The 72,089-nt window shown below is 41.0% G+C and overlaps 2 protein-coding genes across 2 annotated transcripts; both read left to right on the top strand.

The window, feature by feature from the left end:
- Positions 1-24,686: 24,686 nt before the first annotated feature.
- On the top strand, positions 24,687-26,404 carry LOC147893550 (GDSL esterase/lipase At5g03810-like). The gene is made up of 5 exons (XM_087386310.1): positions 24,687-24,945; positions 25,242-25,369; positions 25,463-25,696; positions 25,848-26,106; positions 26,199-26,404. Exons 1-5 carry the CDS (start codon positions 24,687-24,689, stop codon positions 26,402-26,404), a joined length of 1,086 nt encoding a protein of 361 aa, XP_087242436.1.
- Positions 26,405-58,117: 31,713 nt separating this feature from the next.
- LOC147893549 (coatomer subunit delta-1-like) lies at positions 58,118-62,089 on the top strand. Its single transcript, XM_087386209.1, has 11 exons — positions 58,118-58,478; positions 58,564-58,603; positions 58,772-58,995; positions 59,092-59,334; positions 59,424-59,562; positions 59,650-59,951; positions 60,338-60,524; positions 60,691-60,844; positions 61,005-61,067; positions 61,197-61,293; positions 61,385-62,089. Exons 1-11 carry the CDS (start codon positions 58,476-58,478, stop codon positions 61,472-61,474), a joined length of 1,542 nt encoding a protein of 513 aa, XP_087242335.1. The 5' UTR covers positions 58,118-58,475; the 3' UTR covers positions 61,475-62,089.
- The last annotated feature ends 10,000 nt before the right edge of the window (positions 62,090-72,089 follow it).

The following is a 72,089-nucleotide window of genomic DNA, read 5'->3' as shown; positions in this document are numbered from 1 at the left end:
TCTCTCTCTCCCTCCCTCCCTCTCTCTACCCCCCTCCCTCCCTCCTCCTCCTTCCTCTCCCTCTCCCTCTCCCTCCCTCCCCCTCCCTCCTCCTCTCCCCTCCTCTGTCTTGCTCCTCCTCCTCCCTCCTCCCTCTCCCCTCCTCCTCTCCTCCTCCTTCTGGCTCCTCCTCCCTCCCTCCTCCCTCCTCCCTCTCCCCTCCTTCTCCAGCCACCCAGGATCCCTCTCCTCTGCTCCTCCCTCCTGCAGAATCTCTCCCCTCCTCCTCCCTCCTATAGCATCTCTCCCCTCCTCTCCCTTCTACAGCAAATCCTACCCTCCCTTCTACACCTATCGCCCTACTCTTCTCCTCATCTTCCTCTTGCCCTCATCTGCTTCTCCTCCTCCTCCCTCTTCCTTAATGCTAGTCTCTCCCTCTCACTACTCCATCTTTGCCATCTCTCCCCTACATTTTAGCCTACATCATTGATACCTCTCTTTAAGTACTCATGGCACCATTCGAGGACATATCCAACAAGTACCATGTGAACCTACAACTGGAGGCAGAATATCAAGCACACGTTCTTTGGGATATAGTGGAACTCCTCAAAGTGTGCTCCACAGTCTTTGATTGCAAGGGAAGAAGCATCTTGACCTTTGGGTGGATGGAAACTTGTATCCTTTAGACCCTGCCACCCAAAAGAGTCCTCCTTTTCATACAATGCATGATGTTGTTCGGTTTGTTGGCAAGGGACATGCTGGATTGCTCAGTTATTGCAATCGATTGAACCATTCTCAGACATTGGCTATGCAAGCAAGCGAGGTGCAGAGAGCCCAAGCAGAAGAACTTGCATATTTGGGAAATATTAGTATGCAGGATCTCCAATTGCAAAACAAAGAACTCAGTGACAAAGCACATGCACTGGACTTGGAGCGACATGAATTGGAAGAATCAATTCAAAAGCTTGCTGAAAGCAAACAAGATTTGGAAAGGTCTATCTATGGCCAAGTTCAACATGTTGTGGAGAAGGAACAAGAGAAGTCGATAGAACGAGTACAAAAGTTGAAGGGAACACTTTTGGGATTGAAGGAGAGGAAAAGACAATTGCAATCTATGGATGCATTGTCAACCAATAGTGGTGCCCAAAAGAGGAGAATATGGGCTGCAAGGTTAGTTTCCCAAATTTTCAATGAATTTTCTTACCCCAAAATATTTCTAGTGTTGCATTCTTTCCACTAAGACTCATTTGTACTCTACTTTAGGAATTTCATGGAGGATGTGATGGGAACAATGGAAATGGATAATAGTGATCCTTCATATGTTCTAAGAAGTTTAATAAAGCCAAGTGATGTCATGGAAGTGTTGAAGGACGGTAGACAAAAAGGGCTATGTAAACAAGTTGCTAGAGAGGTAATGAAGGATTTCAAGGGCCTCGTCCAAGCAAAGGAGGCACTTGGAGCTTGTGATGCTGCTCGTGTAAGTCATGAAGCTTACAACTCCGTTTTTAAAATTTTCAAGTCTACTATGGAGGAAAAGTATAAGATATCTACAATGCCATTGCCAACACCATGGTCTGTAAGGCTTGCACATCAAGAAACAAACCAATGTGCTAGAGAAAAGATTGGAGGATACCATTGTGTAAGTGGCACAATGACCTGGAAGAGTAAAAAGAAATCTAGCATCCAAATGTTTATGAATGCTTTCAATAATGTTTATGTGGATGTAGAGAATTTGCAGAGAGCCCTGGTCAAATTCTTTGGGATGGGAGAAGAAGATAAGAGAAATTCCCTCTTCACATTCAACTTTATTTCTTTTTATTTCTATATCCTTACTAAATTTCTCTTTCATTGTACAGATGGCAAGCTAGTATTTGTTATAAAAATGGATGAAGCTTACTTGGTAAAAGAGCACAAGCTAGAGAGGGTGAGCATTTGTATTATGAATGATGCCTTGCATTTTGCTTAAGGGGATGAGGAAGTTGAGCAAGGTTTCTTAGTCCAATCTGAGAAGGACATATGGTGGCTTGCAGTGTTTGAGACCCCAAAGGAGTGCCACGAGACATTGAAGTGGGTTTTGGAGAGAACCGGCATCCAGTCGATTATTCGAAGACAAGAGGCAAGGCAAACATTAATTGTGAATGGGCATGGAATGTTTCAAGTTGAATGGCATCTAGCTGGTGATTTGAAGACCCTCAAGTGTTTGTATGGTTGTGATATAGGTGCAGATGCAAAATGGACATGCTTTTATTGCATCCACTCTCAAAAGATGCAAAAGGGAAGCCTACAATGGAAAAATGGCATCCTTTCTTACAACCAAAGTGCAGCCCCTGATCGTCACAAAAAGGATCCTAAGTGGGACCCCATTCTACCAATTCCATTGGAGTGGGTACACGTGTGTACTATGCATCCTGAACTGCGTATACTTGATAAGTTACTCTATCTCCATCTAGTTTATGCTTGGAATTTGAGGCCACAGCAAGTATCTGCACAATGCATTGCAAAAGCTGAAGAACTACTCTCACTAATGGGACTTCATGGAGGCAATGTGAAGCTTAAGCAGGACAAGAAACAATCAAGAAAGACACAAAATCTTCTTGCTAAAGTGTCCATGGGTGGAGGAAAGGCAAGGAGGTTCTTGTCCAAGCACAATGCTGATAAAGAAAAACATACATTGGCTCAAAGCACCCTAGGTTGGGAGTACTGGAAAGATTTGTGTGAGTGCACCACAAATCAAGCTTCACATTCGCGAATTGCTACTTTGAGGGCAAAACTGTGGACAAAGCTTGATGCATTTATAAAAGTTGCTTAGACAAGGTTAAACAGATGAGCTTTATTATGAGAGATTCAAGACAGCATTGGGAGAATTCATATCATTGATGGTAGAAGCATGGGGGGAGTCACATATTACACATTACATGGTAATCCTCATTAGGTTGAAATTTTGTGCTTTAAACTTGAGTCAGTTTATGTTTCTAATACAATGTTTTTCTTCACAGCATATTCTTTATGCACATACACCATATTTGTGGAGCAATGGGGCCCTCTGTCCATTTGGAATACTCAAGGAATGGAGAAATCACACTACAAAGCAAAGGTAGCATACTTCAAGAATACAAGGCATGGGGGTGGTATCGCACGAAGCAATGCACTACACGAAATGTTTGATTGGTTTTATAGATGTCGAGGCCAGGACTCTCAAGCGCGATAAGGTAGAGGTCTCAAGACTCACAAAAGCGGTTCAACATGTCAAGAAGACAAGGAGATGTGCTACTTGGAAGTCCTCAATAAGGAGCCAAGGGGTTGCACTTTGGTTGCAATGTAGAGTCAGACAAGGGAGGCATTGGGTCCTAAGAGAGCCCCAAATGTAAAATGTTTGATGAATAAAGTTAACACTATTTTGAGTCAATTATAGATTCCAAAAATCACAAATTTGTTTGGAAATCACAAAATTACATGTGCGACATGGCAAGGAGGAGGGGTGAGTGGGTTGGGAGGGAGGGTGGTGAAGATTAAGTATTACCAAACTGGCAACAAAAGACTGTGGGGGGTAGGAGGTGCACTCAAAAAACCCTAATTTAAAAGAAAAACCCTAAAGTGCTTTAAAAAAGACTATATAAAGCACTTCAAAACCCTAAAATCCCTCATTTCTATGGCACAAGTTAAACAAACTGCTAGACCCACTAGATGCCATTTAGACGCTACCCGTTGTCCTCCTCACAATGCCATGGCCTCCGAACACACTGCAAGCCCCAGTGGCCAAGAGAGCAATGATCACCAGGGATCTGAAGGCAATTCTCATCATCAGGAGTCCAAGCAATGCGAGTCCCCACCATCCGACTCTCATGGGGGATCCCAGGGATCTCAGCACCATGAGGAATCCCAGCAGGATGAAGGATCCAAGCACGATGAGGGGTCCTCTCAGTCCTTCCACACAACTAACTGTGGAAGTAGAGAGGTCTCCCGAGAGGGGCAAAATAGTCCAATCAATCCTATTCAATTGCCCCTCCCTCCTCCGTGGGGTCCTAGCATGGAGCATCTAGACCAACAAGGGGAGAAACTAAGGCAAAGAATGGAGATGGAGAGATTATAGGGGCCACAATAAGAGGAAGTATTTGGTGGGCTCGTAGATATAATGAACCTTGGCCCCGAACCTTGGCCCTAATCCTCCAACCAAGCAAACTGCATGGAAGAGCACCATCAACCCTCTGTGCCTTGAGATTATCAAATATGAGGAGCCTCTCGTACAAGTTGAGCAAGAGCCTTAACCTACTGTCTCACATCCTCGTGAAAAGGAAAAGAGACCAAGGACAAAGTAGACCCCTAGGCGTGAGAGGCCACCTCGAATGACCCAGTAGACATAGGAAGAGGAGTTTGAAGAGGTGGTTGCAAGGGAGGAGAGGCGAAAGAAGTTCAAAGCGGACAAGTGGCCATGGAGCCATGTCCAAAGGCCAGTGCAGGGTCCCCCAAAGATTAAGAGGCGCAAAAAATCAGGAGTGAATGCACTTCAAGAGATCTGCAAGTTCCAAACCACTATGGACAATCTCATTCCCCGTGCACCCTTCCAGAGTGTTGTACGTGAAATAGCACAGCATTACAAGAGTGATGTGTGTTTCATTTCAGGCGCTATGGGAGCAATTTAGGATGCAACAAAGCAGATGGTAGTAGGTCTTTTTGAAGACGTGAACTTACGTGCTATCCATGCCAAAAGAGTAACAGTGATGGACAAGGACCTTGCACTCGCCAAGTGCATCTGCTCTGATCCCTCCCTTAGGCCCTAGATGTTGTTTAGGTTCATTTGGTGTAACTTGAATCATTTTGTAAATCTTTGCCCTTTGAGGCCAATGAATAAAAGATATTTTTATGTTCTATTACTGTTCCCATGTTATTATACATGTTACGTGATGCTTTCCATCAGTTTATGCAAGTTCAGTGTGAATTTAAGTGGTCAAATGATGTTTTTTCATCATGATGCAGAGGGCAAATGTGTTCGGCATCGCGTGGGGAGCCCAAAAATGGCAAAACCCGCTATGGCGTGTATGGAGCTTGTTTGACCAAGTGGCGCGTATGGGGCAAACAGGCCCCATACATGCCATAATGGTCATTTTTTAGCAATCCAGTAAGAATCTCACCGCATGGCAGAAGGCAAAATGCCCAAGTCAAACAGACCCCATACATGCCATAGCCGGTTTTGCCATTTTTGGGCTCCCGTGCAATGCGAAACACATTTGCCTCCTACCATGTGGTGAGATTCTTACTGGATTGCTCAGAAATGACCATTATAGCGCAAATATTTATCTGATCGCATGCTTTTGAACAAAATAGTGAATGAAAAATTAATGCCAACAACAAATAAAGTTACAAAATACAATGATAGTATAAAATAAATTTGGTAAAAGAACACAAAATGGGGCACTGTATAAAAAGTATAGCTGCATTCATATAAAATAAAATTTCTATACAATAAGGCTTCAAAGCCTTTCTCTCTTCTCTAAAACACTGAGAACATCGGGCTTTGAATTCCCAAATACACTCCTAGCTCTAAACCTAGTCGATAGAGAGTCAATGCTATTGTCGTTGCTGGCTAAGGACATGGTTGCTGCCGTCAATGCCATACCTTAAAAATTGGTACCAAAGGCATTGAGGGCAGCCATGCAGCTCACCAAAATGACGTTCTCAGCATTGCGATTGATGTCAGCATGACCAATCACTCTTGACAAGGCCTTGCACTTTAGGAGGTCATCAGTTCCATGTGGAGAAAACTTTTTGTGGATAACCACAAAGCGCCCTTTTGCTTGGCCAAGGTAATGTGCCAGTGAGTGATCTCGACCGAAGCTACTACGAACAAGGCATTGCCGAGATGAGAATAGGTTGACCTAAAATGCCTTCTACAACAGTCCAACATTACATTAGAATTCCATTAAAGCAAAAGTATACCAAGAGAGAATTTTCTTACCACTATGAAGTCATCATGCTCAATCCCTTCCTCTTTGTCAATGAGGATGGATCCAGAGGCCTCTTGCTGTCTGGAGTGAGATGTGGAAGCTTCTTCTGGAACATCAAGTAGGTCAAAGTAGATTGATGTCTCTGCATCTTTGATTTGGGCCAGTGTTAAAGCAAGAACCTCTTCTATTGAATCATCTGCTCCCAAAAACCTAGGTTCTTGCATAGTTGTGTCCACCTCGTATCCACACAGGATACCAAGAGCTTCATCCTCCCAAAGACCAAACATAACCTCTATGTCATAGAGAAAGAGGTATTGTTCTCCATCGACAAGAAGGGGAGCAAGAAACCATATTATTGTTGTGGGGTCAACAGAGGTGGTGCCTAAGGTGGATGGAATTTGAGAAGTAGAATGGGCTTCAAGAGGTCGCTGGAGCACTTCCAGGGCCAATGCAGCTTCCTGCTCCTCAACTTCTTCATCTATGGGCTCTTCATTGTAGATATTGGGCTCATCTACAGAAATAAGAGGATCGGAAAGGGTAGGGGCAGGGTTAGGGCTTGAAGTCGAGGCCTCCTCTTCCATTTGTCCCTCCTAGAGAAGGAAAATAAAGGTCATTTCCTAGGATAGGAACCTGTTTCCTATGTTTCTGATGACTCCACATGCTAGGAGGTCATCAGTGTCCACCTCCCTAAACCCTAGGGGTGTGAGCTAGGCTCGAAAGCGATCTAAATGCTTCACGAACCTAGGTTCTTGATTGAATAAGTACTTCAAATAATCAATTGGGACCCATCTTTTTGTAGACTCATCAAGTTGATATGCAAAACTCGTGATATAGTCTTGCATGTACTTGATGAGGTCTTCAAAATCATCTCAGGCTCCCAAGTAGGTGCCTAAGACATCTATGCTCTTATCAAAGACTAGAAATAACTCCTCCTCTCTATCAATTAATGGAGTATGGGAGATGAAATCATGGAAGGCAGACCTAGCAGAATCCATGGTAGTTTGGTAGCTAGGAGAACTATGGCTATGATAGTGAAACTTTAAAACTAAAGTAACTTTATAACTACCCAAATTTTCTAAATATAAAAAATAAAAAGAATTATAAAATTTTTGGGAAAAACTTGACATTGACATGAAACAAAACCATTCAAAACATCAAAATTAATTGCACCACTATTAATTGGAAAATGTCAAAATCAAAATTGTTCCACCCCACATTTTCTAGACAATCTTCAATATTGCAGGAGGGATAAAAGTGGCACTATGCACGAGCTTCTCTACACGCTTTCCTACCTTTTCACCATTTAAAATAAACTAAAAGGACTCAGACATGCCATCCTCCATGACCAATAGGTGTTCCCACACGTCCTTGAGAGTCCACTGTGACGTGACAGTCACATTCTTGACATCTCCTAAATGAGAACCAATACATAAACTTACCCATATATTATCATCATCATTAGAGTCAAGGGGGAGCCAATTGCCACCTATTTTCTTCCAGCTCCTATATTGGAAAGCAAAATATAACATTTGGTGGGAGATGTGGTACTTGACAACCACATTGTTCTTACATACATGGCATTGAAATAGATCACCCTTTTGTTCACTTGACCTGCTTCCCCAATTCACCCCAAGCAATTCCTCAAGGGCATTCTCATGTAGGCACTTGCATGACCACATGGGTTTTGTTTTGTGCATCTGGATATTATGAAAACAAGAAGCAAAAGTGTGCAGAGGCATAAACCAAGAGAACCTTACCCATTTAGAGCCAAATGTAGACTTCATGGCCATGCCCACATCCTTTGCAATCTTTTCCTTGTATGATTGCATTGTTCTTGTGTCCAACATGCTGCAATCCATGTCTTCAAGTTGTGGTGTTGCAATGCATTGAAGATGGCTATAGCCTAATGCCATCCTTGGAGTAATGTACTTTGCATTATACCAATAGATATTTCTCTATTTCAAAGCAGAGGACTTCTCTCCATCATGCATTTGCCTTCCTAAATCCTCATGAATGGTAGTAAACTTACCTAAGAAGCACTCGATTGGTTTCCACTCCTCAAAGTCTAAAGGAAATACATCTGCTATACACAAGTGCTATTTCAAAATACAATTTCAAACTGACTCATTACACTGGTTCTATTTCAAATACAATTTCAAGCTGACTCATTACACTTCAAAATCTTACACAAAATGCAGACTTACAATGCGATCGTATTGTCGATTGATTGCTCGACGGAGGAAGGCGCATGTCCTTCCCCATGTAGATGTGTTGCACCTTTGCAAGCAATCCTTTCTTCCCAAGCTTGAACTTCATGATGCGGCCCTTCCATTCATGCAAAAGATAACCTCTTTTGCTCTTGGGAAGCTTATGTGGACCCTTGGCACATCCTCTCATGACTATCCAATCATTCAAACTATAGGTGCAAGGCACCCATTCACCCAGTGCATTTTTGCTCCTATGGGACACAAAGTACATGTATGGTCTCCTCACCATGCTTGTACAGAGGTCACAATAGTAATAGTGGACTAGAAAGTGCAGCTTGGAGGGAGAGAGCAGCTCCAATAGAGGGAGAGAGAGGGAGAAGGTATAGAGGGTACAACTGAAGCTTGAGAGAACCTCCAAGAGGTGCTGTTGATAGGAATGGAGGGAGAAAGAGTAGAGGGGCATGAGCAGCTACTCCAGGAGGTGTTGTAGCTAGGAATAGAGGGAGAAAGTGCAGAGGGGGATGAGAGCCACTACAGGAGGTATTGTAACTAGGAATGGAGGAAGAAAGAGTAGAGGGGGATGAGCAGCTGCTGCTGTAGGAGGTGCTATAACTAGGAGTGGAGAGAGAATGAGCAGCTGCTACAGGGGTGCTGGAGAGGGAGAAACATAGTGGACCAGAGTAGGAGGGGGCAGAGAAGATGCCAAATGAGTTCCCACGTTTGAAAAATGGAGGGAGAATGGAGCTGGACCAGAGAAAAGGAGGGGGCAGGCCTGTAACAAGCTGAGAGGGGGGAAAATTTCGCCCAAAAGGGCCCACCACCTCTGGAATGACTTGTAGGGGGGAGGTGCATATGGGAGAAGGGTGAAGCATGGGTTGAGGGGGGGGGATGGTTTGAGTGGTCCTCGGTGTAAGAGGAGTAGCCAATAGGGGCTGTTTGCAAGTCTGCCCACCCTCCACCTCAACATGCATTGCCCCACAGAAAGGAGCACTCCCATTGGTACCTCAAATACCTCACTAATCCCTTGAAATTAGGAAACACTAATTGGGGGCCCTTTGGAGACCCCAATTCTCCCCTAATAAGAGGAGAAAAGAGAAGGAAAGAGAGGAGAAAGGAGAGGAAAAGAGAGGAGAAAAAGAGAGAAAAAGAGAGGAGAAAAAGAGAGAAGGAAAGAGAGGAGAAAAGAGAGGGAAAGAGAGGAAAAGAGAGGAGAAAAAATGAGAGAAAAAGAGACGAGATAAGAGAGGAAAATTACCACGAAAAGAGAAGGAAAGAAAGGATAAAAGAGAGAAGGAAAAAGAGAGAAAAGGTGAGGATAAAAGAGAGAAAAAGAGAGAAGGAAAGAGAGGAGAAAAGAGAGGAGGGAAAGAGAGAGAAAGAGAGAAGGAAAGAGATGAGAAAAGACACGAAAAGAGAAGGAAAGAGAGGAGATAAGAGAGAAAAAGAGCGACGAAACGAGAAGGAAAGAGAGGATAAAAGAGAGACAAGGTGAAGGAAAGAGAGGAGAAAAGAGAGGAAAATAGAGAGTGCAATCCCTTTCTTCAATCATGCTTTCCCTTTCCATCATTCATGCAATCCCTTTCTTCAATCATGCAATCCCTTTCCATCATTCATGCAATCCCTTTCTTCATTCATGCAATCACTTATTTCCATCATTCAATATGCAATCCTTTTCTTGGAAGTGGAAGTGGAAGGGGAAGGGGAAGGGGAAGGGAAAGAGAAGGAAAAGGAAGGGGAAAGGGAAGAACACATAAGACTATCAGAGCATGTCTATAGATGCATCTAACAACACATCTATAGACGCGTCTAACAGCCCGTCTATAGGCACGGCTGTCTATTTTCCAAAAGATAGACATGTTTATAAATGCGATGTTAGATGCATCTATAGACGTGCTCTGACAAATACCTTTTTCTAAGAAATTGAAAAGGACATGTGCCCGATCCCAAAAAGTACAACACTCATACCAAAAACATCCGTTCCCTACATATGACAAAGGACAAATCCAAAGAGAGCAACTTCCAAAGAAGATCAATCGTCAAGAGACTATAGAGGTATGGAAGCTTCTTGTCCTTCTTCAAAGGTGCTTCTCTTTCTTCTCTTCCTTGTTCACCCTCTTCTCTTGTGTGCTTGGGGATGATTGTGTAAGCCTGGAGATGAGTGTGGGTGCTTGGAGATAAGTGTGAATGCCCAGAGCTGTGTCTGTTAATAGGAAAGCAAGTCGCTCGACACTAAAAGTATGTGAAGAAAAGCAAGCGCGCTAAAAGTAGGTTCGAAAATCAGCTCGCAGTCTGCACATCTATCTATGCGTCTAACTGCGCATCTATAGACACGTCTAACAACCTGTCTATAGGCACGGCTGTCTGTTTTTCCAAAAGATAGACATGTTTATAAATGCGATGTTAGATGCATCTATAAACGCGCTCTGATAGATGCCTTTTTGTAAGAAATTGAAAAGGACATGCGCCCGACTCCAAAAAGTACAACACTCATGCCAAAAACATATGTTCCCTGCATATGACAAAGGACAAATCCAAACAGAGCAACTTCCAAAGAAGACCAATCGTCAAGAGACTATAGAGGTATGGAAGCTTCTTGTCCTTCTTCAAAGGTGCTTCTCTTTCTTCTCTTCCTTGTTCACCCTCTGCTTCTCTTTCTTCTCTTCCTTGTTCTCCCTCTTCTCTTGTGTGCTTGGGGATGATTGTGTAAGCCTAGAGATGAGTGTGGGTTCTTGGAGATAAGTGTGAATGCCCAGAGCTGTGTCTGTTAATAGGAAAGCAAGTCGTGCGACACTAAAAGTATGTGAAGAAAAGAAAGCGTGCTAAAAGTAGGTTCGAAAATCAGCTCGCAGTCTACATGTCTATCTATGCGTCTAATTGCGCATCTAAATGCGCATCTATCATCGCATCTAAACTATGTTTTAGATGCACCTATAGATACACTCCACAGTACATACGCGGTGTTAGACGCGCTTTTAGATGCTCCACAAAGTTTTGACATTAACAACTCATGCAAGGACAAATTTTCTGGATTGTTTATCTATAGGATGTCTTCATCTTCAACAAGTAGCTCCAATGAGGATGAATCCCTCCGTATCCACCATCACGAAATGTGGTTGGAGCAAAAAATCAAATGTATGTGTGATCGATGTCGAGGAAACATGTATCATGCATGCAAAATTACACTCAATCATGTCTCAAAGTATGGAGAATGGGATGCGACCATAAACATGGTAAGTGTTAAAGAGTTAAGGTTGATTGAGATACCTATGGGTGTTCATGTGTTTGAGTTATGATCCCATTTTAATTTGATACAAGATGCAGTGCCACACCCGCATATGTTGCCCTATGCTCATCGTGAGGAGGCAAAGTGTCGGCGATATGAGGTGAGATCTTCAGGAGGGACTGTTACGGATGCATGGAGTGATGGTGATAGTAGCCCTCCACCATTACCTCATGAGGCCATGGAGGAGGAGGTGTTTGATGATATGGTGCAGGATTTATATGTCCATCAATCCTCAGGTAGGGATGATAGCATGGAGCAAGACGATCTTTTTACCGCAGCATCGACTCCACTGTTTGAGGGGTGCACATTCTTTGTTCTATGTGCCTCCCTTGAGTTACTAAACCTGCAGGCCATCTATGGATGGAGCAATGCAAGTTTGAATGCATTACTCAAGTAAGCTTTAAAGTCTATTTAATTGCAAACATGGTGAATTATGCTAGTGGTTCAATTACTCGAATGCTTTTTCTCATTTATGGTCTTCACATGCAAGTTATTGTGTAAAATTCTTCTAAGGGAGAATAAATTACCGACCTTAAGAGATATGGCAAGGCAACATGTGACCTCTCTTGGAGGATTAGATTACAAGCGCATACATGCATGCGTCCGATTGTGTTCTGTTTCGTGGACCTCATAAGGATGCAAGAGATTGTCCTACTTGGGGAGAGGCAAGATATAGAGCAGATCTCAAAACTTTGGATGTGCCTCGTAAGGTTCTGTGACATTTTCCCATAATCCCTCGCATCCAACATATGTTCAAGTGCAAATCCATTGCAGAGCTCATGTCATGGCATTCCTCCCATCAACTGATGGCAAGTGGATTTCAAGGGATTAGAGAGGGATTTGAGGTGTACCAACAATGAGAGTGCTCCTTTGTGTGGGGCAATGGTACATTGAGGTGTACAAAAGGACATGTTGAGCATTTATGGGTGGGGAAAATTCTCACCCATGGTTTAGACCTGTGATCTTCATTCCCAGCCATTGATCTCATCTACAATCCAAGGGATGCATTCAAATTTGTTGTAGAATGCTCCAAGCCATTAGATCAAGGTGTAGATCCCATGGATACCATCAAAGGATAGAAGGATCAAATCTAAACCCGTGAAAATGGCAAGGACCTAATGGATGAGATCAAAAGAGAAGGGGGATTGTTTTAAGCCATTCATCTAGAAATATATCTAAGGGTGGAGATGCAAGGAAACCCTCAGACACTCCTACGTGGAAGCATATTGAAGACACATGGCCAAGCTTCAAGGAAGAACCTAGGAGCTTGAGACTTGGATTGGGTATGGATGGTGTGAACCCATTTGGTCTCAAAAGCACCTCTTACAGTGTATGGCCGGTGATATTGGTGAATTAAAATCTTCCACCTTCTATGGCGATTAAGAAAGGACATGTTATGTTATCCCTTCTAATTCCATGGAAACATAAAGTCAAAAAACCTGATGTTTATTTGGAGCCTTTGATTGACAAGCTAGAGATACTTTGGAGAGGTATTGAGGTGCATGATGTGAGCAGGCCTCCCTCATCACGAGAGTTCAATTGCAAAGTCGTCTTGATGTGGACAATGCATGACTTCCCAGGCTATGGCGAATGTTCAGGTAAGCATTGCACTTTTAATTATGAATAGGCAAATGATGTGCCACCCCAAAACCCACCTTCAACTCTTAATTGCATCTATTGCTCAGGTCTCACTACATAGGGCTACCATGCATGTCTTGTTTGTGGTCCTTCGCTAGTTGCCTCACGGGTAGATGCATTGAATAAGGTCATCTATGAGAATCACCATCGATTTCTCCCACCTGATCATCCTAGATATGTCGCCCCTTGGAATGAAGTCCCCCCACAATCACTCATTGTAGGAGATTTGATGAGAATTTGGGACGGTTCCATGACTCCTCCACCACTTGGCATGAGCCGATAAGGGTTTGTAACTATTCTGTGCTATATTGGCTGGAAATAAAGATTGCCCGCTAACACCAACTTTTGTTTAGATACTCCATCTTTTATCGTTTACCATATTTGTCCCACAATCACCTGCTTGATCCCATGCATATCTTCAAGAATGTGGCATCTACCATTTGGGAACATTTGAATGGGACACGAGATTCCGCAGGCATAAGAAAGGATCTACGCACCATAGGGAGGATGCGTGAAGCTTGGCCACAAGAGAGGCCAAATGGGCATGTTTTTTCACCTCATGCACCATGGAGGTTATCAAAGCTAGAGATGGTGGCGGTGAAGCGCACTATCACTACAATTCATACTCCCACTAGATGCATGAGGTGTTTGAAGGGGGCCTTCACAAAGAGTAAGAAAAGAGGTGTAGAGCAATTATATGGCTTGAAATCTCATGATTAGCACAAGATGCTCCAAGTAAGTATTCTATGTGCATAATATCTTTTTCCTTCCAAATTTGTGAGTGAATTAGAAGCAACTAATCAACCACCTCCTCGTTTGTTCAGTTCATACTACCTAATAGCATTTCGTGCAGTGCATCGAAGAATGTGAACGATTGTATTTACAAGATGGACGAGCTTGTGAGGTACTTTACACGATACAAAATGTGAATATTGTATTTACAAGATGGGCAAGCATGTGAGGTACTTTACAGGATGCAATGTGTTCATATTGCTAATATTGCATACTTTTTCCTTTCTAGGTATGTAAGCTCAAAGGAAATAGATTCCACCATGCTTGAGAATGCTCAAGTTATGTCAGTAAAGGTGGTTTGTTTAGTGGAGGAGACATTTCTATGTTCTATTCTCACAAGCCAACTACATCTCATAGTGCATTTGGTAGATGAGATTGCTATATGTGGTACTGTACATGCACGATGGTTGTTCTTCCTCGAGCGCTTCATGAAGACCTTGAAGGGTTTTGTGAGACAAAATGCAAGACCCAAAGGTAGCATGGCCGAGGGTTGGTTGGTACAAGAGTCACTTGTATATATTTCTAAGTTTCTTATTGATGTGGATAGCTCTCTCCCACGACTATGAAGAGATGATGAAGACCTAAGGATGACCTCTATTGTGTCTCAAGGGAAAGGACGCAGCAAAGTAATAGACACAGAATTGCTTAATCATATCAACCTCTATTTCATGCTTAATAGTGATGTGATGAAAAGATGGGTGACAAGATACGAGGATGCAAAGGTAAGAAGACAAGAAGAAAGGGCCCTCTTTCGTACACACCACGGATCTTGTGTGCCATGCCCTCAGCATCTAAGAGCACTTCCAAAGGATATTTATGTGGATTGGCTACTTGATGAAATGGAGAGAGCAGAGAGAGACGAGGGGATGCATATGACAATGGAAGAATGGGAGTATGCTAGGGGATGCATGAGCAAGGTCGGTATATAGAATGTTATGCATAAGTTAGGAGCTTTCAACAATTTAGATTGCTTATTTAATTGATTCTGTCTTGGTGTAGTGTACTATGTTCAATGCTATATGATGTGAGGGCAAGCATTTTTGAACACAACGGATTGATGATAAGAGAAACACCTAAGATTGCGGCGTCATTGCTAGCTTTGAGGGAGCCATGGATGATTATTGTGGCATAATCGAAGATATTATTAAACTTGACTTTCGACGCTCCTTTGTGTATGTTTTGAATGTAAAGTGGTTTAAGGACGTGGTGGAAAGAGGCCCTAATGCAACAATCAAACGCCATGCAAGTGGCTTTGTAACTATTGACTCCACAAAGTTTTGGCAAAGTAAGAAGGACACACTAGTACTATTGCAACAATGTGAACAAGTATTGTACACACATATAAAAATACTCACTTTTAAATATTTGATACCTTTGATGCAAGGAAAATAACATGATTGTATTTGTGTTTGAATTAGGTTTTCTATCAACCAATGGTGGATAATAATAGGTGGTGGCATGTCATACCTATTACGTCATGTTCCAAAGTGATGTATAGTACATTTACTAATATGGAGCATATGGAGGATGATCATGGCCATGGAGGTGATGATCACCGTGATACAAGAGAGGAGGATGATCATGAGATAGGAGATATAGATATTGAGGCCATTACCCATGAGGACGAGCCTACCATTGGTGATGCTGATTTCGATGAGCACATGAGTAGCACAAGTAGTAGTGGGTTGAATGTATTTGTAGATCTCAACATTGGTTCGGATTTTGAAGTAGATAGTTTGGCAAGGGTTGATCTCATTGAGGATGAGATTTACCATCATTGATATTGGCAAAACTATTTTACATATTGTCTGATTCTCCTCACCTCACTTAATTTTTGTATATGTGGGTTTGCCAAAAAGCATTGATATTTTTGTTAAAATTACATGCTTTGGTAATCATGGACAATGTTTGGAAAGCAGTGATGTACATTTATCAGCCTACACGAAAATCTCACTTTTGGTATTCTCTATTTTGCATCGGAATTCGCATCTAATTCACAGTGCACACACGCTAATAGATGCACAAATAGATGCGCTATTAGATGCACCCATATTTTTGCTATTCTAGTAGCACCTATAGACACGCCCGCTATTTTGTGCGTCTATCGAGCACATCTATAGTTTCTTTGTCTTATTGTGTTCATTTATCCATTTTGCATCCTACTGTGGGTAGATATCAGCTAGCCTAACCGAGCCCACCATCAACATTGGACACTTTTTAAAAGGATACAAAAAGATACAAAAACTTTGAAAGGATACAAAAACTTACAAATTTGGGGGGTGCACCATTAATAAATCCTAAGTATCACGTGCATTAAAGGGGTATTAAAAAAACCCCTCAACTATTTCCCCCCCAATAAAACCACCCTCTTTACTTATGAGCTAATGGATTCTTTTATAAAGTTAAATTAAAACCTCCTCCTATAATTGTAAACCTGCTCAAATTTTCCCAAAAGTGGAATTAAAATACTCCTCCTATTCGAAAGCTTTCTTTATCCTTTTTTGCTTGTCCTTGTTTTTTTTTTTCTAGACTCCAAGCAGAGCTAGATTCTCAAAAATTCAAATAGTACGAGGTGGGTGCATAGGATATATAAGATACTACACCATGCAGTATATTAACAATATCACATAGTAATTATATTAACCCCGCGATGTTATACTTTATCGTGCAATAGATGTAGCACCACTCAGTATGGAGAAATACCGAGTGGTATTGTCAGTTTCTTACCACATTGTGTGTCCTTACCATGTGATTAGTTGTTGTAGCTAGTATCGGTAAAAAAACGTGACTACACTGGTTTAAATTGCTCCAGGGGCACCAAAAAGCATTTAAATGTTTTAATTGGCCAATTTAAAACACATGTTTTAAATCCCTCCCAAATCCTTGTTGATGCACAATGCTACATTATTTTTGTCAATAGCGTTAATATCTTACATGAGTGCCTTTGGTTTGGTGATTAAAAGCACAACCTAGATTTGAGTATGTCTAGATATGAGATTTGGCAAACATTAATCACCTCTTATTTGGTCCTTGGCTATCCCATTCTCCTTGTTTTGGCATATGCTCCCCGTACATGATTGTGCAAGGTAAGTACATGCACCCAATCATAGTTACTAGTACATGATGCCCAAGAAGCTAGGGTCACTACACCTTGTTAGCCATTATCACTTGCTATGAGCACCATGGTCTACTCCTCTTGACCTTAGGGACTTGGGAGCTTAGTTTTTGCAACATAGGGACTTGGGAGCTTAGTTTTTGAATGTTTAGAATGATGATGACACGTTTATTGGAACGTACTTCCACGACATCGATGCAAGTTTTGACTACAATGTAAGTAGGATGATGGGATCTAGATGTGTCACTACTACACACGGATCCTATTGCGATGCTTAAGTACCAATGTTTAGCATGCATGGGGCGCTAATCGCCGGTATTGGAAGTGGGGTTCATTAAGGGTCGCTATATAGCGACTTTAGCAAATTGCTATATAGCGACGTTTGCTAAAGTCGCTATATAGCAGCTTTTATCAGATTGGTAATGGTCTTTATATAGTGACACTGAGATTTTTCTATAGCGACGTTTTATAGAGAGTGTTTTTTCCCATACCGACCTTAAAAGATAGTTTTTTCCAATGACAATTTTTTTTTTTCATACATGTTTGACCTTTTGAGAGAATAAAAGTATGAGAGCATGTACATCAAGCCTTTAAAGCTCATATATTTATGTCCAAGTTTGAGATGAAAAAAAATCAATGAAGAGCATTTACATCAACAGTTTCATCCTGAGCCAAGTCTAACGTGCCAAACAAGTCTATCTCTAACTCTATACTGAGTTGATCTCCTATATCATCATCATACTCTAGCATCGTACATTCACCTAAGAGTACTTGATCATCTTCTTCAATAAAGTGTGGTGATTCTTGATGATCGTCCTCTTCTTTCTCAATATCGTGATCTCCATCTTCCTCCCGTACGATGTCATTATGCGCATCTTCCTCTTGGCTCATATTGTGATCTTCATCTTCTTCGCTAGATTCATCTGGATCAATTGGATCCGGCATTGGTAGTGGCATCTCCATATTCACATCTCTATCTTCAAAAATTTGCTTACTTTGTGATGCAACTTGGATCACGTACCACCATCTTGGATCAGAACGATCCGGATGAAAAACCACCTATATTGAAGATGGGTGCCAAATGCCATCAATTACATATATGAAATTATGCTTAAGTACATGTATCAATGGATCTTTGAAAACGAAAGCTTCGATTAATTAAATCATTAGTATGCACTGCTTACAGCGCTCGAGAAGAACAAAAGTATCACTTTCATCAGTCCAAAGTTTGGTGGAGTCTATTGCAAAGAAACCGCTACTATCTTTTCTCATTGTTGCATGAGGACCGTTGTAAATAGTTCTAAACCATTTTACATCAAGAATGAAAATACTAAATCGTCTGAAATCAACTTCATAGATTTCGCGTATGGTTCCACAATACTCCAAGTGTGAGGAGAGAAGATTGGTATCCGAAGCACTTGCTCGGCTATCTTGTGTGAAGTTAGCCATGACTCCACAATCATACGTCACTCTCTTTGAATCGATGCATTCCATGCGAAAATGTCATCCATATGACCATAATGCACTGTACTTTTTGTACTGTAAAAGAGCATCATTAAAACAATGATGCATCTATTTTATAGTGTATATTGCCACAAATAATTACTTAATTACATCAAGAGTTAAGGAACTTACATGCATCATATATCTAGATGATAACTCTCGCTCGCCCTCGTTTATTGTCTCTCCATTGCGTTCGGCTTCACGTAGAGCTAGTTGTAGCCAATCAAGTGGTATGTGAGTGGGGAGAAGAGCCAGATCCTATGGATATGGCCGTTGCGATCGCCTGTACATTACTCTGAATCTTGTCCTTGCATTCATTCTTTCTGCTTTGGCCACTTCATATCTCTCAATCCACTTCTGCATCTCCTTGCTATTGAGGATACAAAACTTATTGAATTTCTCCATTTGCTCTTTGCTCATCTTTCTTTCAATCCCTTTTCCTTGGGGAACCTCACCAATGATGCGATCATCATCCTTGTTATGCCAAGCTTCCGGCATATCGAGATCCGTGGATGCAAGAAACTCCGTGATATATATTACTGACTCTTGCACAAGCCATCCCTCTGCCATGCTTGCTTCTGGTCTTGCTCTTTGTCTTACAAATCCCTTCAAAGTTTTTATAAACCGAGCCTCGAGAAAAAACATCCACCAACTATGAACGGTACCTGCAATGGCCACCTCATCAACTATGTGCACAAGCAAGTGCACTTGAGTTGTCATAATGCTCGAGGGAAAGTGCTTCTCAAGCAAGCATACGGCTTCAATGGATTTCACCCTAGCCTTCTCGATGCTCGATATGGAGATCTCTTTTTGAGATATCCACCTATTTCACAAGCCCATGTAAGATATATTCATAATCAGTCTACAAATTATTCAGCTTAAATTGAAGAAAGTGCAATCAATGCAATTTAATAGTAAGCATACCTCACAATACCACTGATCTTGAATATAGCATTTCTAACATCTTCTTGTAAGCACCCTTTTATTGTAATTGGGAGAATGAACTATCAAAGCAACAAAGAAGTCATGTCAACAATATAACATAAACATAATTATGTTAACGCATCACGATTATCGGTACACTACTCCTACAGCTTAGAATACCTGTAAGACCTTGTGCCAATCATGGGACTTGAGCCCACTAAGCTTATCAAAGACCCGCACTCCTCTCCATAAGAACTATGTTTCTCCTTGTATTGCTAAGGCTATGTGCTAGTTTTCATGCTTGATTTTCAAGGGTTAAAGACAAAAAACGAGATTTTGTGAAAGAAAGAAGACTCATCTCTTCTCTTTTTGGTATTTCTCTTCCTCCTCTTTCTCCTTGTTTGTAGGCTTATGCTTTGTCCTTGTTTGTAGGCTTATGCTTGTCTCCTCAATCCAATCCCTTTGAGAAGTTGCTTCTCTAAACTCCTCCTTCCTCTCACTAGTTATATAAAAAATGGTATGTTTCCTCTCTTTTGTAGGGCCAGTCCACAAAACACCGAGCGAGACTATTCCAAGTAAGAAAGTCCTTCCTCTTTTTTCCTTTTGTTATTTTTGTTATTTGCATTGGCGTGTAGCTAGCGCCTTAAGTGCTAGCTGTAGTGATGGGCGTAGGAACCCTCTCTTCCCTATTCCCTCTTCTTTCCCTCTCTTTCTCTCTTCCTCTCTTCCTTTTCCCTCTTCTTTATCCCCTCTTTCAATCTCTTTTTCCCCTCTTCCTCCTTTCCTTCTCTTCTTTTTTCCCTCTGTCAATCTCTTTTCCCCTCTTCCTTCTCTTATGTTTATGCTCTTTTTCCCTCTTCTTTTTTCCCTCTTTCATCTCCTCTTTCAATCTCTTTTTCCCTCTTCCTTCTCTTATGTTTATGCTCTTTTTCCCTCTTCTTTTTCTCCTCTTTCAATCTCTTTTCCTCTTTTCCCCTCTCTTTCCCCTCTCTCAATCTCTTTTCATAAGCATATGTATTTGCGTATGCTTATGCATGAGCATATGCTCATATGCTCATGCGTAAGCACAAGCTTATGCTTTCTCTCTTTTTCTTTTATGCCCGTATGCTCATGCATAAGTATTAGCATATCCTTCCTCTTATGCTTATGTCCTTTTTCCCTCTTCCTTCTCTTATGCTTATGCTTATGCATGAGCATATGTCTCCTTCTCCTTCTCCTTCTCTTTTTCTCTCTTTCCCCCTCTCTTTCCCCTCTCTCAATCTCTTTTCATAAGCATATGTATTTGCCTATGCTTAAGCTTTCTCTCTTTTTCTTTTATGCTCATATGCTTATGCATAAGAATAAGCATATCCTTTCTTTCCTTTTCTCTTATGCTTATGCTCTTTTTCCCTCTTCCTTCTCTTATGCTTATGCTTATGCATGAGCATATGTCTCCTTCTCTTTCTCCTTCTTCTCTTTTCCTCTCTCGTTCTCCCCCTCTTTTCCCTCTTTTGATCTCTTTTCATAAGCATATGTATTTGTCTATGCTTAAGCTTTCTATCTTTTTCTTTGATGCTCATATGCTCATGCATAAGCATAAGCATATGCTTTTTTTCCATATCTCTTATGCTTATGCTCTTTTTCCCTCTTCCTTCTCTTATGCTTATGCTTATGCATGAGCATATGTCTCCTTCTCCTTTTCCTTCTCCTCTTTTCCTCTTTTCCTCTCTCTTTCTCCCCCTCTTTCCCCTCTTTCGATCTCTTTTCATAAGCATATGTATTTGTCTACGCTTAGCTTTCTCTCTTTTCCTTTTATGCTCATATGCTCATGCATAAGCATAAGCATATGCTTTCTTTCCATATATCTTATGCTTATGCTCTTTTTCCCTCTTCCTTCTCTTATGCTTATGCTTATGCATGAGCATATGTCTCCTTCTCCTTCTCCTTCTCCTCTTTTCCTCTTTCCTCTCTCTTTCTCCCCATCTTTCCCCTCTTTCAATCTCTTTTCATAAGCATATGTATTTGCCTATGCTTAAGCTTTCTCTCTTTTTCTTTTATGCTCATATGCTCATGCATTATTCATGTCCTTCTCCTTCTCCTTTCTTTCTCTTCTTTTTTCCTCACTTTTTCTCTTCTTTTCATAAGCATATGCCTATGCATATCCTTCTCCTTTCTTTCTCTTCTTTTTTCCTCTCTTTTTCTCTTCTTTTCATAAGCATATTCCTATGCCTATGCCTATGCATGTCCTTCTCCTTCTCCTTCTCTTTTCTTTCTCTTCTTTTTTCGTCTCTTTTTCTCTTCTTTTCATAAGTATATGCCTATGCCTATGCCTATGCTTATGCTTATGCATGAGCATATGGTCATATGCTTATGTATAAGCATAAGCATATGATTTCTCAGTGTATTCTCTTATGCTTTGTCAATGTATTCTCATATGCTTTCTCAATTATTCTCTTGTTTTTTGTTTTTTGTTTTCATGTTTGTGTCTATGTTAGATATAGGATCACGTCGCATGTCCAACGAATACGAAAACCCTCGTAGGAGGAGACATCATGATCTCTATTCTCCAGAGGACTTTGATTCCCCTCAGGCGACACCTCAGGGACCTACCCCTATGACTACCCCTGGCCTGACTCCTCTCGGACATAGCATTGTGACTACACCTCAGGGAACTCCTTTGCTAGCAACCCATGGCTTTGTCAAGAGTCCCGACAAGTTTGTGGCACAAATGACCGATGAGGAGACAGCGAGATTCTTCTCTCTGCTATCCTAGAGAACCTCAACAATTCCCTCTCCTACACTAACGGTTGGACCTACTTCCCAACCGTCCCCTCATGGCCCTTCAACTGAGGGGTCGTCACCTGGGTGTGTCCATCGTAACGGAAGGAAGAGTAGGAGGAGTCGCTTATGTTGTGTTGACTCGGGAGATGTAGACGAGTCAGCACACTCACATCCCTACAGGTCTCCACTTGGTCCTGAGACCCAGTACCAGTCAGGTCCCTTGCCCTCTCCTACTCCCACTGCTACTCCTTGCTCCAGAAGTGCTCACACAAACACCACTCACTCTGACTCTGCACTACCATGAGTCCTCCTTACCCAGTCGAGGACCTGTCCTATCAAATCATGACTACTGGAGAGATAATACAAGAAAAAAGGAAAAAGCAATGATGGCCACCATGAGGCAGTTGATGAGCCACCACTTCAAGAGCGGCATTGCTACTGATTGGCGGTATCAAGATGACCAAAAGAAGCAGGCGGTCATTGATGAATTGAAAGCAAAATACCCTTACTCCCCAAATTGCGAGTTTAATGAGAATTACATGCGAGAGCACATGGGTTTGGACTTGAAGCATCGTAGATCAACCTTGCATAGTTCCATCGCAAAGGGGAGGGCTAAACCCAATTGGGCAGAGAAAGCTGATTGGAAGTTTTTCAAGAAGCAGAACAGGGACCATCCCGAAATGTTCGAGGGTCAGAGGAGGGCTGCAAGGAGATGGCTGGACGCCGTAGGTACTTGGCACTTTGGTGCAGGCGGACGGTTGGCATTTGAGGCAACCGTGGTAAGTCTACTTCTTCTCATTTAATGTATTATTCTATTTGTTTTACTACATATTACATGCACTTTATCTAACTCTCGTAAATTGGATCCACGGCAAGCTGTGATGGGTCACTTTCCTACAAATGCAGAGACAAGACACCGTTTCGCGTAGGAACAAAGCCATAGTTTATTGAGTAGGAGGCAATGGGAGTGACGGTCGATTGGGCTGAGATGGCTGCTCGCATGCTATAAGTCTACTTCTACTTGTAATCCAACTTTTTAAATTGTTTTATTCTTTAATTTCCAATTAATATGGTTTCACTCTTAGAGTTAAAGCCCGAGCGTCCCATCACTGGAGGCGAGCGGTGACGAGGGCCAGGGATCAAGTGCAGCTCACGAGGGCCAAGGATTAGGCACAGCTCACGAGGGCCAAGGATCAGGCCAGCAAGACGAGGATGACGAGGACGACAATGATTCAAATGAGCAGTAGTAGTAGTTTGCATATACGTCACCATGTATATCCTTTTGTATATCGGCTCGTTTGAGTGATTTTGTATCACCCTTTTCGAAAGGGTAATTTTGTAACAAATAATGTTGTATATCTTTGACATGTATATGCTTCTGTCACTCAATCGGTTCATTTAAGCAATTTTGTATCACCTTTTTTGCAAGGGAATTTTTGTAATTAAAAATTTTTTTGTAATTACTAAAAAAAAACATTAGTGGGACAAAACAGGGCTTGCTATGGCCCTGTTTAACCCCACTAATGTTTTTTTTTAGTTTTGTTAATCGTCGCTATATAGCGACGTTTACCAGTGTCACTATATAGCGATGCTTATATAGCAACCGTTCTTTTCCGATGCTTATAACGACGTAAATAATGACCTTTGCGCTCGTCCCAAAAAAAATTCGTGTAAAAAACGTCGGTATTTCTGTCAGAAAAGGACCTATGCCTTGTGGTGTGTGCAACAAAGTCGTGGCAAAATGCAATAAGCACAAGAGTTGCAAGTGAGGCCTTTTGCAAGCATGGAGAGGCTTTTTTTAACGATTAGTTGCATTTCCTTGCACCATTCTTTCTTGTCAAAGGCAATTAGTTCTTTCTTGTGAAAGTTGATTATTTCTAACTATAAAAGTGAAAGTCACTTGTGAGTTGATGGTAATGTATGCATGTGTATGCCTGCACACACACACAAACATTTTTAATAAAGCCACTATTGTATTATTGAAAAGGTCAAGATACACTAAGAACACCTAAATATAGTGAGGGATCATGAACCCGTCATAGTGAGGGATCAAGATTAAAACACACATAGGGTAGGTCGTATTGCAGATTTCGACTTCTAAGAAGCAAAATTGGGATTTCAAGTTCTTTCCCTTTTTATGATTGGTCCAAGTTTCACTTCCCTGAAATCCTCTCTCTCTCTCTCTCTCTCTCTCTCTGCGCTTTCAATTCATTATCTTCCACAACCTTCGCCCCCTTTGTTGCACACCATCTCCACTGCACTCCGCATCCAATTTGTCTTCTTTTTCACTTAGGCCTAATGAATGACTAAATATCATTCACCTTGTTTTTTTGGGTGAAACTACCCACACAAAAGAGAGAGACCCCCTACTCGAAGCATGAAGGGCGGCAAGGTTAAGGGGGGGAGGGAATTAGGGCAAGAGTTAAGGACGGAAATGAAGGAATGAGATCAACGAATTTGCTGCTTAAACTTCGCCACCTTCTTCTTCTTCGTCGTCTTCTTCAACAACGCCATCGCCCCCTCAAGCTTCATCTCTCTCAGCGATGGCGCACCCCCCCACCTCCCTTCTCTTTCTCCTCCTTCTCTTTGCCTCTTCCCATTGCTCCCCTCCTCCTCCTCCTCCTCCTCCCAGCTTCTTACCCAAGGCCATTATCATCTTCGGTGACTCCACCGTCGACTCCGGCAACAATAACTTCCTCTCCACCGCCATCAAGGCCGACTTCGCCCCCTACGGCCGCAACTTCGACACCCATAAGCCCACTGGCCGCTTCAGCGATGGCCGCGTCGTGCCCGACTTCATTGGTAGAACTCTCGCTGCTCGCATGATCTGCTGTCGTAGCTTACGTCGTCCCGGCTTTTTGCGACGTCTTGTAGCTGCGGTTTTCATTTACGCGATTCGCTGCTTCTAGCCCTTGTCGCCTCTAGATGAGCTTGCCAAGGTTTCTGCAGTCATCAACCGTGCTTGATTCTTTGTGGGTGTTTGTTATTATCGATCCCACACTTCCTCTTCCTTTAGCTGGTAGCTGCTCCTCCTAGGTGCAGTTAATGCACCCTCGAACGTTACTTACTTGTAGTGGATGTTTGCTGCTTTCGCACAGCATCCAGAGTTGGTCTCCCGTTCCCTTTACCATACCTTGACCCCGAGGCCAAAGGGGACAAGATCTTGAAAGGAATCAACTTCGCATCTTCGGCCTCAGGATTCTACGATGACACCGCTCTTCATTTCGTACGTCGATTCTTCAGATTTGGTTTATTCCTATACCTTACCTCCGTCGGTCCCTCCCCCCCATGCCTGACATCCAAGGTTGCTTCTGTGCAGAATGTAGCATCGTTGTCGCAGCAAATGCAATGGTTCCGGCAGTACAAAGTCCAGTTGGAAGGTTCGGTTGGCCACTCCAAGGCAACGGAGATTCTGAGTACAGCCCTTTACGTAGTCAGCTCTGGTTCGAACGACTTTGTTAACAACTATTACGTGAATCCCTTCCTTCGATCTCGATATAATCAGACGGAATACATGAACTTCCTTACGGGTCTGATCGTCATGTTTCTCCAGGTAATGTGGGGTTTCCGCACAAATTTGCATGCCAGGATCATAAGCAAGTCATAAGCAACCTTCATGAATACTGTCTGCTTGAGAAGATGCTGATCTTCGAAAGCTTTATTGTACGGAGCCGCGCTTCAGTAACTCTGTTGCTGGATGACAGGATCTTTACTCTGAAGGTGCCCGCAGGGTGGCTATCGTCTCCCTTCCTCCACTCGGTTGTTTGCCTTCGCAAATCACTTTGCATGGAGGGTTCAAAAAAAGGGGCTGCGTAGACTTCCTGAATAAAGCGGCCACGGAAATGAACCTGAGAATGCGGTTAGCAGTAGGCATGTTGAAGGTCACACTACCAGAGATCGATTTCGCATACCTGGACAGCTACACTCTGCTGCTGGACGTCGCAGAAAATCCAGCTAAATACGGTATGTAGGCATCGTTAAGAGTTATGATTTGCATAAACAGGTCTTTGGAACGACAGACAGATCTCTGATTTTGAACTGTGCTCGGACTGTAGGTTTCAATACCACATGGAAAGCATGCTGCGGGACTGGCCTCTTCGAAGTTGCCATCGGATGCAATTCCATGACTCCTTTCACTTGCGCAGATGCATCGTCACATCTTTTCTGGGATAGCTTCCATCCCACCCAAGCTCTGAACAAAATTTTAGCGGACTCCATCTTCGAACAAGGCATCTCTCAGCTTCTTGCCGGACAACATTGAGGCAATCACATCATTGCTACGATCGTTTTCCAGCCACAATCATTGAAATCTTACTGCGAGTCGAAAGAGCGCTTGCAAAATACGTATGATTGTATCATATATTCATCAAGCGTGATGCAAACTGATACGATTCAATTACATTTTGGTTTAGCGTCAATTTAAGGAACCGAGTTGGAGATCTGTTTCATCAGAAAATCCATTGTTTCCTTGCAGATACCACACTTTTTAGTAAAGATACAAAAAAAATTGTGTTGGGTCTATACACACCCTCGCACATAATTTACATTGATTGAGCTTTGTCGTCCTTCATAGCTGTTCATGAGTTTGGATATCCATGGTATGTTTGTGCTTATTTCTTACTTTTACTTACATTCCGTGATGTCTTTCAACAAATTGTTTGTTAGTCATCTATCTCTTTTGACCTAGCAAATTGCTACATAATTACGAAATTAAAGAATATTTCCTAGAAAGAAGCAAGGACTTTCTCCTCTTTATCTAGGCAATTTTAATTCTTATATAGTTGATATAGCTATCTAGGAAATGTGAGTTTTAATATGGAGGTGTTTCCTAGATAGGGAGTTTTATTTCCATAGTGCTATCTGAGAAATGTGAAATTTTATCTCGAGAATAAAGTTGAGTCTAAGTTTCTTATAAAGTAATGAGGTCTTTATCTAGAAAATCAACACGAATTATATTTTTCTATGTAGTAATTGTAATTATCTACATAGGAAATGATTTGTTTATCTAGGAAATAAGGAAGAACATTGTATTCTCCACATAGGAAGCATTTTTAAATTTTTAAAATGAGCATTCAAAAAATTAAACCCATAACAAGCTTGTATATTTATATTATAGGATAATTATCTTATTTCTATCTATGAAACACTATTTCTTTTCTTCTACAAAGTATTCAAAGACTTATAATTTAAAATCGATCCATCGACAAACATACTTGAATTGTCAAATGTCCAATGAATAAAAATGCGATGTGCAAATGTCGAATTGAAATTCAAATGAAACTTTCAATTAAAAGTACAATGCCCAACGTCAAATTGAAGCTCAAATAAAAGTCTCAATTATCCATGTTTTCTAAGATAAAAGCACAAGTTAAAAATTTTACTAAAAAAGGGCAAATAATTTCACAAGCCACAAAATGAACAATATACAATACCAAACTATATTTGTGAATGTAAGATTCAATTATCTCAAACTTTTTATGATAAAATTATAACTCAAAATAAATTTTCACTAGCATAAGGTAAATATTTTGTATAATTGAATAACAAATGAGTACTCTAGGTACTATGCATACAAAGAAGCTCGAGAGTTGAAAAAATGCATCGACAATTGACTAGATCTTAAACTAAGTAGCTAGATGGACTCAAAGAAATTCTCTCAATAGGATACTGTTTATGTGGGTTACCTTGCAACTTTGCACATGCATGTCGCATAAAACATGTGTTGGTGAACTCTTTCCACATGTCAAAGTGTCAGATTCATATTTAACTTGGCTCACATCCTAAACCAAGTAATGTGAATGGACTTGCATAGTTTCATCTTGATTTATTTACTATTTGTGTGGATTGTCCACATTTGCACATGTGCATGGTATGTAAGTGCCATATGCATTGATGAGCTCCTTCTACAAGTTAGTGTCAATTGGTATCAAACTCTACACTCATATTAAAATAAGTAACATGAATGGACTCACAAAGTTTTCATGCAATTAGATTGCATAATTTGTGTAGGTTGCCTTGCGATATTTTCCAATTTTGCATATGCAAGGTGCATACATGCAATGAAATATGTATCGGCAATCAAATTTCACATCTTGGAGTGTTGGATTGGTATCAATATCTGCACAACTCTTAAAGTATATGGTTTCAAGGTCCTCACATAGGGTTATCTGTATTGGATACCTGTTTTGTGGCTTTTCTTATAGTTTTCCTATTTTGTCATCTATGGTTCATCTATGTTGGAAGGTATGTACACACAATAAAAAACAACTTTAACATGTAAGAGTGGTATCAAACATTGCATAGTTCTTAAAAAAGTTTTATGAACGGCCTTGCAAACTTTCAACAAGATCGAATACTACTTTTGTGTGTTGCCTTGCAAAATCTTCCAATTTTGCACATGCATGTTAGAAACATGTCATAAAATATTCGTTGGGCAAATCATTCTATAAGTCAGAGTCTTGGATTGGTATCAATCTCTATAAACAGCTTAAAATGAGTAGTTCCATGGCCTTGCCTAGTTTCATCTCAATCAAATAGCATTTTTTGTGTGATCAGATTGGCCGTATCAATATTTGCTTAAATCTTAAAACATGTAAATTGAATAGCCTTGCAAACTTTTATCTCGGTGGGATACCATTTGTGTGGGTTTCCTTGCCAAAGTTCCCAATTTTACCCATACATGGTACTTACCATAATACAATAAAATATACATTGATGACCTCCTTCCACGTTTTAGAGTGTTAGATTATTATCAAACTCTGAACAAGTCTTCAACCAAGTAGCTTCAAACTCCCTTGCACAAAGTTTCATCACAATTAAATACATTTGCCTTGAAAAAATTTTCAATTTTTCACATCCATTGCTAAGCTCCTTCTACATGTGTTAGAGTGTTTGATTCCCAAGAAGGTCACTAAGAAATATGTAAGATAGCATGTGCGATCAACAGAAGAGGTTTTATACTTCTATGGTGTTATAGAAAATACACATACATAAGGGGTTTCTTAGTTCAAAACTTGAAAATTTTCATACACTTTTATCATCTCAAAATTTACTGAAGGGTCATACACAACAAGACAAAGCACCTACAGATGCGCACACAGACGCGTTTACTCAACTAAAAAAAAAAACTTATGGGCGCATCTATTTGCACATCTATTTGCACATCTAGAGACCCGCGTCTAAAGGCGCATCTATATAGCAGACAGACATGCCTATAGACGTGCATATAGACACGTAAATAGATGCTATGGTAGAAAATTTTAAAAACAGACAGACGCATCCTTAAACGCATTTATAGATGCATTTATAGACGGTCTGATAGACGCATTCATAGACGCACAAATAGATGCCCCTCGAACAGACAGATGCATATAGACGCATTTATAGACGGTCTGATAGACGCGCTACATAATATTTTTTAAATTTTGTGTGCTTGAATAGAATGATGTGTATGTTGTGTATGCTATGTAGTTACAGGAATCCCATTTCCACATTATGTAATTCAATTCTTACAGCCAACCGCATTTTAATTAGCACTCTTGCAAGCACGTCTATAGCCGACAATTACAATTCCAAATAAAATATTACAACTCCAAAACGTTTAGTTCACAAGGCATTAATTGATAGAACGTTGCACAAGAAAATTGAAAGCCAAAAAAATAAAAAGAGTATATAAATTCATAGCTCAAAAAGTGCTTGTATGTACATATAGCACGAAGCTAAGCCACATCTTGTGGCTTCAAGTACCAAAAATAAGAGGAGTGTATATACAAGAGGCACGAATCCAAGCCAGTGGCTTTAAGTACAAAAAAGAGTAGCTAGCACTACTTCTACGACTAATCTAAGTTCTCCACATCCTCGCTCCCTTCTACGCTCCCTTCTGCGCTCCCTTCTCCACCTCCTTCTTCCTCGTCTTCTTGTGCAGGGGCCTGTAAACAAGGGACAACATATATCAATGTATGAAAAATCAAATCTTTACTTATAATATTGACATTATTTAATTACTTTCAAATACCTCGGGGGGTGCTCCCGTAGCCCAAATATACTGCTCCTCAGTAATCAACCCGTCATTATAGAAGTGCTTCCATGTATCTCCTCTACGATGGTGGCGGTGATAGGCTATCTCGATAGGAGTAGGGTACCTGCCCATGATATCAAGCTGCAAGATGACACAATTTGGAGAGGGGTTAGTACAAAGAAACAACCTCCTAATAAACTACATAAATAATATAATTTCATATCGATACTTCCAAATTGGGCCTCCCATGATTCAACACCCCCTGCTCCAAAATGCACGCTTCCATATTGCTCCATTTGGATCCTTCGTGCCTCCACGTGCTGCAGACTGGGTTCCTCCCTCGCTGACTTTATTGCTTTCTTCCACTCACGCTTGTGAGCGGTGTGGGGCAGGCCCCTTGGTGGTTGACCTCTCTCGAGCCTGACAAGCTCCGCTAGTGCCTCTTAAGCGAAGATCTTTTGTTGCCAAGTATCGTAACAATCTTTGACTTGGCCTATTTATCTGTGAACTGAACATTGGGGGGGGGTTAGGATACCTAGAGCGAACAGTAGCGAGGGTCTCATCAGCCAACCTCTTTGGATGGTTTTTGTAGTGGATAAAGCAATCTCTGTAATTGTTAGCAATTACAGAGCGCATGAAGGCCATGATGTCCTTCCCCCGTGCATCCATCAAGATGCCTCCTATCTGACAGACGGACTATTCTAAAAACTCAAAAAAGACATGCGCCCGACACAAAAGCACAACACTAGTACTAAAAACATTCGTTTCTTGGATACGACAAAGGACGAATCCAAAGAGAGCAACTTTTAAAGAAAATCAGCCGTAAAGAGACTTACCTTGGATAGAGGTATGGAAGCTTCTTGTCCTTCTTCAAAGCTGCTTCTCTTTCTTCTCTTCCTTGTTCACCCTTTGCTTCTCTTTCTTCTCTTCCTTGTTCACCCTCTTCTCTTGTGTGCTTGCTTGGAGACGATTGTGTAAGCCTAAAAATAAGTGTGGGTGCCTGAAGATAAGTGTGGGTGCTCGGAACTGTGTCTGTTAATAGCAAAGCAAGCCGCGTGAAACTTAAAGTATGTGAAGAAAAGCAAGCGCGCTAAAAGTAGATTTGAAAACCGCACCTATAAGCGCATCTAATTGCGCGTCTATACATGCATCTAAATACACATTTAATTGCATGTCTATTACATAGAGCAAACGCGGTTTTAGATGCGCCTATAGACGCGCACCATAGAACAAACAGACGCGGTTTTAGACGCGGCATTAGACGCGCTACAGAGTTTTAAGATTAATTATTTGATACAAGAGCAAATTCTTTGGGTTGTTTATTTGTAGGATGTCTTCATCTTCAACAAGTAGCTCCAACGAGGATGAATCCCTCCGTATCCACCATCGCGAAATGTGGTTGGAGCAAAAAATCAAATGTATGTGTGATCGATGTCGAGGAAACATGTATTGTGCACGTAGGATTACACTCAATCACATCTCAAAGTATGGAGAATGGGATGCGACCGTAAACATGGTAAGTGTTAAAGAAATAAGGTTGATTGAGATACCTATGGGTGTTCATGTGTTTGAGTTATGATCCCGTTTTAATTTGATACAGGATGCAGTGCCACACCCACATCTGTTGCCCTATGCTCGTCGTGAGGAGGCAAAGCGTCGGCGATATGAGGTGGGATCTTTAGGAGGGACCGTTACGAATGTATGGAGTGATGGTGATAGTAGCCCTCCACCATTACCTCATGAAGCCATGGAGGAGGAGGTGTTTGATGATATGGTGCGGGATTTATATGTCCATCAATCCAAAGGGAGGGATGATAGCATGGAGCAGGACGATCTTTTTACCGCAGCATCGACTCCACTGTTTGAGGGGTGCACATTCTCTGTTCTACATGCCTCCCTTGAGTTACTAAACTTGCAAACCATCTATGGATGGAGCAATGCAAGTTTGAATGCATTACTCAAGTAAGCTTTAAAGTCTATTTTGCAAACATGGTGAATTATGCTAGTGGGTCAATTACTCGAATGCTTTTTCTCATTTATGGTCTTCACGTGCAGGCTATTGTGTAAAATGCTTCCAAGGGAGAATAAATTACCGACCTCAAGAGATATGGCAAGGCAACATGTGACCTCTCTTGGAGGATTAGATTACAAGCGCATCCGTGCATGCGTCAACGATTGCGTTTTGTTTCGTGGACTACATAAGGATGCAAGAGAGTGTCCTACTTGTCGAGAGGCAAGATATAGAGCAGATCTCAAAACTTTGGACATGCCTCGTAAGGTTCTGTGACATTTTCCCATAATCCCTCACATCCAACATATGTTCAAGTGCAAATCCATTGCAGAGCTCAAGTCATGGCATTCCTCCCATCGATCAATCGATGGCAAGTGGAGAACTCCTGCAGACACTCCTGCGTGGAAGCATATTGAAGACACATGGCCAAGCTTCAAGGAAGAACCTAGGAGCTTGAGACTTGGATTGGGTATAGACGGTGTGAACCCATTTGGTCTCAAAAGCACCTCTTACAGTGTATGGCCAGTGATATTGGTGAATTATAATCTTCCACCCTCTATGGCGATTAAGAAAGGACATGTTAGGTTATCCCTTCTAATTCCAAGGAAACATAAAGTCAAAAATCGTGATGTTTATTTGGAGCCTTTGATTGATGAGCTAGAGATACTTTGGAGAGGTATCGAGGTGCATGATGTGAGTAGGCCTCCCTCATCACGAGAGTTCAAGTGCAAAGCAGTCTTGATGTGGATGATGCATGACTTCCCAGGCTATGGCGAGTGTTCAGGTAAGCATTGCACTTCTAATTATGAGTAAGCAAAGGATGTGGCACCCTAAACCCACCTTCAACTCTTAATTGCATCTATTGTTTAGGTCTCACTACATCGGGTTACCATGCATGTCATGTTTGTGGTCCTTTTCTTGTTGCCTCACAGGCAGATGCATTGAATAAGGTCATCTATGAGAATCACCATCGATTTCTCCCACGTGATCATCCTAGATATGTTGCCCCTTGGAATGAATTCCTCCCACAATCACTCACTGCGGGAGATTGGATGACAATTTGGGATGGTTCCACGACTCCTCCACCACTTGGCATGAGCCGGTAAGGGTTTGTAACTATTGTGTGCTATATTGGCTGGAAATAAAGATTGCCCGCTAACACCAGCTTTTGTTTAGATACTCCATCTTTTATCATTTACCATATTGGTCCAACCTCAAGATCAATCACCTGCTTGATCCCATGCATATCTTCAAGAATGTGGCATCTACCATTTGGGAACATTTGAATGGGACACGAGATTCCGCAGGCATAAGGGAGGATCTATGTACAATAGGGAGGATGCATGAAGCTTGGCCACAAGAGAGACCAAATGGGCATGTTTTTTTACCTCGTACACCATGGAGATTATCAAAGCTAGAGATGGCGGCAGTGAAGCGTGCTATTACTACAATTCGTACTCCCACTGGATGCATGAGGTGTTTGAAGGGGGCCTTTACAAAGAGCAAGAAAAGAGGTGTAGAGCAATTATATGCCTTGAAATCTCATGATTGGCACAAGATGCTCCAAGTAAGTATTTTATGTGCATAATATCTTTTTCCTTTCAAATTTGTGAGTGAATTAGAAGCAACTAATCAACCACCTCCTCGTGTGTTCAGTTCATACTACCTACTAGCATTTCTTGTAGTGCATAGAAGGACGTGAAGGATTGTATTTATAAGATGGGCGAGTTGTGAGGTACGTTACATGATACAAAATGTGATGTGTATCAATGCTCCATGCAAGGTGTTCATATTGCTAATATGGTGTACTTTTTCATTTCTAGGTATGTGAGCTCAAAGGAAATAGATCCCACCATGCTTGAGAATGCTCGAGTTATGTCAGTGGAGGTGGTTTGTTTAGTGGAGGAGACAATTCCACGTTCTATTCTCACAAGCCAACTACATCTCATAGTGCATTTGGTGGATGAGATTGCTATATGCGGTACTATACATGCACGATGGTTGTTCTTTCTCGAGTGCTTCATGAAGACCTTGAAGGGCTTCATGAGACAAAATGCAAGACCGAAGGTAGCATGGCTGAGGGTCGGTTGGTACAAGAGTCACTTGTATATATTTCTGAGTTTCTTGTTGATGTGGATAGCTCTCTCCCATGACTATGCAGAGATGATGAAGACCTAAGGATGACCTCTATTGTGCCTCAAGGGAAAGGATGCAACAAAGTAATAGACACGGAGTTGCTTAATAATATCAACCTCTATTGTGTGCTTAATAGTGATGTGATGAAAAGATGGGTGACAAGATACGAGGATGCAAAGGCAAGAAGACAAGAAGAAAGGGCCCTCTTTCGTACGCACCAGGGATCTCGTGTGCCATACCCTCAGTATCTAAGAGCACTTCCAAAGGATATTCATGTGGATTGGTTACTTGACAAAATGGAGAAAGCAGAGAAAGACGAGGGGATGCATATCACAATGGAAGAATGGGAGTATGCTAGGGGATGCATGAGCAAGGTCAGTATATAGAATCTTATGCATAAGTTAGGAGCTTTCAATAATTTAGATTGCTTATTTAATTGATTTTGTCTTGGTGTAGTGCACTATGTTCAATGCTATATGGTGTGAGGGCAAGCATTTTTTAACACAACGGATCGATGATAAGAGAAACACACAAGATTGCGGCATCATTGCTAGCTTTGAGGGAGCCAATGGAGCCATGGATGATTATTGTGGCATAATCCAAGATATTATTAAGCTTGACTTTTGACGCTTCTTTGTGTATGTTTTGGATGTAAAGTGGTTTAAGGACGTGGTGGAAAGAGGCCCTAATGCAACAATCAAACGCCATGCAAGTGGCTTTGTAACTATTGACTCCACAAAGTTTTGGCAAAGTAAGAAGGACACACTAGTACTACCGCAACAATGTGAACAGGTACTGTGCACACATATAAAAATACTCGCTTTTAAATATTTGATACCTTCGATGCAAGGAAAATAACATGATTGTATTTGTGTTTGAACTAGGTTGTCTATCAACCAATGGTAGATAATAATAGATGGTGGCATGTCATACCTATTATGCCACGTTCCAAAGTGATGTATAGTACATTTACTAATATGGAGCGTATGGAGGATGATCATGGCCATGGAGGTGATGATGACTGTGATACGAGAGAGGAGGATGATCATGAGATAGGAGATATAGATATTGAGGCCATTACCCGTGAGGACGAGCCTACCATTGGTGATGCTGATTTCGATGAGCACATGAGTAGCACAAGTAGTAGTGGGTTGAATGTATTTGTAGATCTAAACACTTGTTTGGATTTTGAAGTAGATAGTTTGGCAAGGGTTGATCTCATTGAGGATGAGATTGAATCGTAGCCCCCATCATTGATATTGGCAAAACTATTTTACATATTGTCTCATTCTCCTCACCTCACTTAATTCTTGTATATGTGGGCTTGCAAAAAAGCATTGATGTTTTTGTTAAAATTATGTGCTTTGGTAATCATGGGGAATGTTTGGAAAGCAGTGATGTACACCAAAGTCTCACTTTCTGTATTCTCTGTTTTGTGTCTAAATATGCATCTAATACTCAGTGTAGATGCACTATTAGACACGCTAATACATGCGCAAATAGACGCGCTGACAAACACAGTGTTAGACGCGGGCTTGTATTTTCTCAGTGTAGATGCGCTAATAGGCCTGTCAATAGACGTGCAAATAGACGAGCTGTTAGGTGCGCTATTAGATGCACTCGTAATTTCTCTATTCAAGCAACGCTTATAGACACGCCCACTATTTTGCGCATCTATCAAGTGTGTCTATAGTTGCTTTGTGTTGTTGTGGTATATAGGTTACAAAAATCAGTAGGTAGGGGGTTATTTTAATACTCCTTGATCACACATGCCATATGGGGTTTTTACATAGTGCCCCCCTCGAGTTTATCTCATACTCTGCACTTGTCTTAAAATGAGCTCAAAATGAGTAACTTAAATGGTTCATCTAATCGAATAGTACTCATCTACTTGTCTTCCAATTTTTTCCAATTTTGCACATGCACATTAAACCAAGTAGATTGAATGTCCTAACCTCGTCCTAACATAGCGTCATCTAAATCAGATGTCGTCTACGTGGGTTGTGCTATGGAGTTTCCCAATTTTGTACATGCAAGGTATATGCGTGCAATAAAATATACATCCATGCCCATTGCCATCGATGGTTGACTATATATCAGTCTCAGCATCGTCATCAATATCATCATCATCATCATCGGCAGCAGCAAGATATTAGGATGGATGAGGCGGTGGAGGCATAAAGTCGGCAACAGGGTGCTATCGGCCACTCAGAGGTGCGGTCCTGACACGTCTCCTAGTCGTAGCTCTGTGTTTGACCAAGGCTACTATGACCCCCGTTAGTCGGGGGCTCCAAAATTTTGCACATCCATGTATGTATGTGCCATAAATATCCATTAGTGAGCTCCTTTTGCACAAGTCTTGAATGAAGTAACTTGGATGGCCTTGCATAGTTTCATCTATATTGTATAACAATTTGGCATGTTGATGTATTAGATTGGTATCCAAATTTGCACAAGTCTTGAACAAATTAATTTGAATCTCCTCGCATAGTTTCACCTAGGTTGGATACTGTTTTTGTCGATTGGAGGTGTATTGCCTTACAAAATTTCTAAATTTTACAATGCAAGGTACATGTAAGTGTAATAAAATATGCATCATCAATCAACTTTCAAATGTCAAAGCATCAGATTGGTATCAAAATTCTCATAGGTCTTAAACCAAGTAACATGATTGGACTTGTAAAGTTTGATCCCCATCAGATGCCATTTGTGTGGCCTTGCAAAATTTCCTAATTTTGCACATAAAATATATATACATACGAAAAAATACAAATTGACAATCAACTTCAACATGTCAAAGTGTCAGATTGATATAAACTTTACATCAGTATTAAATCAAGTAACTTAGATGAAGTTGTAAAGTTTTATCTCAATCAAATACCATTTGTGTGGGTTGTCTTGCAATATTTTCCAATTTTTTTGCAAATGGAGTTGTTTGATCTTCGTGTTCCTGGCTGTGTTCATCCATAGATCAGTCGCCCACAGTTACTTTTCCCTCCCTACTCCCTAAATCCTCTCAAATGGATCCCTTGATTACTTCCCCCTTGTCGGCTTTGATTTCAATTCAACCCAGCCAAATGGTGTGCGGTCGCCCTCCACCTCGACCCAATTATCAATCCTGTCTCTCCAGCTCCCATTCAGCCATACCCAAATTTCAAAAGATCTATTTCTAGGGCCGACCCCTCAAGCACCATGTACAAAGTTCGACATGAGGAGACGCCTAAGGACCTTTAGCCCCCTGAACCTACTCCAAAGCACAGGACAAGGAAACCATGTCCTTACCCACACATCCCAGGTATAGTTGAACTCAAGGTTACAACACACATTGTTCCAAAAAAGGAGAACACACGTTTCCTTTTTAAACTAGCAGTTTATTTGCATGAAGATAGGAACTAGTAGTCTATCGTAGAACTAGTTGTAGGTATGCCAATGGAGACGTGGGAAAAAGCATGTAGATGTAAAAAGTAGTCGCACCTCCCAAAAATAAGTAGCAATAATCACAATTGTGCCATAAATTTTGATCCATAACTCCGCTTTAGGAGTTTTTCTTTTTTTTGGAAAGCTGATATTAAGATCCATAATTTTTAGACAAAGGTGCAAGCCCAAATCTAGGAATATATGTCAAAAGTCTAAATTACAGCAAGTGACCTAGTTTTTGTTGTGGAAGGCATCCGAAAGCTATTGTTTTTTAGTAGCGGATGAAGGTTGTGAGCGTCTTAGGATTGGAAGGGTGGTGATCCTAATTTGCACAATACCAAAGTCTTCATTATTTCATATTAACTAACCAATTATCTTTTACAATGATCAGTGACAATTTCTACCAATTAATTAAGATATTTATGTATATAGTTTTAATGGTTTTTCTTAAATTGTTATAGATATTATCACCAAATGTTGTTTCATGAAGATCATGTATTTTTGTGATTTGTGACATATATTACAACCATTGATCATTCTTAAAGACATCGAATTTGTTCTTATGGAGTGTATTACAATGATAGCCATGATCCATTTGTAGGTAGGGATTCTTGATAGGATAACAAGAATAGTCAGGTTGTATCATTACAATTCATGACCTGAAACAATCATAATGATATACACCCTTAAATAACAAAAGAGAGATTTCAATTTTTGTAAACACTTCAATCATAATAATATACACCCTCTAGGCATATGTTTGTTGATTGGACCAGACTTGTTGCAGCTCCCTCTCTGGCAGTGTGTAGACCAATCTTGCTGTGTGGGTTAGACGGTGCCAGGTGTGCTGGTCAAGCCATGGATAAAGGCACCAGAATCTTAGAGATGCAACTGGAAATTTAGAGATTCCATCTCCGATTGCGAGATTCTATTTGTAGGGCTGAGTGAGTTTGTGCTACTCTCATGAAGCTACTCGGGTTTGTGTTGAGGTTGTGCTACTGTGGAGAAAATGTTAAGGGTTGATGAAGCTATCCTTCCATTGTGTGAAGGCGCTTATAATGTTGTTGAATGGAGCTGCAGGAGCCACATGCACATAGGTCTAAGGCCGCCATGCAATCCTTCCATTGTGTGAAGGCGCTTATGATGTTGTTGAATGGAGCTGCAGGAGCCACATGCACATAGGTTGAAGGCCGCCATGCTATCCTTCCATTGTGTGAAGGCGATTATGATGTTGAATGGAGCTACAGGAGCCACCGTTGAGGTTGCACATGCACATAGGTCGAAGGCCGCCATGCTATGACTTGGAGTCAAGCATCGTCTCACGCTAGAACTGTGTGTTGCCATCTAAGGCTAGGAGCTCAGTGGTTGTAGATTACCCTAGCTTGTAGCTATTGTGGGCGGTTGCCCATGTCCATGGAGCTTGCTGGCTTGCTATGCTTATGGGAGTTGATTGGGTGTGGTGGTCATTGCCTATGCAACTATGGCTGCCTTGCTTGTGCTTGTTATTTGCTCGTAGATGTATTGCTTGTTGTGGATGGATTTTGGCTGGTGGTAGTCCTATCTACCATGTCATTGCATCTACCATATCATCATGCACACCTAGATTGCCACATGATCACACCCTATCTGCCATGCGAGCATCTATGTGTCAATTGCCATGTCAGCATTGACCAAGCCACTTGCCATGTCATCATCATCTGGCACATCAACAATGACTACAATGTCAGCACTTACACATCAGCATGCCATTCAGTAGCCACATCATTACGTCAGCACACCACATCATCTTGTCCATGTTAGCATAGTCATGTCATATTTTTCACATCATCATTACTACGTGGCATAGCCCCCACTCAGGCACAGTTACCCCTTTAGAGGCACATTGTGCATGCTACATGTGCACCTAGCTACCAAATTACGCAATGCTCCACATGCACACCCCTTTCCAAGCAAAGTTTTTGTGTGTGAACACAGCTACCACATCATCATTTCATCCTGTTTTGCCCCTCCACCATGATCAAGCCATATCTCTTGATACAGGAAGAATTTGAGGGTGTTCCAAAAAGGAAAAATACTCAGGTTTTTATGCTCTATATGATTGTCACATCATGAACACATTTGGAACTTGTATCACACATTTTGTAGCCTCGGCATCAAATCCACTTCTTCCACATGTTTAATCCTTTACATCGATGCATCTGACCCAGCACCTAAAATGGCCTTATAATCTAGCAAGATATCCTTGACAAGAGGCAAGTGAAAGTATAAAGCATGTGCAATGTGCAAGTATTGGCATCCTAAGATAGATGATGAATTGAAATGGAATACTTGGAAAGGAGAATAAGGTTTGCAATCTCAAGAAAAGTCTCTACAGCTTAAAGCAAGCATGCAAAAGTTGGTATAGCAGAATCGACAAGTATTTTGCTGATCTTGGATACATGAAGTCTAATGCAGATCATACTCTCTACTACAAAGTTTAAGGGGAAGACATTACTATTTCACTTTTGTATGTAGATGATCTAATTGTGACTGGAAGCAAGGATAGCTTCATCAAAAAGCTAAAACAAGACTTATCTACATCGTTCAGCATGAAAGATCTTGGACTTATGCACTATTGTCTTAGAATTGAGTTCTGGAGAGATTCAGACAACACCTTCATGAGTCAGCTCAAGTATGTTGACAGTCTCTTGAAGAAGTTTCATATGGCAAATTGCAAGATTGCAACCACTGCCATCGAATAGAGTTTGAAACTTACAAAAGATTCAAAAAAGCCTATAGTCAATGACAGGTACTACAAGTAGCTCATTGGATCTCTTATATATCTGACTATCACACGGCCAGATATTTGTTATGCAGTAAGCTCACTAGCTAAGTTTATGGAAAATCCAAAATGGTCTCATTGGAATGCAGCCAAAAGAGTCTTGAGATACATCAGAGGTACAAGACAGTTTGGAATAGAATACAGAGGAAGTCATCCACGGTTACATGGATACTATGATAGTGACTATGCCAAAGATCATGAGACCAAGAGATCCACACAAGGACATGCATTTTTCCTTGGTCAAGGTGCTATATCATGGTTATCAAACAAACAACCAATTGTTTCTTTGTCTTTGACTAAAGCAAAATATAGAGCACTCACCACAGGTGCATGTGAGGCTATATGGCTCAGAAGACTTTTGTCAGAAATAGACTACTTTGATGAATCAAAGCCAACAACAATATACTGTGATAATCAGTTACTTTAGCATTGGCCAAGAATCCAGTATATCACTCCAGGACAAAGCACATTGATGTCTAAGAGCACTTCATCAGAGAAAGAGTATTACTTGGTGACATCACACTACAGCATTATGAGAGCAAAGAGAATATTGTAGACATCTTTACCAAAGCACTCGGTAAAGAGCTTTTCGAGAAACACAGACTAGCTCTTGGTTTCAATAGAGGAAGGACATTCCCATTAAAGGGGTGTGATGGAATGTAATGTTCAGTCCTTCTTCGATTCCCTAGAATCATCATCTTGAGGGAAGGCCTACTTCATGATGTTGATCTTGAGGGAAGGTGTTGAGAGATCACACTTAGCATGTGATCATATGTGCATAGCACCATCATAGCACTAACCCAATAGAGTGCTATAAAGGAAAGGGTTAGATGCCCAAACCCTAATCCTAAATGGGTTTGTATATATTCTACATTTTCAACTAAATCTAGCGTACAGTGAGTCATTTGTGGTGTGCTCTCTAGCTATGCCCTCTCTCCTCATCTCCACTCTTCTCCTCTCCCCTCTTCATATTTTGTCAATGGGTGCCATATTTTGGATTTTTCCTATAGGGTCCACATACCTTAGGCTTGGATGCATTCCTTATTGGTATGGTATGTACTATAACTTTAGGGGAGATGCCTTTCATTTTCTTTTGTAAGAACAAGCCATGCAATCTCTATATTCCATCAGCAACGCTTTTAGTTCTTTTTCTTCCTCTTGGGTGAATTGCTCGCCAATATACATAGGATTTCCTTCTTCTCCTTCTAAGGCGATCCAAAATTTTGGTCTTGATCACCCCTTGCAAACTAGAGCTTCCCCTAGTCCTTTTGTTTCCTTGATTGGTCTAAGGCATGGCTATCATTGCATTCCCCTTGCATAGTCTTTCAAGTGGTCAGGTACTTCCCTAAGGTTTTGATAGCATTGCAAGGTGCTTTCTTGACTATTCATGCTACTGATTGTTGTGGAAAAGATCTATTGAATTGATGCCCACTCACTTTTCTTTTTTGTGTATATTGTTCAATTCAATCTTCATCTACACATTAGTTTGAACTTGCAGAATTTTTTGCTTTGGGAGACTTGTGCTAGATTCTCAATGGGCGCGGCGGCCCAGTACTGCGGCATTGAAGGTGTGTGCGACACAATGCACAAGGCTCTGTCACTCGCGGTGCACAAGGAATTGTAGCATGAAACTGGCCAAATGCCCAAGGGCATGGTTCCTAAGGGCGGTTAGCACGTGATGTCGGGTGGCCGACAGCAGTGCACAAGTCAATAGCCCGAGGTGGCTTATGTGGGAAGGGGTACAACAGTGGAGTGAGAGGGGAGAGAGAGAGGGTAACGGGGCTAGAGAGAGGAGGTAGAGAGGGAATTCGAGAGAGAGGTAGGGAAGACATAGTGGGATGGAGAGAGGATGGAGGGGGGGAAATGGATGAGGCGGGTGGAGTGAGGAAGGGGGTGGTAGAGAGAGAAAAGTGGTAGTGCTGGTGAGAATGGGAGAGAGAGGATGGGGAGTGTGAAGAGATAAAAGGAAGTGGTGGTGGTGGAGAGAGGCAAGGGAAGAGGGGTGGTGGAGAGAGTCACAGGATGGAAGAATTAAAAAGGGGGAGGATGATAAAAAATGGGGAAGGGAGAAAGGTGGAGAATGGAGGGGAGGAGTTTGATGGAAAAAGTGGTGTATGTGTGGGGGGGGGAGGGGGGGGTGATGAGAGGGTGAGTGGAAGGTGGGGGTGGAAGACAAAAACTGATGGTGGAGGAGGGGAGATGGACGAAGAAAGTGGTGGAGGAGGGGATGGGAAGGTGGACGGAAAGTGGAGGATGGAGGGGAGGAGCTTGATGGAAAAAGTGGTAGTGGAGAGGAGGAGCATGACATAAAAAGTCATGGTGGTGGTGGTGGTGGAGATGGTGGATGGAAGGTAGAGAACAGAAAATGGAGGTGGACGGAAAAGTTGGAGGCTCGACAAAACTTGGAGATGGAGAAGAAATGGAATTTGATTGCAAAAGTGAGGGGAAACAAATGAGAGGGGGATGGAGTTGCTTTTATAGGATGTAGGGGGCTAAAGGTTACTTTATGTGAGTAGTGAATTAATATGCTTATGTAAGTCAACATTGTTTAATGTAAATTTCATCCTTTTGCACCATTTGAAAGCATTTTTGCACTCCTTTGCCTTGAGGGATGTGTCTCGTATGGTTCTTTGAAGGGAGAGGGTGTTGGTCACCTACAGCCGTGTCTTTGCTCATTGTAACATACGTGTTCACAAGTGTAGCATAGGTCCTCAAGCTGTATTCCTATGAGAGGTGTAGGCTAAAGCATGGAAAGTAGATCTGCACACGTGGCTAAGAAAGAGGGCTTAATCTCACAACAATGGATGGAGGCTCTTGCCTCCACAAGGGTTCAGGTTTTAGCAGAGGGTTGTAGGCCTTAGAAGAGGGATAAGGTTGAGAGAGCTAACTAGGAGTTCTAGGGTTTGGAGAGGATTGCAAAGTTTAGGAGGAGTTCAAGGTTGCGGAGTGGAGAGCTAGTCTCCTTTGTGACTTTTGGGGATAAAGGGTTGATGAACAGGAGGGTCAAGGAAGAGAGGAGGAAGAACGGGGAGGAAGGAGGAGGAGGAGGAGGAGGAGATGGGGGGTGTGAGTTCAAGGGTAGGATGTGTAAGGGTAAGGGCATGCTAGAACATGGTAGTGTAAGGGAGCATGGATGCAATGGAGATCAATCACATGAACACAATAGTAAACTTGAACACTGAACCTTAAAGAGAGGGAGCTTCATTCCATTGAGAGAGATTCATATGTGTTGGTCTCTACACAGTTCATAGGAACCTGAAGGGTGAGACCTCTTTTATAGGACACCTCTTGGATAAGGGTCCCTCCACTTTTGGGGTGAACCTCTTGGGTGTCTACACTTTTGGGGGAAGCTCTTGGGTCTCTACACTTTGCGGGGGGACCTCTTGGGTCTCTACACTTTTGGGGGGCACCTTTTGGGACTTTGCCGCTACTCTACACACACCATCCTTCAAGTTCAAAATATTGCAAGTGGAACTTTGCCGCTACTCTACACACACAATGATCTCATCTTCATTTCTCTAGACTGTAATTGTGGCCCTTGTTGCCACAAGGTTAAAAGTTTCACATTCACTCATGTCCAATTAACAGAATAAATATATCCTTTCAAAAGAAAGTGTAAGAATGTAAATTGTTAAACATTCATTCACATACTATTGAAATAATATAAAATATATTCATTCAAAGTAAGCATAGGAATGCAAATTGTTAATCATTCATTCACATATTCTCGAAAGAATATTAAATATATTTGTTCAAAAAGTAAGCGTATATATTCATTCATTCACATACTATCGAAAGAATATAAATTATATTTGTTCAAAAAGTAAGTGTAAGAATGCCAATATTTAAAAATCTATTCACATAAAATTGAAAGAATATGTACATATTCTTTCAATATTAAGCATAAGAACTCAAATTTAACAAAGTATAAGTGCAAGACCGTCATTCACATAATATTAAAAGAACAAAATATATTCTCTCAATAGTAAGCGTAAGCATGCCAATTATAATAATTTTGAAAATTAACCATATTACATGAAAAAAAAACAAATTCACAAACATAAAATAACAAACTTCAAAAGATAGTTTCAAGAAAAAATTTTATAAACTAAAACAAAGAAGACGTATATAGAGATCTTAAGAACTCAAAAAATGAGATCCTAAGAACTATAACAAACAAGAACACAAATTACAATTCACACAAGACCAATACCTAAATCCCTACCACCAAGATATGGTACTAATAACCATGATCACTATAGACAACAAACTTCTTATGTCCTCAAGATCCTCCCCTCTTGCCTTCAAGTTTCCAACTATTCATCTGAATTACTTTGTTTTACACCATCCTCACTCTACAAAACCGTACCAAGTTCAAAGCTCTCCAACTTGATTCCAAACTTGACTTGTAGGTTACTTTGGATTTGAATTTATGTGTTTGACTTATGAATGGAACCATTGGATTGCTAAATGATGTGAGAAATTTTGAATTTCCATATATCACTAGTTAACTTTCTCTTACCTCTTGCTCACTTGTGTAGCAAGAGACTTCTTGGGGTGATGATAGAAAAGGTGTTGATTGGGTCTTAATACTTTTTGATTAGCACAAATGTGTCCTTAAAGACTTCAACATAACCTGTTGGTTGTTGCATGTAGAGTTCCTCGTCTAGGTAACCATTGAGAAATGCATTCTTGACATCGAGCTAGTACACATTCCATTTGTTGAGTGTCACTAGTGAAATCAAGAACGGTATGGAATCCATCTTTGCTACTAGATCATAATTCTCATCATAGTCTTGACCATATTGATGTGCGCATCCTTTTGCAACTCGTCTAGCTTTGTATCATTGAATACTTCCATCTAGATTGTACTTCACTTTGTATACCCATTTGTTTGCTATGGCCTTCTTTCCTAGTGGAAGGTCACATAATTCCCAAGTATTATTCTTGTACAAAGCATCCATTTCTTTATTCATAGTAGCAGTTTGCCATTATGGCTTGTCTACTACATCTTCAAAGTACACTGGCTCTTCTGTAGCCATGATGGTAGTCATAAGAGCATAGTTGGTGGTTTCAACCTGAATTGCTTTGCCTTTCTGAGCATATGTCAATCAGGCTGGTGGTCTGCTTTCCCTAGTAGACCGTCTGAGCTGCTATGGCTTTGCTTGGGCTATTACTAGCAATTCTTGCTCTTCTTCATCAACCATTTCTATAGATGACTGAGTAATCGGTACGTCTATCTCATGTGTGTTTGAGGTTTTCCATTCTGATTCCTCATCAAAGATTACATCTCTAGAGATAATGACCTTTCGGTTGATGGGATCATACAACTTGTATGCTTTGCTTTCTTCACTGTAGCCAACCATGACGCATTTGCATGACTTCGCATCCAATTTCCTACAATGACTATCATGTATGTGGGCATATGCTATGCAACCAAATATGCGGAGATGCTCAATGTGTGGCTTGTGTCCAGTGAATGCTTCATAAGGTGTCCTACCCTGTATCAGTTTGGTAGGAAGCCGATTAAGCAAATAGTTCGCAGTGGCTATTGCTTGTGCCCAATATTGATTCAGAAGATGCTTCTCACTAAGCATTGCTCTAGCATTATCTACTAAAGTACCATTCTTCCTTTTAGCTCTTGCATTCTACTGAGGAGTATCTGCACAAGTGAATTGTCTTCGAATGCCTTGACTTCTGCAAAAGTTCATGAATGCTGAAGACATGTATTCACCTCCTCTATCTAATCTCATGACTTTGATCTTTCTGCTTGTCTGGTTTTCTACCATGGCAAAGTCAAGTAGTAAAGTGAACCACTGATGCTACGGGTCTGCGCATAACCCTATACATCTATATGAATCAAATCAAGAATGCCTCGTGCTCAAGAGGTGCTTCTGCCAAAGTTGGTTTGCTTTTGTTTGCCGAAACAACATGCTTCGCAAACTTTTCCCAAAAATTGTAGCTGTGGAATCCCGATTGCCATATTCTGATTCTTGAGATCTAGCAAGCTCTTGAAATTGACATGACCATAATCTTGTGCCATTTTGTGGATAATGGCATCTATTGCGGTTGAGCTGACATGGCATGCTTATCTAGTACTATAGCTAGCATCATGTACAAGCATCCTTCCTTGTTGACACCGTTTCCTACTACCTGGCATCTTCTGGATTTGTCTCTGATAATGCATTCATCTCTGTCAAAGATGACTCGATAGTTGTGTTCCGTCATTTGACCTACTAACAAGAGGTTCTTGCAAGGCTTTGGAACATATACTGCATCTTTCACCAATCCTTTTGTACCAGTGAAATTGTTCATAGGGATAATGCATGTCCCTTGAACTAGATTCGGTGTATTATATGTTGTATAGATGACATTTTTATGACCTTCTAATGGTTTCATCTCTGTGAACCATTCCTGATGGTTTGTCAAGTGAGGTGATGCACCACTATCGTTGTACCAAGAATCCTATTCTACTTGGTTGACTTGATAGCTGAAATCCTCTTTTGTATTGAAATCAGTGTCTAGATACATGTCTAGATACACTATATTAATATTTTGCATTTCCTCGTTTGTAAGAAATATATTCCCATGTTCATTTGCAAAATTATTGTGACTAGAATTTCCACCACGATGTCGTGGTGCCCCAGATAATGATGATTGGCACATGGGGTGCCAGATGCTGATGTGGCATGATAAGGTGCCACGTGGCACTTTGGTGACCAAGCCAAGGCTTGACCTTGAGGATAAGTTGGGTGGCTCTTGTGCCACATGTTGCTTGCTGGGTTCACCGAAATCTACAAAAGATTCCATCGGGGTGTGGACTATGCTCATTAAGGGAGCCGCGCTGAGTGTTGAAGTAGGCTGTTTAGATGTGCACATGTGTTCAGTGGGGACGCCCACCGTGACTAGGATTAGTCCACGGTGTGTTATTTGCATGCAAAGCGCTAACAATTAATGGGTACCATGGTGGTGCGCTTTAATTAATTGTTGCAGGTACTAGGAAGGATTATTTTTCCTAAGCGTAATGGGAGCCTGACAAGCATCTAGGAAGTGGTTCGTGTGACCGAGAGCTTTGAAGACTCCAGAATGGCCTTAGTGGCATGTAATAGGATTTAGTCTAGATTTTAGACAAGTGGCATGTTGCCAATTTGAATGGAGCTTGAAGCTCTTGTAAAAAAAGTGGATTTTTCACGTTTTGTAAGAAGAGAGGTTTCCAGACAGCGTGCTGAATTTCTGTAACAGATTTTCTCTCATGAATAAAGACCTTCGGGGGGGTCCAGCCCGACGATTTGTCCTGGGCCCTAGTGCATCTTCAGAGAGAGGGAGTGAGGGAGAGTTTTTTTTTAAAGCATAAATCCCGTCGTTTATGAGTGGTAATAGCTGTCTTTCACCAATGAGTCGGTTTCAGCTTGACCTAAAAGCATATTCCAACACTAGCTTTAAGAACACAAACTTGTCTTCCAATAAACAAACTGGTGCATCGTACTCAGCTACCCTTCCTGCAAGAAGTAAAAGTTTATCAAGTATAATATCTGCCTTCAAATTTCAAAAATAGAGAAGACAAAAGAAGTTGGAAGACCCATGCAAAGAATAACCCAGTAATGTTGAACAACGACACTGATTATATGTACCTGCAATCTTGGCTCTTTGCTGAAAAAGAGACCCAACCGGACGCTGGAGCATAGGGGTCGACAATCGTAGGCGCTGAAAGTGATGGGGTCTGGCACACGTTGATGCATTGTTTGTCAGCGCTATTGGATATATACCTTGTTTTGGTCATGGTCGCTGATGGCTAGCCCATTACGTGCTGAGGCGAGTGAAGCTGTAGGAGCTGGCTGGTTTGTTATCCACTTGAACGCTACTGAAGGTTGTCCATCGGGTCGCTAGGAGTGTGAAGCTTGATGGCTAGACCAGAGAGCCGCTACTGCAGAGCTTGCCTTACTACTGAGGAGGCCATTTTGGGAGGTCCGTTGGTTGGGTTGTTGAGTCATTGCAAAGGAGCGTCGCGTACCTACTGTGGTTGCCTGTGCTACAATCCAGATGGCAAGAGGCTGGAAGTTGAGTCTACGTTGGATGAAGTGAGCCATAGGAGGTGGTGCCATTTTTTGGAACTGCAAGAGCCTTTGAGGCTTGTGAGGAGCCATGTGGTTGGCGCTATCCTTTGTTGCCTTTCCTTTGCTATGCATGAAGCGTTGGAGGTCAACGTGGAGGCTGGGCACTAGAGAGGCTTGTTTGATGGTGATAACTTGAGGAGGCTAATGGCGGAGGCACTCGTTGAGTGCGTGTTGGTGGCTGGACGGAGCTTCATCTAGTGATTGCCAGGAGCCTTTGTAGCCTATGAGGTGTTGCAATTGATTTTGTCCGGTCAATTGCTGATGTTGTCGCTTTGTAGAAGATTGGTGAAGTTGCCTGGGAGCTTCCCTCTATCGATGGAGTCCTCTTCTCTCCTTATATCTGAGACCTACCTCTCTCAAAGAAGGATAATGTTTGCAATGCAAGTCTATGAAGAGTCTCTCTCTCTCAAACAAGAAGTCTCTCAATGAACACTCTAAGGTCTCTCTCTCTATTACTCACATGCAATGACGGAAAACTCTCCTTCCTCTCAGCAAAATACTCTCAAAGAATGCTTTCAAATCTGAATGAACACTCAACTCATGAATATGAATGGAAAATTTCTCTCATCAAGTGACGGAAATTTTCTCAAAGCAATGAATGGAATTTTCATTCAATGGATGGAAATCTCTTTCATCAACGGAATGAAAGAATGGAAACACCCAATCTCTCAGTCTCTTGATCTCTCTCACGCTCTCACGAATCGCAATGCCTCAGTGGAAGGTAAGGAAGCTCTGATACCATGACAAAATATGAAGAGGGGAGAGGAGAAGAGTGGAGATGAGGAGAGAGGGCACAGCTAGAGAGCACACCACAAATAACTAGCTATACACTAGATTTAGTTGAAAATGTAGAATATACACAAATCCATTTAGGGTTAGGGTTAGGGCATCTAACCCTTTCTTTTTTAGCACTCTATTGGGTTAGTGCTATGCACATGATGGTGCTATGCACATATGATCACATGATGTTGAGCGTGATCTCTCAACACCCATGTCTATGAAGAGCTAGAATAATTATTGGATGCCAGTTTCATTTATGAGATCGAGCAACCATTGTCCCAAAGAAAAACAAGAAACTGATAATATGTGTGAATGTCAAGAACGTTAGTGCAGAACAATCAGAGATCACTACCCCCTACCATTGAGAGAGATAGTTTTGGAATGGGTAATGGGTCATAAATATATAGAGTCTTGGATAGGTTTAGTGGATACAACCAAGTAAAAATTGCACCTCAAGATTAGACAAATACAATCTTTGCCATAGAATGGGAAATTTTTGCATATAGAGTCATGCCATTTGGATTATGAAATGCCCCATCCACTTTTCAAAGGGTCATGTACACCGTCTTCAAGGCATTTCTCAACAAATTGCTATACAAGTCCTCCTCAATGACTTGTGCCTTCATTCGGACAAGAAGGATCTCTTGAAATGCCTTGAAAATGTACTGCAAAAATGCAGGGAGTAAGGGATCTCCTTGAATCCTCGCAAATGTCAATTCTTGGTCACACATTGAGTAGTCTTGGGACACATAGTCTCTTCACATGGGATTGCTACCGACATGGACAAAATCAAGATTAGCATGAAGCCTTACTCCCCTATAAAATGCTAAGGGTGTCGAAGTATTTGTGGGCCATGCCAGATACTATAGAAGGTTCATACTTAGGTATGCCATGATTGCAAGAGCCCTATATAAGCTACTGGTAAACTTCATCTAAATGGAAGAATGCAAACAAGCATTCAAAACCCTCAAGTGGAGATTGATCATAGCTCCCATCATACTAATGGCTCCAAATTGGGACATTGAATTGCATGTGCATACGTATGTTTCCAAATATGTAGTAGGGAGAGTTTTATGTCAACCTAGCAAATACAACAAGGACTACCCAATCTACTTTGCAAAGAGGCAGTTGAATGATGCGGAGGTCAATTACACAACCACTGAAAGATAAGCCCTAGCAATGGTCTACAGTGTAAAGAAATTTTGACATTATTTATTGGCAACTGACTTTGTATTTTACACGAACCATGAAGCCCTGTTGTATCTTGTGAAGCGACCATGTACCACCAATTGAATCACCAGATGGCTTCTACTACTCCACCAATTCAATTTCAAGATAGTGGTAAAGAAAGGAGCTCATCACTACATTGTAAATCATATGTCACGATTGATGACAGGAGAAGAGCCAAAAGGAATAGAATATGGCCTACCAAATGATGTTTTGTTTCAAATTCATTCTATTCCCAAATGCTGTGTAGACATAATTGGGTATTTAATGATAGGAAGACCACCTCTTGAATTGAGACCAGTAGAGGCAAGGATATTAATTCTAAAAGCTGCCCAATGTTTCCTCCTATCAACAACTAATTGCAGGTCAGCTATACAAAATGGGCAATGATCAAATTCCAAGAAGATTAGAAATCATGTTGATCAACAGAGAAGTCCATGAAGGCACAAGAGGAGGACACGTTGTAGGGGAAGCAATAGCAAGAAAAATCCTCTTGGCAAGATATTGGTGGCCAACCTTTTGGGTCAAAGATGTGATGTATGCCAAAGAACAATCAAACCCCAGCACAAGGATTGCAATCCCTTGACAATAGTTATTACTCAGCAACCATTTGAAAAGTCAAGGATTGATTTTGTGGGACCCATACATCTAATCACAAAGGGAACACAAGCATGCTACATCATTGTGGCATTGTTTACTTCACAAATTGGACTGAAGCTAAATGAAGCCATAAGAAAAGCAGATGCTATAAGCACAAATAAGTTCTTGTATGAAAATATGATTACACAATTTGGATGCCCCATTGAAATTGTGTTAGATACAGGCACACATTTTGTCATGAAGATGGAGGGGGGAGGAGGAGGAGAAAGAGGGGGAGGGGAGGATGAAGGTGGAGGAGAAGGGAGGAGAGGGAGGAGGAAAGGAGTAGAAGGAAGAGGAAGCGAGGAAGAAGGAGAAGAGGGAGGAGATTGGATTGCAAGGATGAGAGCATGCTAGAACATGTTGATAGTGTAAGGGAGCATGCCAGACACCAATAGATCAAGCATATGAGCACAAAAGTGAACTGAACAATGAGCCTCAAAGAGGCAGAGCTTCTTTGCACTAAGAGATATTTATACACGCTTTTGAGTTTCCATCTCCTCACAACATGAAAGAAGTTTCTCTTTCTAGCACAAAGTTTAAGGATTTTCTCTCTCACAAAGTGTATGAACTTTCTCTCTCTAGCACAGAGTGTATGGACTTTCTCTGTCTAGCACAAAGTGTAAGATGTTCTCTCTCACAAAGTGTAAGGAGTTTTGCTCACTAGCACAATGTGTAAGGACTCTCTCTCTCTCTGACACATAGTGTAAGGAGTTTCTCTCTCTAGTACACAGTGAGGAGTTTCTCTCTCTATTACAAAGTGTAAGAGATTTCTCTCTCTAGCACAGAGTGTAAGGACCTTCTCTCTCACAAAGTGTAAGGAGTTTCTCTCTCTAGCACAAAGTGTAGAGTTTGTCTTTCTCTCTCTCGATCATGATTTTGCAAGTATGTCTAGATCTTTCTCTCTCTAGATCATGATTTTACAAGTACATCTAGATCTTTTCGTGATTTGCAAGTATGTAAGGAGTTTCTCTCGCTAGCACAGTGTAGAGTTTTAGTATTTCTCTCTCTAGATCATGATTTTGCAAGTATGTCTAGATATTTTCTAGAGAGTTCTTTGGCTATCCATATGCTATTAGATTCACCAAATCTACCTTCCAGCTCAAGAAATTACAAGAGCAACTTTGCCGCTACTCCATACACACAATGATCTCATCTTGGTTTCACTGGACTGTGCTTCTCACCCTTGTTGCCACAGGGTCAACAACACATACCTAGATTTTGAAGTGCGATATCATCTAGCCATTATTACCAACTATTAACTGCAATCCTCTTTGCAAGAGGCTTACATGACATAATTGTGATTCCTCATATCTACCATGTGTTAGCAAGATGTGGCAAGCTCATCTTGTCACATGTCCTTTAGCTAATGATGATGATATTTGCTGCATGTCATCATCTTCCTCATCTCAGCTTGTTGCTATGATGTCTCCTCTTGATAGAATCTCCTTCATTGATTTTTACTTTGGTGGATGCAAACTTCTCCTACCATATGTGAGACCTTGGAGGACTTTTATAAAACTATGTAATGCCATGAAGCATGTAAACCTTCAGAAGTACCTTCAATGTCCCAGCCAATGCTCAAGTGTCATTATTTCTACTAGTCTAATGTGCTAGTGCTTCACTTCCTTTTCTTTGATAACCCACCATCAATGTGATTGCACATAAGAGAATCATACTATGCTCAATATGGTCTCAACATGATAGATCCCCTCTGAGACAAAGGAAAGACTAGTGCTCCTACAGTGAGGCTCTCATAATAACCACCTTGTAAAGGTTGTAATGCCTTTGGAAATGAAGCTCGGGGCTATGCATGGTGTCACGTGCAATCCCAATCTTTCCTCACCCTGTGCCTTAGGAGAGTCTTGGAGCAAAACTCACTAGCAACCCAAGAATTATTTTTCAAGGTATTGAATTTTAAATGCATGAAGAATATTTAGTGTAGAAATGTGGAGCAAGGATATCTGGACCTCTTGTAACTCAGCCTCTTCTAGTGTAAGCAACAGCTTACAATATAAGGAAAATAGATTTTACAACACTTGAAGTCCTTTTTATAAGAAATACATCTACCTTTCAAATGCCAAAAAAGGAAATACGGTGTTGGATTTGAGTTCATACATAAGTTTTCAAAGCACATCCAAGTATATGAAAGTCATGTTTAGAAGAGTTAAACAAAGGAATACACGTTTATATGAAATTCACATTTAAAGAGTTAAAAAAAGCAATACACTCACTAAGGATGTCTCAAATTGTACTTGATATAGAAATTTGATTTAAGTCCAAATCCGTGCATTCTCTTCTTTCAACATGGTATTTTATGTAGTACCTCCACATGCATTCTTTAATGAGACATTAAGAGGTCATTTCCTTGGTCATTTTCTAACGTACTATATAAAGCTCTTTGGGAAATTTAAAATCCTCAATTTTCAAAGCGCTTTCAAGCATTTTCATGTTTGAAAGCACTACTTCAGTGAGCAACATTATTGACCACAAGAACCTTGATAACAAGGAGAAAACATATAGTGAGAGAAACATATTTTCAACAAAGCTTTGTTTATATGTTGGCCTTTTACGTAAGCATTTTCATTTTCAACTATACCTATGGGTCGACTTGCAAATCATGCATTATGTCCTCACATTATGTGCAAGATATGAGTTATGCACTCCACACTATGTGAAAGACATACATTATATCACACCTTTGCCTTAGATAATGGGAGGACTCTATCAAGTATGTAGCATTTGATTGTCTTGGTGGTTTGGTTGAATCAAAACACTAGTATAAGTGGCTTGGATAGATATCATGTATTGTTTTATCATATGGAACAAAATTGTAGTTTTGACTTAGCCCATCTTCTCATGTGCCATCTATGGACAACTCCACTTTGTCGATTAAAAATTAACATGATTGTATCCCTTGATCACTGGCCAATACTAATGAATAAACATAAAGAGATAGTAAGATTGACACATTGTAAACACACTTAGCTTCTATTTGTTTGTTTTTGCTAGACCATTGTTTTCCAATGAAACTTATTGAACCTTAGTTTATCCAAAGAAGAAATTCTCATGAAAATTTACTTGTAGACTTACAACCTACCAAATCTTACCCATTGCAATTAAGTATTTACAACTTAAAATAAAACACTTTAATAACAAACTCCTTGAGCACTTACATGACTCTTTGAAGATTGAGCATCCATGAGTAAAACATCCAAAACAAGCCTCTTGTTAGTACTATCAAAGGACAAATCTTGAGGTTCATTTGACTCATGGGTATTCTTCATAAGGTGGTCTCCTGTAGAATTTATTGTACATCGCTCTAGCTTTCTCCACTCATGATGTTGAGGTTGGAAGTGTTAAGGATGTGGTAAATTGCAATATGGCACTTGTGCATTACCATAATGAACACATAGATAATGGGGAGAAACCCTTATCTTCATTTTTAATGTATTTTATAGGTAGTGATCTTGTGGTGTGCATTGATGAAGTTTTTGAATAATAACAGGATATTCAAATATAGTTATCCGTTTGGGTTAGAGTTCGTTTAACTTTGGATTGTAATATTGGCTAATTGAAGTCATATGTGCTCCTTTAGATATTTTTTAAGGAGGGTTATTCAAACAATATGAGCCATAACCATTGTGTTATCACATCACATTATCAATTTAGTCTAATACTTCCTAGGTGCATGCCAGTGAGTGTTGATATGATATGTTTCCAATTCAACACTAGACTACTAGAATATTATATTGTTTCCCCCCTACACGGGGAGTACCTTTTTGGTGGCAAGGAACTTATATCCTTAAGATATCCATGAACAAATTTTGTTTTTTAACTTTAAATACCTAGCTAACTAGCACTCATGTGACCTCGTAACCACCAATGTGTATGTTATAAGGGGACATAGGCAAGGGGGGGGGGGGGGGATGCATGCACACACATGCATTGTCACACTTATTCAAATCCCAACATCCATATTCCAGATCTAAATCCCTATTCCAAATCTCAACATCCATATTATCTAAATCCGTATTCCAAACACCAACGTCCATATTCTATATCTAAACCCATATTCCAAATCTCAATGTCCATATTCTAGATCTAGATGAGCAAGGTTGTAAATTGTCTCACCACTCGGATTACCTAAAGAGAGTAAGATGGGACTTCCTCACAGTATGAGCAATGGTTGGCTTATATTTTAATGGGGGGCCTACTTTCAAGTAAATTCATACATTTGCACTACAAATTAAACCAATAAGAGAATATAACGTTTGCCTTAGCTTTCAGTGCAAGGAAACCTTCTATGTGTTTTGGTTAAATTGTCCTGCTCAAATCAAGTCAATGGTTGGCTTATATTTTAATGGGGTCCCTACTTTCAATTAAAGTCATAGATTTACACTAAAAATTAAACCAATAAGAGAATATGTTTTCTTAGAACTTTTGCCTTAGCTTTCATTACAAGGAAACCTTTTGTGTGTTTTCGTTAAATTGCCGTACTCAAATCAAGTCAATGGTTGGCTTATATTTTAATGGGGGGCCTACTTTCAAGTAAAGTCATACATTTACAATACAAATTAAACCAATAAGAGAATATGTTTTCTTAGAAATTTTGCCCTACTTAAATCAAGCTCACTTGTGTTTTTAATTGGTGAACATAACATATGGTTGTGAGAGTGGTTCAAACGTACATAGGAAACCTTCAAGTTTAGTTGTTTGCTTATAAAGATGACTAGGTGCTTGCTTTTAGTTGTACTACTCAAACATTGTATTGTGTTAACTTAGTCTGAGTTAGCATTGATGACTTTGTAGCTTTTGCCTACTGCAAGGGTAATACTCATACTAGAAGCAAGATGAAGTCCAAATCCTCATACTTGAGCACATTGGGCCATATGTGATAAAGCCTAAATATCGTATGAACCTAAATTTTATCTTTTGAAGCGTGTATTAGGATTAGTTTCTCGGTCTTAGATTGAGGGGGATTGGGGCAATAAATGTGTAGATCTTATTTGCTTCACCACATGCATGCCATTACTATGAGGGTAACACTTGTCCCACTTGAATATCGTGAGTTATTGCTATCTAACGATAAGTTTAGGGGCTTTATATCAAAGTCGTCCTTTACTTTATGCATGAAAAAGAATGTTCACTTTGGCTTCCCAAGAAATACGAGTTTAGTTGTGCTTTGTATCTTAAAAGGAGAGAAGTAGAGACTAGGCTATCCTCTTTCCCTTGTGTGTCAACATTGCACATATTACTGCTTCACGATTACACACTTCATTTAAGCTCCAAGACCATCTCATTTGCCCCATCGATTTTGCCTCTTCATCTCACATTGCACATCTTACTTATCGAGCGTGACTTCATTTAAGCTTCATGATTACACACTTCATTTAAGGTCCAAGACCATCTTATTTGCCCCATCGATTTTGCCTCTTCCTCTCACATCTCCTCATCTAAGCTCAATACATGATCAAGAGGGAGGCATTTCAAGCTACATATGGTTCCTTGTAAATCTACATTTCAGGGTGTTTGGAGGTATCATTGATGGTCAAATAAACATATACTCTTGAGTGTGATTGATATGTCAAATGGGGAAACAATTGATCCATGAGAAGAGGGGCATAGCGATGGAGGGGGTCGTGGATCAGAGCTTGGTAGGAAAAAATCCAAGCTCTACCATGAGTCACAACTTTGTTCACAATCAATGCAATTGCAACTTTTGAGCATTTGGGGCTCTCATTCAAGGTCCCCATCTGATCTTCCATTGTGAAAGTCATTAGGTTACAGGCGTTTATCCCAACATGTCACTTTTACCTACCAACTTGAAAATTTCTAGAAACCTTGTCATGGGGTTCACAAATTCCAAAAAACCCTCTAATATGTTGTGTTTAGTGGCTTCTCCCTAGGCCTTTCATGTGAAGGAAGGACGTGGGTCCTACTATCGCCAGTTGCCATGGGAGGGTGATGTGGGTCACCAAGTCCCTTCCCAATGTGGTAAACTCTCTAGTCCAAGAAGTTTCTTTGTGTCTCCAGTTTGGCATTGCTTGCTTGCTTAAATTAGGCCTACACATGCTTGGATTCAAGAGCACCTTGTTGCACAGCAAGGGCTCATCATCAGGTTTTGCTAGATCAGAGAGAAGAGTGTGCCTTTCATGCACAGGAGTACTTATGGGAGGAGTCAATAAACACTTTCTCTCTACTCTTGGCCCAAGGCATGGTAGATAAAGTGTTTCTTAGCTTATTGACTCAGATGGAGTCTGCAAACAGATCTTGATGCCATCTTGTGTATAGCTACAGGTTTTCATGCCTCCCTTTTGTTAGCAGATCTTGAAACACCCGTCAAGTGTGTGTCGACAGATCTTGATGTCGTGTTGTGTATAGCCTACAGATTTATATGCCTCCCTTTTATTAGCAGATCCTCTCTCTCTCTCTCTCTCTCTCTCTCTCTCTCACACACACACACACACACACACACGTGTGCCAGAGATGACACCTGACACAGAGTTTGGCAGTGTATTCCACGAGCCAGAGATGATGCTCGGCACAGAGGTTGGCAGAGTACTTTTGTTTTGTTTTGAGAGCCAGCTTTGCGTTATACCCACCATACATCTCACGGAGAACTCTTTCCCTCAACAGTATTTATTTGGCGCCGCCACATCAATGGGGTTTCACTTATGCAGCTGGCATCACCACCACCACCACAAGGTGTAGTAAAGTGTCCTTATGTCACCAAAGTGTCCTTGATGGGGAGATGTGCTATTTCTCAATGCAAGTTCCAAACAATGTATGATTTCATTGTTAACTTTCTCTTGGCCAGTGTGAGAGAGATCTCTCTCTTTTTAACCCAAATCAAAAATCTCTCATTTGGGCTCTCAAATTTATTCATTGTTTCGTCTTCGTCAAGCTCCCTCTCATCTCCTCTCTCTCAATCGATTTTTTCCATCCCAAATCTCGTTCCGTCGCTGCATTTCTCTCACAGATCTGATTCTCTTTGTTTCGATCATCCTCGCTTCGTTTTCTCTCCTGCAATCTCTCCATTCTTCCACTACTGCATTGCTCAATCTCCCCAGTTCGCACAATCGCTCTCTGTCTGGATTCTCGCCTAAGGATTTGGATCCTGCAGCTTGGCCTAAATCGACTTCAGCTCCGTGGATCTGCTTCTTTACAATGGTAACCTTGCGCTTCCTGTCGGCCCTCCTCATGAATTGCAGCTGATTCGTGAGGTTTAATCTCTGTTCGCTCTGCTCCACTGCAGGTCGTCTTGGCAGCTTCTATCGTCTCGAAGACTGGGAAAGGTATGGGATCTGTAACGCCTTGAGTGCTTGACGCCAGATCTATCTGTTATTGCACATTTGCGACGTGATGCAGCATCTGGTTGCATATACTAGCACTTTTCCCGTCCCATTGTAGACGCTTTGAGAGTTGCTGCTAAAGTACCCGTCTGCATTTCAATCCTTTCGCAGTTCTTATTTCTCGCCACTTTGCGGATATGACCCGAATACGGATCGAGGGGTTGCTGGCAGCCTTTCCAAAACTGGTCGGCGTTGGGAAACAGCATACATTTGTGGAGACAGACAATGTCCGCTATGTGTATCAACCTAAAGAATCTCTGTATCTATTGTTGGTCACAAACAAACAAAGCAACATGCTAGAAGACCTTGAAACACTGCGATTGTTCTCCAACATTGTATCCTCACTTTGCGAATTTCAAAGCTCGGGCGTTTCTATAGTCACGCAAATTGCCCCTTCGTAGCGCATCAAAGCTTTCCTTGACCAGCTTCAGATATCTGACATTTGTCCTAGTATGGAGGAAGAAGCTGTCTTCGATGTTGCGTTCGATCTCATTTTTGCAATTGATGAGTTAATTTCTTTGGGACACAAGGAGAACGTCACGATTCCGCAGGTGAAGCAATACATAGAAATGGAGAGTCACGAAGAGAGGCTTCACAAGCTCATCGTTCAGAGCAAAATAGATGAAGCCAAGGATGTGATGATGCGCAAAGCTAGTGCGATTGACAGAAACAAGGTAACAGTTAAAAGGTCCCGCTTATAATGGTTCCTCTTACTAGTTGCTAGTAGGTGTGCTGTTACTGACGGGCGGTGCCTTTGTTTCAGTTGGAAAGGCAAGCTGGGTCTGGAAGATACGAAAATGGCTTTCATGACTTGAAGTCTGTAGGAAATGGTGGTTTTAAGAGCAATTCTACTTTTGGTTCTGGAGATTCCAATGGACTATCAAATGGATTACCAAAAACAGGTACTTGACACCAATCCGATCCATGTTTTCCGACCACTAAGAAGCATGTATAAAAATGGTTAAAAGGACTAAGTTTTTACATTGCAGATAGGAGTTCTGCTCCTGCATCAGCACCTTCCAAAAATCTAGGCATGAAACTAAGCAAAGGTCGAACAACGAACCAGTTTTTAGAGTCGTTGAAAGCTGAGGGGGAGATCATTGTGGAGGAAATCCATCCTGTTCCTGGACCCTTGAAAGCTGCTTTGGCAATGACTGATCCAATAAACATCTCTATCGAGGAGAGACTTGTTGTGACACTCAAGAAAGATGGGGGCCTTGAGAAATTTGAACTACAAGGGACAATGACATTGGTTGTTCAGAATAATGAACATGCCCAGATTCGTGTTCAGGTATTCTTCCAACTTTCATGATTGACCTCAATGTGTTATGCCAAATATGCAGAGGGGCAACTTAGAGAAGGAAGGTGAAAAGCGTAAATTTTGTCTACAGCAGGCTAAATGTGGAATGGTAGCTTGGTTCTTCTACAATTTCTCATACTATTCATCTGCCTGATGTGATGGACGCGTAAATTAGATTTTTTTTAATGCATGCGACTAAACACAGTTATGAGGTCTGATGGCGTGAGAAAGACCGTTTCACGTACTTGTGCTCTGCATACCATAATTTGAAGTTTTGACTTCTAAGATCCAAAGCACCTGTTTTTTGTTTCTGTGATTCACAATTAGACAAGCATTCCTTAATCCAGCCAACACTGGTTCTTCTTGTACTCTCACAGGTAGAGACTGCTGGTGCCAATAAGAATGTGCAACTAAAGACACACCCTCGCATTGATAAAGACATCTTTTCAAAAGAAAAGGTGCTTGGACTAAAAGATACAAACGCTTCTTTCCCCGTTGGAACACCTTTGGATGTCTTGAAATGGCGAATGCAGAGCAGGGATGAGTCTCTAGTACCTTTAAACAGTAAGTTTATTCATTGACCTACAAAACAATGCCTGTCTGTCCGTTCTTATCCCTAGGTTTCAGTTTGAAAAATTAGAGATCCAAGAAACTTGAATGGTTACAATCAATGCAGAACTTGTATTCTTTTCAGAATTTCAAAGTGTCATAATGTTGATCTCTATTACAGTCAACTGCTGGCCATCGGTCTCTGGACATGAGTGTCTGGTCAACATTGAGTACGAGGCATCCAGAGCGTTTGAGCTTAAAAATGTCATCATCAGTATACCCCTGCCTGCTCTTAGAGACTCCCCAATTGTGAATCAGGTTGATGGAGACTGGCGGTCAGTTGCCTTGCTTTCTAGCTGAATCGATGATGTGTATGCCTCTGATTTGTTTGTTATAAATGCCATTGTAATTATAATCTCTACAAACGTCTTGGAATGTCATATGAGGGTGCTTGGATGATACGTTAACTGTTGTTTGCATCTCCCGATTTGGCAGGTATGATTCAAGGGGGTCAGTTTTAGAATGGTCTGTTCTTCTTATAGACAACACAAATCGAAGGTAGGTTATTTGTTCATATTGTGTTTATGCTGCGTACTTCTTATTTCTGTTTGTTGGCACCTGTATCTGGTCCAAATATATTCTCAGATGTGCATGAAGCGATCTTATTTCTATATTGTTTGCATTTAGTGGATCTATGGAGTTTGTGGTGCCTACGTCTGATCCATCAGTATTCTTTCCCATCGATGTCAATTTTTCTGCAACGAAGTTTTTTTGCAATGTCAAGGTATGTAGTTTTACTTTTTAGTAGTAGGAAGCTGCTAGGTAGGTACGGTACCTGTTTTGATGATTCTGTGTCTGTTTCTTGCGAGTAACAGGTTGCAGAGGTGACTGATGTGAACAATGGGCAGTCTGTAAAATATGGAGGACAAACCCAGCTGGTGGTTGAGAATTTCCAAGTTGTGTAGTGCAACCTCTCGCAAGTATGGGCTAACGGATCAATCATATTGAAGCACTCTATAGCTGAGGATAGAACAGCCATGTGAGCCATGTGAGCTCAGTATCTCAGTTCTCCTAAAATTGGTACTGATCCATTGGCTCAGAAGTTCATATCGAAGCTAAAGCTTTAGCGGGCTGAAAAGCCATGTAGCCTATTGATCATGTATGCTGTTCCAAGAATTCAGGTTTTTAAATATGGCAGGAAGTGAGTGAGCTTGGTCTAAGTCACCACTGTCCTTGGATAGTATTGGATATGTTATAAGCTGTCTGGCCATTGTCACACAAAGTGATACCTCTGTAGCAAGCTTTTAACAAGATCACTGTCTCTCTATTTTAGGCGGGCCATGCACTGTTTCATCTTGGTTACTTCAGGTATTTATGTGTACGACTTGCAGCCCTTTTCTGGTGTATTCTGTCATCATAATCTTGTAAGGCTTTTAAGCACACTCAACCCAAGGTCCCCAAGTCCCCACGTGGGTCATTGGTACCTTTAAAGGTGCATTCAAGGGTTTGATGCTCATGAGAAGACCAATGGGAGCATTTGCAACGAGGAGCAAATTTGTTTAATGAAGCCATCACCCCCCCTCTTGATGACATCATGTATAGCTTGTAGGGTTGAACCTAGAGACCTAACACAAACATTCTAAAGGTGATTCACAAAACGAGCTTCACAAAGGTAAGAACCACTCCTATATGCAAAGTATTTGGAACCTTTTTAAAAATCTGTTCTGAAAAGGCCGAGAAATAGATATTTTTATTATAGTTTTAACTTCACGTGGCATAAGAATGCCGGTCTTTAAATTGCTCTAACTTTTGCCCTTATATCTCTCTAAGCCAATTAAATAGAAAATTTTGCTCTCTAGAGTTGACGAGTTGTAATTCATGTACAATTGGCATTTATAATCCATAAGAGAACATCTAAGGAAATAATATGTCGAACCATGACGACAATAAGTTTTTCAATCATAATGGTAAAATTTTGTTTGGTCAAAAGAAGTCATATGGCATGTAGGAACAAATGCTATGTAAGAACAAATCTTGTAGAGAGCACAAAGGTAGCTAGGGGTTGTAGTCCTAAAAGAGAGAGAACAATTGAATGCCAAAGAGGTAATACAAGAGACTTCAATAAACTCTCAAATTAATCAAAGGTCACAATTTCTAAAACAAAATAGATTGAGCATGCTAGAGTGCTTGGAACAATAGTAAAGAGGTAGAGGTTATGCACGAGACTTCAATCAACTCTCAACTACTAGGAGAGTTTAATCAAAGGTTGATAGATTGAGCTTGCTTAGAGATTGAAGCAACTAAGGTTGAGAAAATAATAAGGTAGTAAATGATTCAATAATAATTTCACCAAGATGAATATCAATGAAAGTACATAAAAAAGAGTCAACAATTGCAATATATTTTGGAGTGCTTACACATTGGGAATCAGCATGCCATTAGAAGCAAAGAGATCAGGAAAAAAAAATTCATAGTGGAAACTCTATCAATGTTGATTAGAAGTAGTAAATAATTACTAGAATGAGGTTTGTGAGTCATGTTTAGAAAAAAAAGAGAAAATAATTGTACTCAAGCTTCAAGAACCATAGAAGTTCTACAATTGGTGCATACAAATATTCACTCAAATCTCAAAATCAATCACTAGGTCTTTCATGGTACTTCACTTCATCACTTGTATGGGTGATTTTTCCAAACAAACATAATACATCCATGAAAGAAAAATCAAAAGCATTTGACTATAAAGCTTTCAATGCTTTGATGGTAGCAGATACATTAAAAATCATAGATGTGACAATAGTGGTGAGTAAACATCTCACTAATACCATTGTTTTTGTAGATTTCGTGGATAATGAGATAATTCATATGTCAATATACACTACACTGACATGGTTCTATAGAAAGAAAAATTAGCAAATCATAGCATGTGCTTGTTACATGGAAATATATGCCAAATTCGTATTGATCAAAAGCCTACAATAACAATTTCACTCCCACATCCAACATGAATCTTGAAGAGGGATTTATTGCTAAAAGGCTAAGCATTCATCTAAGGATTTGTGGCTCACTTGCTCATACACAAAAGTAGTAGCACAGAAGTGCATAGAAATTTTTATTCTTGTAAATCATGCTTTAGGAGTACATCATTTTATAGCTTCTCATGGAAGGATCTAGAACCACAATCAACTACTTGAATCTCTCAATCAACCCACATGGCTCTTTTATCTACATCATTGCTTATGTCATCTCTACTCTGACCACTCAAAAATGCACTACCTCCCAAACATACATCAATTGCACATATTCTTCATGCACACACAAACAAATAGGCATAACCTTGATCCAACATGCCACAAATATCATTTTTTCAATTAAAGGCTAACTCATGATGAAAGGCCAAAATATGAATAAAGGCTAAAAAGATTACTTAGGATATTTGTTGTGTACATATTTTAAATTAATTATCCCAATCATCTTCATGAGCATCATGATTTATATAAATTGAAAAAATAAATCAACTTAAGCGCAATAAGAAATCAATACATATCTATAGAATCGAAACAAAAACACAAACAAGACATATCTATAGAACCGAAACAAAAACAACAAAATCAATACATATCTATATAATCAAAACAAGAACAACATAAATTATAACGTCTTGCTTTGTAGAACTTGGCTTACTAAACAAGAAATATTTCCTCAACAAATGTATCTAAGAATTTTTCAAACTTGAAGGCTTATCATCCAGCTTTTTATTTTGAGATAGCTAGATTAAGAGAGATGTATACTTCAACAACAAGTATCAATCTCTAGGTGCAAGCACGATATGGAGTTTAAAAATTAAAATGGGAAAGTTCTAAGCATATATATATTACTAAATTGCATAGTAGTTATGGCTAGGAGCCTTAATAAAATTGCATAAAATTCAAATTTTTCTACACACACAAGGATTCCATGATCTACTATCATTCCCCCACACAAAAGGGATTTCGTGTTCTCACCCTCTCCCTCCAATCTAGCTCTCTCTCTCTCTCTCTCTCTCTCTCTCTCTCTCTCTCTCTCTCTCTCCCCCCCCCTCTCCCCCCCCCCTCTCTCTCTCTCTCTCTCTCTCTCTCTCTCTCTCTCTCTCTCTCTCCTGCTCCCTCTCCCGCTCCCCCCCCCCCTCTGTCTCTCTCTCTCTCTCAGTTTGCTAGTAAAGTGACCTCTATCGAGCTCAATTTGTTCCTTAGTAAGTACCATTGCTCGTTCATATGGTAGGACCCATCACCTCAACACTCCCTCTGCAACTTGGCAATATAATTGATCACCAATCAAATTGTATTTCCAAGCTTTTAAAGCCAACTGCCTATGCTTATCCTTGGACTATTTTAGGAAAGGTGACATACTATAGCATCTTATAATACTTGGTTTCTGTAAATTCCATAGCAAATAAGCCTGCATATGGAAGGTCAATAGTTACTCCTTTGGTTTCATATGAGGTAAGAAACCTTGACAAATGATCCACTCCTACATGACATTTAGCTAGTTTGTGGATGATTTTGAATTAAATGCTTGTAGCAAGTGCATCCATTAGACTAGACACCCTTGAATCACTGTTTTATTGATTCACTAGAGTAAATCTTGGTCATCCATGTAGAAACTTATGGGTTTTCAAGAAAATAATGCCAAAACTTCTATACACTTTATATCATTCCAAAAGTTTCATGTTCAATAGTGCTATGGCTGCATTTGGGACGACATCATCACCTAGTTGCATAATAGATGGGTAGTCCATTCTTCAATTTGGCTATGCCAATATAAGGCCAATCGTGTAACCTAATTCATTTTCATGAACATGAAAGATTACATCCCAATTAGTTGTATGAGGATAGGTGTCTCAGTTGCCCATTTCTTAATTTCTTAAAAGACTTTACCCTTCAAAAGAAAAGCTTGAGTTTAATTTATTTATTTTTAAGCTGTTTTGCAAGTGTTTTCAACTTCAACTTGGAACATAGTATTACTGTAGTACTACATTCTTGCTAATAGTACTTACAGCATATCATGCTTTTAGGTGGCTATATTTCATGTATCGTACCAACTAATAATAATAGGTTATTGCAAAAAAATAGGTTTTATAACACACACACACACACACACAAGTGCGCGTGCATGCCTGTGCATACATGTGCGTGCGTGCGTGCATGCATGTGTGTGTGTGTGTGTATTTATTTATGTTTTTATTTTTTAAATGTTTTGCCCAAGCCTTAGATAAGTGTTATCAAAGTACTCATCCATATCTAATGTAAATTAGATCTAACAACTTGTTGTGTCAATTGTTCCATCAATATTTATGCTAAAACCTCCTTCATATCCCCTTTATAAATTCAACTTGATGTATTCAATCAATCATGCTCATACTAAGTTTGTTAATAACCATGGACATTTATATCATGCTTGTCAAAGGCAACTAGTCCACAATATGAAGTTATAATACCCTAAGCTTAAACATCATCTTTCAAACTCTTTATCTCTTCATAGCAACATAGAGTGGATAAGGTCCATGATCCTATGAATGATGCATAATACTTTGACAATCATGTGAATGAAGACATTTGTTGGCTCTTTCCTATGGCTTCCGTAGGAAGAGCAGGGTATTCTCAGTCTGCAGGGTTCCGAGGCTTTTTGTCACCTACAGATATATCGGGGTTGTCGTTTGTAGTATACGTGTAGCTTAGGACCTCGAGTCATGTTCTGATGAGAGACATAGGCTTAAGTGTGGTAAGCAAACGTAGTGCATGCATGTGTAAAAGGAACGTATATCATCATGGTTGAGGTAATGAAGGCTTTCTCCTTCATTGGGGGTTGTAGGGTTTAGGAGGAGTTTAAGGGTTAGAAGGAGGTTCTAGAGTTTAGAAGGAGGTTCCAAGGTTTAGAGAGAGGTTCAAGAGTTTAGAAGAGGTTCCAGGGTTAAAAGGAGGTTCCAAGGTTTAGAAGGAGGTTCCAGAGTTGAGAAGAGTTCCAGGGTTAGAAGGAGCATCCAAGGTTTAGAGAGAGGTTCCAAAGTTTAGAAGAGGTTTTAAGGTTCAAGGTAGAGTACATGGTGGAGAACTCGTCTCCCTTGTAGATCATGGAGGTTTAGGGTTGAGGAACTAAGGGTTTAAGGGGAGCATAGGAGTGGGAGAGGAAGAAGGTGTAAGAGCATGGGGGAAAGAAGAGAGAGAAGGGAGGAGGAGGAGGAGGAGGAGGAGGAGGAGGGAGGAGGAGAAGGGAGGAGGAGAGGGAGAGGATGGGTTACAAGGTTGGAGGAGAGGGGAGGAGGAGTTGCAAGTTTAGGACATGCTTTTGGACGTGGAGTGCAAGGAAGCATGGACACTTGAGACAATTGCTTGGAATACCAAAGTAGAACTCAACACAATGCCCCAAAGAGTGTGGGCTTCATTCCATTATGGGGTATTTATACAAGTTGGAGAGCTTCTCTCTCTGCATGTAGGAATTGTAAGACATTCTCTCTCTACATGTAGAACTTGCATATAGAAGTTGCATGTGGGAGTTGCATGTAGAAATCGTATGTAGAACTCGCATGTAGGAGCTGCATATGTAGAACTCGCATGTAGGAGTTGCATGTAGAACTCGCATGTAGGAGTTGCATGTAGAACTCGCATGTAGGAGTTGCATGTAGAACTCGCACGTAGAACTCACATGTAGGAGTTGCATGTAGAACTCGTATGTAGAACTCGCATGTAGAACATGCAAGTTGGATTTCTAAGAGGGATTATTTCTAGCCTCATGCAAGTACAAGCGGAGCTTTGCTGCTACTCTACACACACATTTTGTTCTACCTAAGTCCATGTTGTCACAGAGACAACATACTCCCGGATCCATTTTATTACCTGTCCTTGGGTTATGGCTGATTGTTGTGAGCATGTACCTAGGTTGCCATGCTTTTTGTCCAATGGCTATGGAACTTGTGTCGTGCCGGTTGATCTCGCTATAAAGCCTTGGCACCATACAATTTTTGCTCAGTTTCTATGTAGCCTATTGTATCCACCATTTGCTCAAACAAAGATATGTGGCGTGCTTCTAAAAAGATCACTCTTTGATAGAGTCGGCTTGTAATCTATCAAAGAGTGATCTTCTTAGAAGTCGGCTTTCATTGGGATTGAAATGAGTGGAGGCAAATGGGAATTGAGGTAACATGGGACCTCCAGAATGAATTCCAATGTTTTACAGAATATAGCACTTAGGCGAAGGAAGCGATCGATGTTGCCATGCATTATTTGCTCATGCTACTGAAATGCTCGGACCATTGTGCCTTGGATATTCCATTCTACACTAGAGTATGGTTCGAACATTGGCCAATTAATGGTTCGATCTTCATCCAAAGTGTGTATGTTGGCTTCCCATTTTTTACGCCGTGGAACTGCATAGAACTTGGGATGGGTTCTGAGACATGGAGGTGCACGTAGGTGCTCCTTCAAGAAGATTACATCAAAGATCTTGGAACGGCGCCAATCAACTTATGGATCCAACTTGCTAATCCAACCTTCACTAATTTGACGTTGACGAAGGTTGGTAGGAAAGTTGCCATCCACGTCGAGTTTTCATATCAAGATATTTGCTCCAAATTTCCTTGATGGGGTTACTGGGAAGTGGTATCTCATCAAAATCATACCCATCATTGGAACTTGGCATGGGAGTACAAATTGGATTATCCGGATCCTAATATTCAAAATCAAATACTGTGTCATTTTCTGCTGATGTAAGCACAAGCAGTGTCGGAGGTGATGACGGGGCAGGGAGAGAATCTAGGGACATGGGGGAGAAATATGGGAGAGTGTTAGTTGCGGAAGGGGGAGCAGAGGGGAGGGGGGGAAAGAACTAGGCAAATGGTTTGAGCAGCTTGGTAATCCTCAAGGGTAGGATTAGCAAGGGAGGGGAAGAAGCTAGGTGTGAGGGGCTCGTAAGTTTATGACTGTTGGGTTAGTTGAAAATGTTGAGAGGCATGAGCAAAGAGACGATGGAGGGAATAGATGTTAGGATGGAGCTCGGGGAAGGTTAAGAGGGTGGTAGCAGCAACAGCAAGGGTAAGTGAGGTTATGATGTTGGTAGAAAGAGTGGTTAGATATGGGAATTTGGATGTGAGATAGGCCCTGTCATCTTCCGACACTTCTTTTTGCTGGTGCGATGGGATCATCAGCTACATGGGTGGGATGTCGGTTATGTCGTGCCTTTGCAAATAATAGTGATGGCCTTTGTAGCAATGGCAACAAACCTGCAATAACCCTGAGGGGAGGACTACCCATGAGGCATACATATGCAATGAAAGCATCCGTCCTGAGTGCTATAAACCCGGCATGTGTAGCTAGGCAGAAGATATTTTTCTCATCTTCGGACAAGTCTTGGCAAATTATGTGCAGGGTTTTAGTCCCGATGGAACATTCCCATTTGATTGTTGGATGAGCAGATATGATCCTGATTTGGAGTTGCTTCCATTGGGGATAACCGTGCGTGCGTTGAGATCTTCCACTTGTAGAGCAGCCACAAGCTCTTGGTACACCACCGTTGTGCATTGTAGTGGGGCTTCATTGGTGTTGTCTTCCACTGCCTCATTTTTGTGCACTAGCAATTGGAGTTCAAGCTTGGAGATGATTATCTTTTGGGAATGCATCTCATTCATTTTTTCTTTGTATTGATGGTAGATGGTTGTATATGCCTCCTTAAGCTTTCTCATTTGCAAGGTGACCTTTGCCTGTTGAGGAATGTCTCCAAGGGTATTAGACCATTGGTCCAAGACTTGTGCTTGTGAAGTGTTGGCCTCTTGAGCAGTAGCAAGTTGGTCCTTTAAAATTCTCCATTCCCTTGTAAGCTCGTCAATGCTGAAGGCATGCACTGCCAAATATTGTTTCATTTCTTCAAGCTTGTCTTTGCAATCTTGGAGCTCTTCTTCTTTGTGAATTAGAGTGAGTCGAGCTTGTGCCACTACCTCTGTCTATTGGGCATGTGCGGATGTCAAGGAGTTATAGTAGGTCTGTAGGATTGCCATTGCTTGTACTGCTGCTCTGTCAACTGTGTTTGACTTTGGTGGAGGTTGGAGGTCACATCCCTCACTGCCTTCTCTTGAGCTTGGAGAGCTTGGTTCATGCGCACTTCTTCTACCTCCTTCTCATCTATCTGTGCCCGAAGCGCCTCGACCTCTATGGTGATTGCTTGGAATTGGTCTTCAATTTCTGTTGCAGTCCGTCTTTCCAATTCTCTTGCATATTCTTCCTTGGCCAAGCTAGTGAATAGTTCTGATATTTGGATCATTTGGCTCCTATTGATGTTGGAGAATGACAACCGGTGTTGAGGTCTGGCGATATTGCTGATATAAGTGGTGCCCATGTAGCCATCCCAATGATTCTGTAGTACTTGGGAGAGGTTTTTCCAATGGTATTTCAATCCCTTGTGTACAATAGTCATACTTTTGATCTGGCACTAGCTCCCCTTGTGGCTCATCGACTAGCATGGCGTCAATGGGCAGTTCTAGTGCTGATGTAGCCTCTGGCTCTAGTGCCAATCTTTCCTCAGGTCCTGGTGCCGATCTTGCCTCGGGCTCTAGTTGCTAGCTATTGTTGGATATATATTGGTTGCAGTTGTGCACCGAGCTATAGCATCTCTTGGGGCAATTCCTCAATCTCAACCTCCAGAATAGGTATTTCTTCTAAGGCCTCTACACTTATCACTGTGATAGTAGGAGAAGTTTGTGATGGCTCCCATATTGGTAAGAAGGGTATGTCCAACTCCTCAATTGGTTTTGGTGACTGAGGCAAAGTCATTTCTCTCTCTTGTAGTTCTTTTTTGATGATTATAGCCAATAAGTGTGGAATTTTACATTTTTGGCCTGATGAACCATCTAGTTTCTTCGTAAAGAAGATGACTAAGTGCTAGACCTAGTCTTGTTTTAGCTTCCTACACAGCAAAACAAATGTGCAGAGTGGAAGGGATCGATTCTTGCTGCACTTAACCCCCAGGATTGTGGATAGGAATTGTGCTGCTTCCTTGAGGCGATGGTTAAGGATTGTGCGAAGCAATATGCCATCCCTATGGAACAGTGTACCCTTGGTGAGGAGAGACTGTACTTCGATAAACTTTGCATCGGCAGGCTGTGTAGGGTATTTGGCACCTTGTGTTGGCAGTGAGAAAGCCCTTTCAATGATTGTACTGTCAAGGATAATGTTTAGTTGGCTCTGATGTACAATGATTGTACCATACTTCCCAACCTTTGCATTGCTGGAGTGGTAAGAATGGAGAAAGTCTTTGATGAAAGTGGTCATTGTAGGTCTATCCTCCAAGGATTTGAGGCTCTCATGCAAACTGCCTAGACCCCTTTGCTCTAAGTAAGATGTTGCTTCCTGGGAAAGTGCATAAGTTGATGTGGGTGGCCAAACAAGTTCTAGTGACTGGGCCCCGTTAATGGCTGTGTAGGTTGGTGTTGACTAGGGTGGCATTTGTTCTTCTTGGTCATGCACTGAATCCTCTTTGGAGCTATCACTCTGGACCACGAATGCTTGCGGTCGCCATGGTTGAGAGGATGTAGATGGCTGCGAACTCTGGAGGGGGTCTCGTGGTTGAGGCGGTGGGCTCTTTCTACGCATCCTCTTTAATGGCGGCATCTTTTCTAAACCTGCATCCATGTGCATGTGGTGTACCATTGATCATTAGATTGGTTGGCATGCCGGTATGACCTTTGTGTGTGTGTGTGTGTGAGATCTTATTTTTATACATGCTTTGAGAGTGTGGAATGAAAGTGTGTGGTACAATTATTCATGCAATCATCTATGTGTCTAAGTGAAAGCGTGTGAGTGCACGTGACCTAGTAGCTAGGTATGGACTAACTATATGCTTTTTTTATTGCTGGGATTTTCATAGGGCAGCTAGAACTCAGGCATCACTTTTGAGCCCTAGGTTAAAATCGATTGATGCTACCTATATATGCGAAGACGTACATATGCAAGTGAGTGCTCGTGATACAATCTAATCCTAACTAAGGAAGACTTGGTTTCCCAAATCTTCATTTTTGTTGGGGATGGCTTGTGTGTTGATGTAGTAGCGCTTCAGTCAGTTCTCGTTTATTGTTGTGTTGAATTGGACTCCATCCAATGTTTCTAGCAACACAGTTCTGATGGTATTCATCTCTCATACTCGATAGGGTCCTTGACCTAGATACTTCAGTTTCCCCTTGTGTACTTTGGCATTGTATAACAGGACTAAGTCGCCTTCCTTGATGTCTTTAGCTTTAAGATTTTTGTCAAACCATGCCTTCCTTCTGCGTTTTTCTATTGTCATGGCATGGTAAGCGACTAGTCTTATCTCCGTATGCTTCTCCAACTGATAGAGCCTTTCTTTCAAGTATTCATGGTCTCCCATGCATTCCTGTACTGTGATGCGTAGGCTTGGTATTACAAATTCTAGTGGGACCACAGCTTCAAGGCCGTACACCAATTGAAAAGGTGTGTTCCTTGTACTGACCTTGAGTGTGGTTCTGTATGCCCATAAGGCTGCATTCAGTTTCTCTGCCCAATCAGAACGTTGTGGTTCTACTTCTTTGGTGAGGATAATGCA

Source organism: Dipteris shenzhenensis, chromosome 15 (assembly GCF_047967505.1).
Source record: "Dipteris shenzhenensis isolate YYH24624 ecotype China chromosome 15, Dip_SZ_1.0, whole genome shotgun sequence".
NCBI classification, from domain to species: Eukaryota; Viridiplantae; Streptophyta; class Polypodiopsida; order Gleicheniales; family Dipteridaceae; genus Dipteris; species Dipteris shenzhenensis.
This window is presented reverse-complemented; position numbering and strand designations above follow the sequence as displayed.

Coding starts and splice junctions, on each gene's coding strand:
- LOC147893550 (XM_087386310.1), top strand. CDS start 24,687: ATGGCGCACCCCCCCACCTCCCTTCTCTTTCTCCTCCTTCTCTTTGCC. Junction 25,697..25,847: donor TGATCGTCATGTTTCTCCAG/GTAATGTGGGGT, acceptor GCTGGATGACAG/GATCTTTACTCTGAAGGTGC. Junction 26,107..26,198: donor AGAAAATCCAGCTAAATACG/GTATGTAGGCAT, acceptor CTCGGACTGTAG/GTTTCAATACCACATGGAAA.
- LOC147893549 (XM_087386209.1), top strand. Junction 58,604..58,771: donor CGTCTCGAAGACTGGGAAAG/GTATGGGATCTG, acceptor ATCCTTTCGCAG/TTCTTATTTCTCGCCACTTT. Junction 59,563..59,649: donor AAATGGATTACCAAAAACAG/GTACTTGACACC, acceptor TTTACATTGCAG/ATAGGAGTTCTGCTCCTGCA.